This window comes from Charadrius vociferus, unplaced genomic scaffold (assembly GCF_000708025.1).
Source record: "Charadrius vociferus isolate BGI_N301 unplaced genomic scaffold, ASM70802v2 scaffold276, whole genome shotgun sequence".
In the NCBI taxonomy this organism is placed as follows: Eukaryota; Metazoa; Chordata; class Aves; order Charadriiformes; family Charadriidae; genus Charadrius; species Charadrius vociferus.
In genome coordinates this window covers 1,248,072-1,300,527 of record NW_009649075.1, presented here as the reverse complement: position 1 = coordinate 1,300,527, position 52,456 = coordinate 1,248,072, and the positions used below count along the sequence as shown (strand labels likewise).

The following is a 52,456-nucleotide window of genomic DNA, read 5'->3' as shown; positions in this document are numbered from 1 at the left end:
ACAGCGCAGATCCGACTGGACTCTTGCAAGAACCTACGGGTGCAAAATCCACGCTATGCCTTTCCAAGCGGTGAAAGTTTGAGTTTCTCTGCTCTCACATGAAATATTTCTATACGTGCAGTTTACCGACTGCAGCACTCGAGAATCTGAGCACTAACGGTGTCTCATGTTTGGGGTGTTACACGTCACCAGAAGGACTGAACTAGAATATGTTAAAATTGTTTACAGTATAGAGCAACACCGAATGAAACCACTGAACCTTAAGCCTACAGCAGTAAAGGTCCAAAGAGATGGGGCACGTGGGATGAATTTGAACATACAGGAATACCGAAAAACAAAAAAAGGATGCTTATTGTCACCAGGAATAAAATAAAGCCCCTTCAACCCTCTTCTTACAACTTCTGCAACAAACACATAAAATCTTACTACTTTACCTTTTAATCATGACTGAAAAAAAAATAGTTTCTGTATCAAAAGATAAGGTAAGGGACACACGAAGAAATAAATCAGTGCCCACTCTACCCTGAGAAGCACCAGGGCTAGAAAGAAAACTCTCTCAAAATTCAAGAAAAAGTGTTACTACGAAAGATCTTGGGATCCCTCACCGGCGAGCGGAGTGGGAGCCAGCGCGGTGGTTTCGCCGGCTGGCCGAGGTACAGGAGGAGATACTTTGGCAGGGGCTCCCCCAAGTTAATTCTTCTGGCAATACTACAAATACTTCAGCGCATTTACAATGGATAATTATTTCCTTCGGCTTTACCGGGGAGTGAAATAGAGCTTCCTGCTACAAGGCAGTGTGCATACTCATGCCTTACGAACGGTAATTAAACAGCCCCATAAACAACTCCAAATACAGATTTTTAACATCCAATTCTTAGAAATAAGGCGACGCCAAATGCTGGCTGGGACAAAATCGGACCTGCCCTGCCTTTGATTGAAACCCTCCGGCTTCAAAACGTCCTTCCTCCCTCCTCACCCTTCCCCTGACTGAGAAAGCTAAATAAAGGTGTGCGAGCTCACCCCCAAAACGGTCTCACATTCCCTCCGCTGGGTGTGAAGCAAGAGGCAGCTTCAACTTCTCCTCCCTCTTTGCAGCTGGACCTTGGTCAGCTCGATGGTGCCGTGAAAGAAATCTTGGCTTACGAAGGTGCTATGGGGGAGTAACGGCGATTTGAAACCACGCTAATCCATGAAGGTCACGGGGAAAAGCTGGCACCGGCCAGAAGATGCAGATTTTTAAAGTGTAGAAGAACCTTTCCAGAAATAGAGATTAAAATAAGGAGTACTTGACAGCATTCATTTAACCAAAAAGCAGAATCTTCAAGGAGCTTTAAAAATAAAATATTAAAGCCATTTGAAAATGTCTAACTCAGCGTGTGTTGTACACGAATGCCAGTTACAGGGTGAAATACAAAACTCATCTCTGTTATATATGAACATCACCAGAATATATTAAATGTAATTGAGATGATAAGATTCACGGCAGAAGTTCAGTTAAAGTATTTCTCACAACTGATTTCTTCAACAAGGTCTCGTATTCTTCAGTAGTATTATTCCCCTGTCTGAACACAGTTCACAGTATTGTGTTCTAAATAAAAAAAAATATTCACCTTAAGAAAAAGAAAAAGATTTTCTCGAGACACTGGGGAAAAAAAACCCCAACTAAGTCCTGTGTGATTATGTGTACTTTAGTGCTTGGCGATTTCACCAGCCTAAAAAGAACATCCTCACCCTTGATAGCATAGGACATCGGCACCGACTGAAAGCCTTCAGCTAAGAAACCCACGTATGCCACCAGGAATTCATCAAGGATGCTGGCCAAGACTGCGCGTTAACTTCAAATATACCAAAACATACATTTCTTAAATACACTGACAATTCAAGTAATTTATTAAAAACTGCTTTTCATTTTGAAATATATATTCTTCTTCTGAATGACTATATTGCAGCATGATTTACACATGCATTTTAAAGTACTGTAGTACGAGAAGTTTGAGGCAGCAGAAATCTTACAACGAGCTGGGATTTGTCTGTTTAGCACACGGATCGACTGCAGCCCGGAGGTCCATGCGAAAATGAGTAAATAGCATCACAAACACTTCTTCTGAGACGACAAACGGAAGTTCGGTTTCTAAAGTTCCCTTAAACGGCTGCTGGATCGCTGAGCTTTGGCCACCCACGGATCGAGGCACGCCGCTAGCGATCCAAACAGTATTTTAAAATCAGATTAACACAACTCTTTTAAGCTCTTCACAGAAAAAATGTCTTTGCACTGCAGCTATGTCCTGAATCAAGGAACGGGGCACGGAGGTTGCGCTGATGACATTGGGGCAGCAGCTCGGAAGAGGTACCGCCTACAATTCCTCCAACACGGGGAGTGGAACAGCAAGACATGCTAGTGGATTGAATTTTAAGGCCTGAAAACTGTTTCTGACACAGATTTTTATACACCCAGACTATGCCATAAAGTGACGGAGGTAGGCCTTCGGTTTACCTTGTACTGACACCGTGCCTTTACCTTGGCTGCCGCGTTCCCAGCCAGGAGGTTAAAGGATCATTAAAAGTGCAATTAATCAACGACTTCTTTTCCCTACGAAGGAGAATCCGCACGGCCCCTCCCACGAAGCTGACCCCAGAGACGCCCTTTCTCCACGGCAGCTTCATCCAGAGATGATCAGGTTCAAATGCCAAGAAAACCCTCCCCGAGTTCACCAGCACGCAAAACTCCCAGCTAAAAATTGTCACAGCGTATTCCAACGACATTCATAAAATTCAGCACTTGCGATAAAAAAAAAAAACAAAACTGTCAGTGCTGGTCACCTCTCCCAGTCGCTGCTCCTTCCATCTACAATCCGCATCACGCAGACAACGTCACCCTCTCCCGACACGCAGCGGACCTGGGAGTAGCTGTTGAACAGTATGACTAAAAGGATTCACGGCAGTTTCTCAGAAACCGCGGTAATTGCTTTTGTTTTTCTCGAAAGTAATTGCAAATAAAACTATTCTGTAGTAATTGCACTAATAAAAACATGAAGTCTAAAATTAAGGTTAAAGAACTGCAGCTGTCAGACCAGTAATGTCATGCTTATGAAAAAAATCGATCGAGATGTCTAAGCAATTGATTCAGCGATTACACCAGTGAAATCTGAAATGTTCAGACAAAAAAATAGCAGGAGACTGTAAGTCAAGATAGCTTCCATTTTCAGTTAGTTTAAAAACAGCCGAAAACTTAATTTTTCTAACTGCTAATTGTATACACTGTGAGTCTCATGCAGATTAATAAAACTTATTTGAAATCTAAATGTATTCTTAATAAAAAAGTGTTCAGAAATGACGTTTCTAAGTTGTAGAGAAAGCAATTAGCATCATAGCTACCTGTTCAAGCCTATAATTAAGGACTACAGAATTTCATTTACACTTTTGCATGAAACTGCCTTTTCTTCTGCAATTTTAGCTACAAGTAGTGAAAATCCTAATTTGTTTTCCTGGGAAGAAAAAAAAAAAACAAACAACCAAACCATAAAAGTCCTTAATCCTGCACCTGCCCTCCCTGGAATGTGGGTGAACACGCAGCGACGGCCTCACACGGCTGACTCGCTCTCCAGCTCCGCCGCGGCAGCTCCTTTACGCGTGAGCTTCAGCACAGTGGGCTTCTCTGCGCTCGTGCCGTTGCCCTCGGTTGTCTGTGGAGGACCCAGTCCTTTCTGTTCTTCCTTTGGCTCTTCGTTGACTTCAGGGTAAATCACCAAGAAGGCAGCTGTCAAAAAGCCCAGGAAGGATCCCACTGAAGCCACCATGGGAATGACTCTGACTGTGCCAACCACATCCACCACACCACCAAGCGCAGAGGCCACGAGGATCTGGGAGATGTAAACCTGACAGGACAGAATGGCGCAGTCTATGCCAAATCCTCGCTTTGAGTTCCCGGGGCTGTGGTGAATGTACTGGAAAAAAGACAAGGAACATGTGTTAGGAGATGAAATGACAGACGAAATCAAATATTTAAGCACTAGTATATTCCTCTAATTTCTCAGCCATGTGGTCAACTTCACGTCATCCTCGTGCATCATGAAGGCTATACAAGTCCAGAGCAACAGCCTCCTCATCTTACACCAAGAGGCAGATATTTGCTGGAGCACTCCTAGCCTGAATTGGCTCCAAGATTAGGTTTTGTAAAACAAATTTACATGCAACAGTTGGTGGAAATTATTTTTATGATTATAAAAAGGAATCCCCCTTCCAATCCCAATGCAGAAACACGTTAAAATAAATGTTCCTCCTGTAATTTGTAATCCAAATGGAACAGTGCTAAACAGTGGAAAGTAAATCTGTCCTTGTTTCCAGCAGAAGCAGCTTCCCTTCTGTCTCCCCATCTTATAGCTGCATTTCCAGTCTCACCTCCTTATGTAAGACTGCGAAGAACCTGAGTAATACTAACGTAACACATCAGAAACAACAGCAACAACTCGGTATATAATAAATACTCCAATAAATCTTTCATCTCTCTTCATCTACCATATGCACCCGAATCCTTTTATACCTCAGCACAGGGTAAAGCAATCATGACCCCACTGAGCCAACCTGACGCTAATACCATCTGATTTAAGTGGCAGCTCTTGCTATTTACTATCGAGGACGAATCTGTGCTTTGGCACGCATCCCAGCGAAGGACGTCTCTCAAATAACGGGATTTAAGAAATCCATTTTGCCACTGTGATCTTCAGAGAAATGTGAACGCTCTGCCTTGATTAAAATATTCAAAATATTCCACGTACCTGTTTAATATCATGGTATTGTCCCAAAAGCGCGTAGGGGCAGTAGGAGATACTCATAGAGACGATTCCCATAGTGCTGATCATTATCATGGTGACGTACACGTTGGGGAACATTGCCATCACTGCAGTACCCAGAGAAAAACCCAGTGTGCCCAGGATGTAGATCACTTTTATACTAAGGTCATAGTTGTCCAAGTATTTCTGCAACAAGGCTGCAGAGATGAAGAATAAAACATAAATATCAGTTTGCTTGGTGAAGTTTTGGACGTGGCCATGACAGCTCGATACGCTGTTTAGGACTCAGGCGCTCGCTGCATATTTGGTTTGTCTTAGCAGCACAGTTCCTTGGTAAAAAAGATGTATTGCTACTTCAGAAACCGGGGAACAAATGAGCTCAGAGACTTTCTCAAACCGTGCTAAAAGCCTGAGGCAGAACTCAGCTCGTTACTCAAACATAGCGTGGTCCACTCATTCCAGTCATTAATTTTACCTATTTATTAACTTTATCAATGCAGGTACGCTGTGAGCGCAGAGGAGATTCTGTTTCTGATGCAAGCACATTTGCTAAACAAAGTAATCAGGTAATTGATGTTTATAGCCGCATTTCAGTTTGTGTTCAGAAACAAGCTGCTCACCTCAACGTCAATTTGACATGTCTCAGCAAAGGGGCAGTCCCCACGACAGCGATCTGTGCAGACGTGCCTGCACACCTGCTGCAAAGGGCAGAATTCAAGTTTGGCAAAAGCTCTCCATTTCAGAGTCCATATGGATTCCAAACCTAAACTGTCTGTCGTCGGTTTATTTTTTATTAGAGAGCAGGCAAGAGACTTTCGGAAATATATACTTATAATTTTGATTTTAACAACAGTCTTTGCAAAAACTCTCTCACATATGCTTGAATCTTCTAACAAGCATAATTTAGTTTCCCGATGACTCGCCAAATGCCATTCGATATCCTTTGACAGCACTTTGTGCCTTATGCCACTTAACCGATCTGTTCGTATTTCCGCCTCTACATTTGGAGGATTTCTTTAATATCGACTCTTAAAAAAAGTCTCTCTCTTTATGACCATGTGAAATGCTTTTCCAAAATATCCTTCACTCCAAACAAGGAGGCGGATGCTAACTGAAGCAAAACTATTTTTACCTTGCAAATACATCTCTGAGGTGTCTGGTTGTGCAGAGTCTCTTACCTGAACAAACGGCAGCGGTAGCAGCGTAAATTACCAGTCCCCAGCACCCCATTTGAACTCCAGCATTATAGGCGTGTAACTCAGTTGAGTTAGAAGGGGCCTGCAAGAAACACAAACACAAAGCCGTTTTCTTGTAACGAGCACATCTCAGAAAGGAGTAACTATAAGCAGGTTTGCCAATGGTAACTGTTCTCTTACCTTCGGATCACCCTGAAAGATGACCTGGCCCATGAAATCTGTGTAGAACACAGCTTCGGCAATGATGGAAAACCACGTTAAGAGGTGACAGACGCAGAGTCTCAGCAGCTCCTTTGGCATCTTTAGCATCGACAACCACAAAAGTCTAACAGTGGTTTCAGTTTCCCCCTCTTCGCTCTCCGTGTCGCCACTTGAGTTTGTCGTCCCACTCTGATTCCTGTGTCTGCACCTCTGTCGCTGCCGCTTCTGCATGTCGTAGATATCATTCATGCTGCGTGAGGACTTTATCAAGACGATGGCATTGGCCCGACGAAAGCGATAGCGGTGAGAGCCTATTTTTCCGTAGTACGAGAAGGTGTAAGACGGCTGACGGTAGAACATATGCCTCCGCCTTCGCATGGAGTTTGAAGTACTAGATTGCTTCATGCCTATTCTAGCGTGTCCGTTGAGGAACTCTTTTGGTAGGGAGCCATTCACGTTTGGAACTTTATCTTCATTTAAGCGATTATCAAGCAGCATTTCCTCCTCTTTCTCATTGTCCCTGAGGAAAGCAGACAGGTGGTTGAGTTTGGACTTCATGATCTCTTGGCTTGTGTTGTGGGGAGTGTTTGGATATGAAGAATCCTGAAAAATGGAGGGTTCGATGTCGTGCAGAAAAAGCAGCTCCGATTCAATTTCCAACGTAGCATCGGGCATGTGCAGAACCGAGTCACTCTTGCTTCTTACAATGTTCACCTCAAGGAACTCCATATTGAGATCATGCTCTGACTGAACCTCGTCGTGGAACAGAGAGGCTCCATACGGCTCTTCCTCACTAATTACATTCAGTCGATTCAGAGGGGGGAGACTACCACTGAATTTGACACTGGAAAGTGTGTCTCCTTCGTCGTCAATCCTGTCCTGCTGAGGGTTATATTGCTCTTCTTCAATGCTAAAAAGGTGGAGAGCAACGGAGACAGAGAAAATAATGGCTGCAAAGAAGAAAAGGACTTGCTCTTGAGATTTAAAAATACTACCCAAGAAGGTCTGTGTCCAGTCCAGCCCTCCTAACATATAACCGATTGCTCCTCCAAGACCTGTGGAAAAGAAAAAACGAGACTTGAGTTCAGGGAAAATCAATTCAGTCACAACTCGGTCATCAGGAAGACTTGACAGATGCCAAGAATGTATCAGCTAACTCCATACCAGCTGAAAATGCATGGATGTTCAGGGCCATGTCTTGTTCTTCACTGTCCACCACATCCAACAAGTAGGCCCGAATCGGCCCTTCCGTTGCATCAGCACAAAAGTCCAACACCACAACACCAAGCACCGTGAGAACTATACCAATGGGCTGCTTGTCTGGGACATCGCCAATAGCCAGACCTGAGGAAAGCCAGAAGAAGAATATGAGCATGTTATTCAAAAAGGGAAAACTACTAAGAGCAAGCTTAACTCCTTAAAAGAAAGGTAGGCAACACACTCACTGGAAACATTCCTTTACTGAGTGAAATGGCAATTTCAACTCTTTGGCGTAACTTCATGGAAGGTCTGGGACAAAGATTATGTTTTTACATTTGTAAGACTGACATTTATTTTTCAAAATGTTATTTTTGAAGTATCTCTTAAACCTTTGAGAGCACTGGATATTATTTCATGTTCCTTACGTCTGTTTTCCTTCAAATGCTGAAGGTTGTTTTTATAAGACAGCCATAGTGAGAGAGAAGAGCATCTAAAACCAAACTCTGTGAGCCATAGCTCACCTATCAGTCACAAACACAGGTAACTGCACTGCTGACAGCATTCCTGACACAGTGCCCAACGTGTTATGGTCACAGCACAACAGGATAAAGTGAAATTTAACCCCCTCGCCTCTCTCTTTGCTTTTCTTAAATGTTCGTATTTGCTAGATCACTTTTATAAGCAGAACTTTTAAGGATGAAGCAACATGAAGGTATTTTGCATTGCAAAAAACATCAGTCAGCTTCTGTTGATAGTATGATGTGAAATGCTTTTTGTCTACAGAGTAGAAAGGCAGCATTAATGTACAGCTGGAGAATTTCTCATGAAATGAACCATTGACAAAAGCATGAATTACTTGAATCAGAGAGATTTAAACTTTACACATGCAAGACTCCGATAAAACCATTAGCGTAACTGATGAAAATGACTGTGGAAAGAGATGAACTGGCTAAGCCACCAAAATCACCTCAATCTCAAGTGCTATGGTTCTTGCATAGTCAATCCTCATTTATACCAAGTTCTCTAATGCTAAAGAACTTCATATGCGTTCTACGCTCGGCTGAATCTTACAGTATAAAACACCAACAGTGTCAGTGCTTTAGATTTGTTGGAAACCTGAACAGTGCATGCAGTGGAGAGAACGAGAGTTGAGAAAGATTTAGATAAACACAGCCGTTCTCCCGGGACATGGCTGGATTACTATTGGGATTAGCAAACTTTTTTTTTTACTATGCTTTTGTGCTCCTTGTTCCCCTCCTGATGACTCCTATTGTCAGAGGCCAAGATATGAAAAAGGGTGTGATACAATGTCCACCTCAGTTTTTTGCAGCATCTCCTGTAGCCCCAGATTGAAATTAGGATTGCAGATAAATGGAGAGTAAGGATAGGAAAGTGTGAACATAAAATGGGAAGACGACAGATGATGAAAGCACACAGGATCCATCTAGAAGAAAATCTGGTTACAAATGAGGCCTTTTCCTGCAAACCGCTATACACCGCCTTTTGCGAGAGACTGGTAAGCAATGCCCTTTCTCTCTGAAAAGTGAGACAAGCCACCATTTCAAAAAGTTCAATTAAAAAGAGACTAATATTGCTTTGTCATATTGGGCATTTGCTCTAAAAAGTAGATCAAATGCTGTCTTATGGTGACGTAAATTAAAAGCTAGTGGCAAATCTCGGTCTTCTAATGTGGAATGGGTCTAGAGGAGACCATGGAATGGGTCTAGAGGAGACCATGGAATGGCTCTCACTTCAGCTGAGTTTATTCAGTTTCATTGCACTGGAGTATCTGGAAATTAGCACTGGAGTATCTGGAAAGCGCAGGTTTTCTAGAAAGCTATGCAATAGAGTGTATTACCGTGTAACAAAGAATTAGAGAAAAATCAAAGACAATATTTTCTGCTGATCTATTAGAAGGTGAGACACTTCAAAATAAACCTATAAACTGTGTTTGAGCTTTGCCTGCCAGTATCAATGGCTACCGACCTAAACTACTGTGTGGATGAAGAGCTTCCTATCAATTAAAATCCTGTAAGAAGGCTGCAGTCTAACGTCTTGCATGCATCTGGACGAGGAGGAGTAAGTCTTGGAGACAAAACTACAAAGTATAATTGATACCATATGATAGCAATTCAAATAATTAATATTTATTGCTTGGGTAAATTAAACAAACATAAGGTAAACATCATTCATCTGAACAGTTTGTCCACTGCGGTTTCAAGAAAATTGAAAACCATCATATGGCACCCCAATCTGGCTTTAGAAAGCTAACGTGCTGAGCCAAGGTAATGTTCCACTCATTTCCCTCAATTAGTAAAACTTTTTCACAAGAAAGCTGCATATAACCCCCCCCCCCCCCAAAAAAAAAAAAAAAAAAGAGAGCCAAGAGGATATTATTAGGTGCTAAGTTCCTTTCATTTGCATCAATCCAACCATGATGTAAACATTTCCCCAAATGTACTTGCTGTCACCTCTCCTACACTAAATTTACAAAGAGACTGTAGATTGTAGATTAAGTTTGGTAGTAAACTATGTTCAAGGGAAACTATTTTTACCAGCTTTGATGGGGGCTCAGGAAAAATTATTTTCCCACATAGTTTTTGATAAACAAATATTAACTGTGTTCTGGACTTTTTCAATACCAGGTCTAAGAAAAGCACAAGAAAAAGTGAAAAGATAATTTTTGAAATAATGCTGGAAACAGGATGTGTTGCCAGATATGCATTAAAGGGAAAATGGATCACAACAGGAAACATTTCCCTGTGAACAGGTTGCTACAATTTTCCCATGTCAAGGATCGACCAAATTGGTCTCAGCGACTGCAAACATTATGCTGGCAACCATTGTATTAATAACTCTGTATTACCAGTTACAGCTATGATTGCACAACACTTAGCACAGCACCGTAACTTTTGAATAAAAAGATGCAAGAGGGATAGCTCGAATGCAGTGTTGCAGAGATTTCTAATGATTTTGACACTAAACATAAGTTAAATCAACCGCATATCATTATCTTTACTTCCTACATAGGAGACTCAAAGCAGATACGTTAGCAGGAGATAAACGCAGGTGATTTCCTCATTATTTACCTATAACAGAGCCGTTAAGGAAAAGTGCAACTCCAAAGAGGGCACCAATGCAGAGAGCAAGAATAAAAGGCCGCCGGCGGCCCCAGCTCAGTGTGCAGCGGTCACTAGCCGAACCTATAAGCGGAGTGAAGATCAAGCCCAGGATAGGGCTAAGGAACCAAGTGAGGCTGTAGTATTGTTCAGGAAGACCTAAAACAAAGACAAAAATGATTTAAAGGTTATGTGGTACACACCAAACGTTTCACTTTATACACGAAATTTTGTTATACCTTTGGAAACTGTGAATTGATCAGTAATTTACCTACAACAAATTCCCTCCCAAATGAAGAATCCGGTTAAGATTTCTTATCAATGGTTAAAAAAACAGCTGCGGAAAGCACAGATCATTTATCTTTCAAATACCTGGGGAATAACAAGGTAACAGTAGGTATATTTAAGCTATTGAAATAAAAGTTAAAAAAAAAAAACAACAAAAAAACCCAGCAAAACACCAGGATTTATCTAACAGTGGAACCACTAGTTGAGATTAGTTACTACTGTCCAAAAAAAATCACATTTTTGCTGAATTTTGCTGAGTGTGCCGAATTTTTTTTTTTGACAGGGGTGTTGGTGGGGACGGCCTCTGTGAAGAAGCAGCGGCCAAGGTCTGCCGTGTAGAAGCCCAATAGCTTTGTTGCATCCTCTATCCATTTGTGGACTATAAAACCAAAGGTCTTTGGGATGCTTGGAAAGCTACCTGCTTCTCGTATGCACATATCCCCTTCTCAGCAAAACTTTTACCGTTCAAAAGGAGTTGAACATTATAGTGGTACTGTTCATCTAAGACCACCACCGTAAAGAGACATGAAAGATTTGATGGACTGAGTATGATGGACGGAATTTGATCGTCATATGAAACGTCCCATTTCTAAGCACAAAAATGTTTACTTATAAAATCAAACAACAATCAATAAAAGAGAAAGCAATTGTTCATTAACCTTTAGAGAGCAGCTAAAGAGGCTTCCTTATCCCTACCATCCTTGCTTTTTTTTCAGAACTGAGGTTGACTATTCACAGGATCAAATGGAAACAAATTGGATTTATTGTGTAATATTTACCTAGGAAAAAAACCCTTGTTACAAATAATAATTTCTGGAGAAGGAAAGCCAAGTCCCAAAGTCCTGCTTTACACCTCTCCAGCACGGAGAGCAACGGCCTGCAGATGGCAGACTGGTCCAGAAGAGCAGCTACGCTCAGGTCGGTAAAGATCTGTTTCCCTCTCAGTTTATCAGCACAGGTCAGGTAACCACTTTGACGTGTTTTTTTAGCAAAGCATTAAAAACAAAACAATCATTTTCTTGCAGTCCAACTGATGCCAAAACTGAAGAACTCGGTGTCTTTACCCTAGGAAGGAAAACCATTTATTATTCAAAACCACATACTGTGAGCGTGAGTAGTATTCGACCTTTGCCGGCGAGATCAACCTCTACCTTGTGCTCCCTGTGCAGCGCACTGAGGCATCCATTGCCAAGCAGGATTACACCAATCCCTGCACAAAATAGCCTATGCTGCAAATTTGGAAGTCTAATCTCCTGATGTTTAAAGTGCCATCGAATCTTGACTAACGATGCTGACTTCTGCCACGAGATAAACCACATTTTCCCGGGACTGGTGAGCTCTGCAGTGATGTAGAGATATTATAGGAAAAGACGACATTTTTTTGCCCACAACTTACCAAATAAGGGTTCAAAATCCAGGTCTGAGGCCAAGGTCTATGGGATTTGACTCAAACTCAGCTAACAGACAAGTTAACGGCAACAGCTGCCTTGAAGAGTACAGAGTTATTGGAAGAGACTTGCCTCTTCTGAACCAGCACGACCTGTGTTTTTACCCACAGGGAACTGGGAAAACGTCATGGTTTGGCCATCTTTCCTTGCTACAGACTTGAGGCCAATACTCCACATGGATACTTACCATACAACAATTGACTCCTTTTGCAGCAGGTTTTAGATCTCTAGAAAAGGGCTATGTTTGTTCATATCATGGTTCAAACTGCTACCTCTGCTTAGCTTTTCCAACTGTTTGGAGAGAGTGCAACTGTAGAGTACTGCATCTGGGGAGGAATAACCCCATGCATCAGTACAGGTTGGGGGCTGACCTCCTGGAGAGCAGCTCTGTGGAAAGGGACCTGGGAGTCCTGGTGGACAACAGGATGACCACGAGCCAACAACGTGCCCTGGTGGCCAAGAAGGCAAATGGCATCCTGGGGTGCATCAAGAAGAGCATGGTCAGCATGTGGAGGGAGGTCATCCTCCCCCTCTACTCTGCCCTGGTGAGGCCGCATCTGGAGTACTGTGTCTGGTTATGGGCTCCCCAGTTCAAGAAGGACAGGGAACTGCTGAAGAGGGTCCAGCAAAGGGCTACAAAGATGATGAGGGCATTGGAACATCTCTCATATGAGGAAAGGCTGAGGGACTTGGGGCTTTTTAGTCTAGAGAAAAGAAGACTGAGGGGATATCTTATCAATGCTTCTAAATACTTAAAGGGAGGGTGTAAGGTGAATGGGAACAGTCTTTTTTCAGTGGTGCCCAGTGACAGGACAGGAGTTAATGGGCACAAACTTGAACATAGGAAGTTCCATCTAAACACAAGGAGGGACTTCTTCCCTCTGAGGGTGGCAGAGCAGTGGCACAGGCTACCCAAAGAGGTGAGGGAGTCTCCCACTCTGGAGACATTCAAAACCCGCATGGACGCCGTCCTGTGCAACCGCTGTAGGTGACCCTGCTCTGGCAGGGGGTTTGGGCTAGATGATCTCCAGAGGTCCCTTCCAACCCTGACCATTCTGTGATTCTGGCTGACACAAAAATTTTAGCTGAGACATACTTAGTAGGGAACACTAGGATTTTTGGGAGGCACCATTAGGTTTAAAGCTCTCGTTCAGGAAACCATCGTTCCTCCAGATCCCAACCTGCAGTTGCACCCCCCAGCTTCTCTTAACGAGTGCTACCTTAATCATGTCAGCAATCCAAATAAAAGTGCAGAGAAAACCTCCATCTCCTTGTAGTTTAAGCATCCCTTTTTAACTCTGCCAAGTTCAACAGCCTTCCCAAGCAAGCAGGCATTGTGCGTTTAATGGGCACCTCACCCGCTCCAGGATGCTAACACGTACCAACGCCTGAGCTGGCATATAGATGGGGGGTAGTGGTTTGCTTCAAAAAAACCTAACAATAGGAAAGAGGAAACATTTAGTTCAAGGCATGCAAAACTAAACGGTAGGTGGGTTATGATTCATTAAGGGCGAATGATTTTTCTGCAGGACACAGAAGAAACGGCAACGTGTAACTACGCATCTCATTTTGCCTCCACAGAGCCATCCTGTTGAGCAGCAGTTATGCATCAGAGGTTGTGATTGTGTGATGCCAACTCACCGCAGTCAGTCTGTTTTAAACAAAGCTAGAAGCTGTAGCTTAACCAACGTCACTGATCTTTATCGTAGCGATCACCAACATCTAAAATAATTTGATGTCATATCACTGCAAGAGGGCTGTATATTGAGAACAGAAGTTCCTTTTCTGAATTATGTTGTGACTTGTGAATGATGAGCTGGGACATCTCAATTGAGCTCATCCATCAGTAAACACTTGAGAGACATAGGGAAGGTTTTGCAGTAAATCATACGGTTGCTTTATATAAACACAGGGGATGAAGGCTAGCAAGAGCTCCACTACTAGTGTTATAAGCATCATCCTATCTCATATGAATAAACAAGCTTAAATAGATAGATAAAAAGTTCTGGAAACACTTAATCCATTCAAAATGATGACTTCTGCAGAGAATTAAGAACTGTTTACAAATATTTTTCCTTCAACTGTAGAAACTGCATATTTCTAAATTGGAAAGATAGGTATTTTTTAATGCTTTATAGCCACAGTCAACCAGCTGTCATAAAAATGTCCTAAGATTATTAAAAAGCACAGTGATTTTTACTGCCAGCATTACTTTGACTTCAGTTCTTTCAAGGTCAACTTTGGCCATAATAACTCACAATCAGATTAAGGCCTGCATTCTGGTTTGATTTTACAGGCCAGTAAAAGAAAGGAAAGAAGGGTTTTTTACCCAACCTCTGTTACATGCCTACAACTGGGGAGTCTTATCTTTCCACGGATAAGTCAGAGGACAGAGACTGAAATGCTTTCTTGAGAAGGCTTTATTTTCACTGATTGAAAAGGGTGATCTTCCTAACATTGAAGTATTATAAATAAAAGCCTAAATCCAAATATTTACATTGAAAATGGCTTACTTTGCAAAAGACACAAATCTCAATGATTTCAGAATGGAGCTAGGGATGCGGCTTTTAAGGAAGGGTAAAAAGGACACTTAAGAAACCAAGAACATTATGTTTGGAGATCCTTCTTTAGACAAACCACTTCGAAGTGTATTTTTTTTTTTTAATTGAACTGCTCTTTAGCGGCCAAAATATCTATCTTTAGAAAAAGAGGCCACGATAAAAATCTATACAAGAATTAATAGCCCCATGCCAAGAAAAATGGAAGAATTTCTAAAAAGCTTTCAGTGCTCCTCCAAGTAAACAGGAAAAGGCTAACTTTCAAGTGAAACATGAGCAATTCCCACAGATCTTATAATGGTAGGAACCATCAACACGAGCACAACCTGCTTTTTCTCTTGCTGGAAAAGTCATGCTATAGGACTACTTCTGTAACGCAAGTGGCAGGGCTCTTACAAATTGCATTCCAAGTGTAAGCTAGCAGTTTATAAAATCATCATATGTGTTTTATATACAGTTATGCAGAATTCAAAATAGTTATAATTTATTAAGTGAAGTGTATGACTTTTCTTTATCATAAGTATGTAAACAGTGATACCGTCACATTAGAATTTAGTTGGTTCCTCAAGTGGAAAACTACTGAGCGGGGTCAGAGAAGATTCCCGGTGGGAAGCTGGTGCATGTGCAAGCTAAAATAAAACAGCATAGGAAAAATTAATTTGCTGGTGGGAGAATTCCCTCCTGAACCTGTCTTGACGGACAGCAGACTCCTCACCTGAAGAGTGTACGGGCAGGCAAAAAGAGCAATCATTTCAGCAATGGGGAGTAAAGTTAGTTACCCAAAGCTTCCGTTTGCATTTGCTTTCTATATCTTAAAGTTGAAATGTGTTACTGATAAGCCATAGTCTACCCAGTGAATCGAAACTCTGCGAGATAACAGTTCTGGTGCCTAGAAGAGCCTTTCTTCTCTCTGTAGATTCATTTGTCACCTCCGATGTCTGCATTCAGCACTGCTGCTGCAAAGTCAGACTTTTGTAAAGCTCACAGCCATGTTCTACCACGGGTCTCCCAGGAAAGAGCTTTCCGACACCCTGAGCTACCTCCACTGTCCCACGAAGCAGGACTTCAAAACATACCTTGTAGATGTTCTTCATAAAATTCATCCTTCATACTGTCAGAGTCTACAGCTTCATCATTTGAATGGTAGGGTTGCTTTAGTGCTAGACATTTTGATATAAATGAAAAAGTTCCAAACAGACAAGGACAACTCCAACCCCAAAATACTTTTATCCCTTAAAAGAGGCTGTTCTGGTTTTCGTTTCTTGCATGCCTGCATACATGATATGCATATTTAGGTTGGCGTGCACGATTTGGCAGTAGAAGCAAAATAAATAGAAGTTTGCCTACAGGAGAGCTGAGGAAAGACTTTTCACTAGGGCATGTAGCGATAGGACAAGGGGGAATGGCTATAAACTGGAAGAGGGCAGGTTTAGATTAAACATTAGGAAGAAGTTTTTCACTTTGTGGGTGGTGAGGCACTGGAACAGGTTGCCCAGAGAGGTTGTTGAGGCCCCATCCCGGGAGGTGTTCAAGGCCAGGCTGGATGTGGCCTTGGGCAACCCGGTCTAGTGGGAGGGGTCCCTGCATACGGCAGGGGGGTGGAACTCGATGATCTTCAAGGTCCTCTCACACCTAAACCATTCTATGATTCTAAGATTGAAAGTTGAAATACTTAAGAGGTGGTGTGTATATGTGTGTGTATGTGTATATGTAAGAAAATAAGTCTTCCAGAAGTTTGCTGCCTCACAAGAAGAATGAGATCCAATAAAAAAACTTGACAGAAATTATGTCTGTGAAGCGCACCAAGCAGTCAAGGAAGATAATTACATAGCCTAATGGTTCCTTTTTCTGTATATATATGTTGCTACACCTACACCACTTGACCGTATTTTAAAATGGGAAGACAGTTAAGAAGGCACCTTGTCACGACAAGGTGACAACGAGCAGAAAGGAAGAGATAAAGGGAATATTTTGACACCAAGAAGTTCCTTCTGATACCTCCATCTAGTGGCAAGGACTCAGATGCAGCACATATTTTAAATAAACTTGGCTCCAGTGCTGTGCCCAACCAGCAGCCCTGCAGCATCCAGTCTCTGATGTGCAGAACAGATGTACGGATGCAGGCTTTGACTAGATTTCAAGGCAGTACCGCACAGCAAGTTTGTCGTCCACATGACTGCCTCGCCACAACCTTTTATGGCCAAATGTAAAATGTCCCAACCACTGAGAGCTGCTATACCCACCTGGAACAGGCTATAACCAGGCCGGGACCAATTTCACATGGCCAAGAGAAGTATCACGCAGCAAATGCTTTACCAGAGGCTTCTAAGACTCACACACGGACTCGAAGGCCAAAGCAGCTGCATCCCATTACCAGTTTAATGCTGTTCCTTTATTTTGTCTGTAATTTTCCACCACCATGCTTGCCTTGCCAGGTAGCAGCTCTAACAGCAAACTGCCATCCGCCAACTTGGAAAAGTAACCTGGTGGCCTCTTGGGGGAGGAATAATAACAGGATTATTATTTAGCCTTTTACTGACAGCTAATCTGAGGAAACACTGAGGAAGAAAAAAACATATTGGATAAACAAGGTTAGTATTTGTGCCGTGAACTGAATTTGGAGCAGGTCACAAGGCAGACTCAGAAGTCTCATACAAATCAGTGAGAAAAAGAGCAAAACACAACAACAGCTTCTGTTAGCAGCGACAACTGCCACTGAGACCCTTGTAATATGGCATTTCCCAGCCAGCTACAAACAAACAGGACACTGGCTTCTAGTAAATAAGGGTTTGTTTTTTCCCAGACAAAAAAAGTGCCCAACAATAGTGGGACCAGCACTGCTCACGGTTCACAGGAAATGCTCACTGTGTCACCATCAGTCTAAGGGCTGCGTGAGGTCACGAGTTACATGGAAGAAAGATTAAGCCACATGCAGCAGTTTCTATTCAAAACCTCTTTTTGATAAGTTCTATTGGGGGAAAAATAGTTCTTTATAAGCTTAACAATAAGATCTGATATGGGAATAGGATGCTAAGCTCCTATTTTCATTTGTCAGAAATCATCACCTAGAGACTTGTTTATACTCTTAAAGTAAACACCATACAAATTTCTGAACTAACGTAAGAAGCTGTCATGCCTCGCAAATACTTTGTGTTCTGCAATTTCATCCCTGTATAAAACACTGCGTGCTGCTAAAAATATTTTACATTGATCTGTTTAAAATGCATGGCTTACACAAGCTGCTTTGTTTAGACTATATTTTTAAAGAGTGTAGCAAGCAAAACCAATGCTTGTCAAAAAGCTGTGAAAAAGTTGGAACCCCGGTATCTGCTCTTCATCTTGTTACAACAGAATCATAGAAAGCACCGCAAACTTAAGCATTTTAGCTTTGGAGTGTCTATATGGGGAACAGGGATTTCAGAATGCAGCTTCAATCATTTCATAAAGGCACTCCAATATCCACTCCCTTATATTTAAAATAAAAATACAGAGTTGCCAAACACTTGGGTCCCCCAGAGAAACTGCAACCAACCTTCAGCCCTATTTTGACAATGGTATCACCATGAAACTTCAACCATAAACCCTTTTGCTTCTTGCTATCTCCCCTCATATTTTAGGGCTTCCAATGACTTAGAGCTCGTGTGGGACTCCAAGCTGCCAAAAGAACCAAACCTGAGCCAGTATATATTGAACCGATGCACTGGGATAGGCTTGACTGGTGATCTGAGTACTACTGCAGTACAGTCAGCACTTGTATGTTGAGTTTATTGCACCCATGAGAAACCACCTTCGAACTTCTGGATTGAAATAGGAACTCTGACTAACAGGGAAGGGATATGAAAAAGCATAGTAATTTCTCCTGGTGCCCATTACCATGATTTGAGTAGCTTCCAAATGTGGGACTACAAGCTTTTAAGAAGGAAATAATTTTAAGTAGTACTTGACATCAGGATGCGATATTGTATGAGACAAGAGAGCCTCTAATTTGCGCCCCTAACGCTACAGTATCTTACGGCTGCTGGTGTGAGAGGAAATGAAGCCCTATACTAGACTTCATTTTTATGTGAATATTTTGCTTTTCATTAAATGACGCCTGCCCAGCCCGTATGATAAGACAACACTTGCTCAAGCCAAGGGCTTCTTCAGAAGCCACTCTTAACAAGCTGCAAATTGCACAATACTGGAGGAAAATTGAACTGACCGGTATGTGTGATCATTTTGGTTGGAAGCACGCAGGTGGAAGAACTCAGAACAAAATCGGTACCATGAGGTTTTTAATTGCTGCTAGCTTTCTCCATAAAAATGACAGCCTATCAAGTTGTCAGGCATCTTTATTCACTCAGTGTCTCCTAAATGACCTATTGCAATAAACACCAAATAAAATAGAGGCAATATCAAAACTGTGGCTTAAATCTTCAAACTGGTGAAATTCACATCCTGAAATTCTTCTTGTGCCTGTCAAATAAGAGCTCTTCTGCTTAGCCTGCAACATTCACAAGCTGTCAGCACATTATATACATCTTATAGGCAGGAGTACGTGCACTCCGCAATCTGAACATACTTTTCTGGAACACAAACTATCACCCAGATGCAAGAAGTCTATCCTCTCCTTCCCCCTCCTGTTTAGCTGTTGTCAGCAGGGATGTCTGCACAACGGCTGGGAGAGCTGGGCTCTCGGCCTCACTCAGCTACTGCTCCGGATGATGCGATGCGAGGATAGGGCTGCCTCTAGCGCAAATGAGGAATCAGTTGTGGGACAAGTGAAGGGAGGGATAAAGCACGATTTCCCCCATTTGGATGGGGTTCTTAGCAATGAGGGGAGTGAGAATCAAGGGAACAAATAATTAATAGGACTATTACAAGGACATAAAAAGCACGGTACTTGGAAGGACTGATACCCAAGGGCAAAATGTAGAAAATTCTTTCCAAAGCTGCCAGCAAAAGTGAGCTGCAGCCCACCCCGAATGCATCGGGAAAAACCCACGGGACCAAAGAGACATCTTGCAGGGCAGAGGGCTGGAGCACTGTCTGTTTTCCTCTTCCAGGATGGGGATCCGCTACCTGCATCACTGTGACATCCAAAACTTTCACAGCAGATTGCTGCCTTCAAAACGCACCCACATTTCTGCTTTAGTCATTCCCTGTCTTAAGGACAAGATTACAGATGAAAGCTGGACCTAGATTTGAGCTATATGAACAAATAATTAATAGGAATATTAAAAGGATGAAATTAGGTTAGAGATGCTGGAAAAACTGCCCAACATTTCCTTAAGACTTGTATTTCAAATTTTGAATTTCCTTAGTAGCTGGATGCAAACATGTCACCCTTTTATGGCAGAAACAAATTCCAAAAATTTGGAAACTATTACAACTATTACATGCCATGCCTACAACTAGATGAGAGCCACACGTTTTGAAAGAACAACAACTAAACTGGTAATAAAACAATGTTCTTGCTCTCCAACAGCTTCAGTCCAGAAATATTAGCGCAGTGTTTCATGTACAGAGTCCTGGAGGTGTTTTTTAAGCTGTAGAAGAGTAATATTCCCTTCTGGCAAAGCTTTTCTGCCTTTCGGTACAGCAATAGCTTTTGAAATTATCCATGCAATAGCACGCCAGCAGCAACCATGTTGGGTTAAATAACACTTTTGAAAAACAGAATTAAGGAAATAAGTGACAGGCCTCTTAAAGGATTTCATCATCCAGTTTTCCCATTTACTGTCTCGGCTCAATTATTGCTTCTCAACCTCCTACAACTGTCCTCCCCTTCTCATATTTGGCAACCGTGGGAGGCATCAGTGTTTCATTAAGCTCTGCTGCTATACTGCCATTCTGCCAAAGTTGTAGAAAGGTTTATGTGGCTTCCCTGACAATTTCTAGTTTATAACCCAGTTTTATGGTGCTGTGTCAGGAAAGAGAAGCATATGTTAAGAGGAGTGAGCCAAAGGTACGTGTGGAAGGCGGAGAGGGGAAGCAAAAGCCTGAGAACAGCTGAAGTCTGAGGCATCGCGGAAAGAACACATGCACCGATCTGCAGGCAGGCAAATATGGTTTTCCTTTTAGCGTGATCACAAATGCTGCCAAGCAAAGCTTTTAAAGCTTTAAATAATTAAAGTTTCTAACCCTCCTACTAACCTACTTCCACAGGAGTAACCTGTAGTAATTCAGGTAGAAGATTATTTCTAGCTTACTGCCCTTCTAGCAACCCAGCTTACTTCCTTACCCAATGTATCAAAGCCATTGCTAGTAGACATATATGCCAATATTAGCTACTCCTGCTGCTGCTGAAGAGGAGGAATCAAAAGCAATGCATATGACATGCTCTGCTCAAGGAAAGTCCAAAGAATCAATTCCTGTTGTATATTTTTTTACTATAGTAAAAATGCTTTATACAATGCCTATAGGTCGCACAGAATGATATCCTTACCAAAACTACAGTATTTATTTTTGCTTGGGTACATTCAGACCAGTGAAAAGTGTCAGGTTTACTTAAGCCAGAAGCCGAACCTTTTATACTCAAACACTGAGAGTGCCAAACAAGCTTTCTCCATGCTGCAGCAGGTAATTAAGATCCAGAGAGGGCAAGAGCATTGCCAAGAGCTCCTATCGACTGCTGAAACCAATTCACTCGAGTTTTCTAGATTATTTGTGCCTCCTTTTTGGCTCTTGGGAAACTTGTTTTAAACTTTTCTTCCTCTCTCACTTACTAACCAATATTTAGAAGTATATCACTTTGACACCAATAATAAATTTGGATCACAGTGCTTAATGAGCTGGAATTGAATATAGATTAAATCTGATGCAACTTCCAGTGTGCTGAACCAGCAGTAATGGAAAAAGAAAAATCCTTTTAACCTCCACTGAAGAGCAGTTTTAGGGACGTAACAGAGGCGTTTACATCAAATAAAAAGCTGAGAACTTTCTTCATGGTCCCCGAAAATGTAGGTTTTATTTAGCTATACTTATATATCACTATATCCACCCGAGGCTAACTTCACAATGTCACTGTATTTACTCCCAGGCTGCAAACGCTGTCTCCTGTTGCTGGCCAGTTAAGCAAGCTGCAGATACAGAAAGGCTCAAAGGTCACACGTAACTATGCTAGCATCCATTTCCCATCACTCACGAGTGTCTAAATGTTCACAGACACGTATATGAATGCAGCAATCAATAAATTGTTTTGCCACACTAATCCTTCCCTCGCCTTTATGGGATGTAATTAAAATGCATCAGTTGTACACGATGCCCCACTTTGACTCCGTGCATTACGCAACACTGCAGCACTTCACCGCTCTGTCTCGCTGCGAGATTAGACATCAATTACACTGACATGTGTTGCCTGAAGATACGCAGCATCCCAGTTTATCCAAAGCTCAATAGGGTTTTTCGTCACCACTTCTAGAATATTGGCAAATTTATAAACAAAGGGACTTCAGCTCAAACGCACTTTAAAATTCCCAAACTCAAGAGACTCTTACATATACAATAGAAAATCTTTCAGCACCAACTCGCAAGCCTGTTCTGTTAATCAACAGTGGAGCTTTTGTTGCAGCGATTAACACATTAATATCCTGGAATATGACCATCTACTTACACAGCTGAAGCAAATCCTAACCAAAACCTGGTGTTAACACCTATTTTTTTCCTCCAAGTAGAGCTAAACCTGAACTGTTAACTATGAAATCCGTGTTCAACCCAGACTGAACTGACCCTCTCCCACCCCCTAAAAAAATCTGGTAGACAAACAACTTCTCTGTTGTGTTTAACAATAAGTTATCAATTAAAATCATACTTGCTTAATAGGGACCTATTCAATATGGGGCTGCCAGCAGCATCACAAGGCAGCAGTAGGTGCAGCCTGAGCCCTTGCTTGGCTGTACTGGTCCTGTGCTGCTCTGCGGTGCAAGGATTTTGTGTCTAAGGGAAGCCTTATCTACTCTTCTTAGCTGCTCTACTCAGACCTCAAGGGGAGGTAGAAGCATGATTAACATAACTAAGCAAGGGCAGGATGAAGAGCACGGTTAGGACATCCCAAATTTCATGAGACTCGCTCAAGGTTAAGACTTTTAAAATACCATTCTAGCAAATGCTGGGCTATAAGGCATCACCTAGATATTAAACTTCCCTTCATCGCAGCAGAAGTTTACTCCTGATGGGTCTGTTCTACCCCACCAAGCCCTAGGAAACCATAAAGGATCTGGTTCACACTGCCAAACAAATGACTGGCAGATAATTTAGCCCAGCATGGCATCTGGTCACTGTACCCAGGAATAGAACTTGAAAAAGGAAGGCAAACAGACTTGAAGGTAGCCAAAAAAAGTATTTTTTTGGTGAGCAGGCAGCCAGGCAGAGTACGGTCAGCACAACATTCACGCCCTTGAATTGCAAGCAGCTAAAAACCCGGTTCATTTCCAGCCTCAAGTTGCATGGATTAGCAAATGCAGTAAGTGTACAGCAGAGTAAAAAGCAAGGAGCTCATCTTCGCACATTGATAAAAATCATTCTCTTCTCCAATTTTTAGCCTTGACTACATGCTTGGGAACCATGTGAAAACAGTGACTCAAGAAGGTGCTTTTTGGCCTGCGTACCCCTGCAGATACCATCTGAGAACCTTCACCTTCTGCGGGATTACTGACCAGACAGTTGATCTTGACAGCCGGGATCACATTTGCACAGTCCTTTAAAGGGTTAGTAACTGGTGCGGGCAGCTCCTACCCTCCTTACCCTAGCTGACCTACAGCAAAACAGATGTAATGGCTAATAAATATTATAGATACCCCATATAAAACCTTCGTATTCCAAAAGCCATTTTCCCAGCTAGAAATGCCCAAACTATTCAGAGAAGGGAAAAAAGCTGAATTGATCCTCCTTAGGCCATTCATGTCATGCTGCCTCAAAGTGCTTTACTCCCCTTCTTTTCAACACGCAAAGCCTCCCCAAAAAAGCCACCGTTCCCACAACAGGCTTACAAAAAGTGTTTTGTTAATTGTTACCACGCTGCAAAATCAATCTCCTGGCCTTTCTAAACTCTTTAGGACTACAGGCTTGTTTATGATAGGAATAAACACTCTGTGATCATTTTGGTCACAACTGTGCTACTGGGAAGCCCTACCAGCTAAAAGTCAAAGAACAGTAACGCTGCATTCACTTTTAAAATATGTGCTATTTTAAAAGTGTTGCTGAATTATGCATAAATAAACGCGCTGATTCTTCTAGCTCATTATTCATTGCATACTTAAAAAAAACACAGAGGAATTTTGAAAATAACTCATACTAAGCTCCTAAAGAGAAACTGCACTCCTCTACGCAGTTGCCTTTATTGAGGTTAATTCCTCATGTGGCTATATCAAGCGAAACATAAATCCTATTAGTGCTTTTCCTATTTGCTTCGACAAATGAACTGCAGGTTGTAGTTTGCAGACGTGGTTTTCCACATAGACCGTTGCTCCAGGAAAAATACCGCAGTTCACCAATGGTTTTAACAATCTCTAGACATACGAGTGCTGGTAATAGGACTATCACACAGAGAATTTTAATCTCTGCCCCCCCCCCCCAACAAAAGTGGTCTTCCTCTATAGCTGTTCATGCCACCACCTGCCTGCCTTGTGGGTAAAGCGTTATGGAAAACCATAATAAAACTCTGGGATGAAACTACGGGGGCTGATTTAAGAGGCAGTGTTGGTGTTTATGTAACCTGCCTCAAACTTTCCAACTTTCCTACACGCCGCCTTCTATAAACTTGTATGTTTTGGCTTGAACATTAACTTACATGAAACACGTTCTACACGTTACTGGAGAGACTTAAAAGCAAAGCTGCTCTCACATTGAAGTCTTCTAAACTCTAGCTATATAAAAATCTTGACGTTGGTATTTTGAGCTTGCAGGATCATAATACAAAGTTGCACACACAGGAAATTTTGGTAACTAGAGCAGAACTTAACCCACAAATCTCAGCCTGCACTCCAAATAACACACTTACTGCCTCCCAGAGGAGTGGCTCCCCCACCCTTACCGAGCTGTAAAAATTACACTAGTTGCAATTCTACATGAAGGATAATGAGGTCCACGGAATCACGTTGCACCAAATAACTGGAATTGATAGCGTGGAATAAAATGAAATCACACAAGATGAGAAAAAACTTCTTACCGCAGACTCTTTTATACGCAATTGGTACTTGCACATGGTATGTTTCACCATCAGTGAGGCTATGCATGGGAGGATAAATTTACCGATAAAATCTGAAGTTAAACAAGTGGAGCACACCAGCAAATAAAACAGCAAACATTTCCTTTCCAAATGCGCAAATTGCGAGAATTAGGCCTTAATCGGGACAAAGCTGAACAGAACTCTTTTCCAAACAACCAGACAAGTATTTTTATCATATTGTGAAAAGCAGTTTTACTTTACATCACTCTGCTTGTAACCTTTTTCTTGTCATTTGAACTTATAAAAGAATGGCACGAGTTATATGTATACAGTTACAGGTGTAGTCAGCAACACAGCATTATTCAGTCATCCAACAAAGGAAACCTAAATAATTTTCATTAAGATTGAAACCTAAATAATCTTCAAGACTGAATTTGGCAATCCTTTGCTATCTGACGGACAGAAAGTTGTACCAAACCCTTCTCCAGAAGGTTACAACTTAAAACCATTTGAAAACTTATTTTAAACACGTTTGCCGCGTCAACAGGGTAGGAATCCACAGCGCAGCAAAATAACCTTCACTGTCATTTATCTCCGTAACCTCTCGCATACACTGACTGCCTTCCAAACCGACGGAGTCCCTGGCACAAGATTTATGACCCATGACTTTGACTACCTCAGAGAAGGAGGGAGCACTTGTTCATACTACTCTTTAATTAAATTACAGAGAAAAAGCCACCCGCAGCTTTTTAACTGATTACATTATCTTATTTTCTCAGTCCATCCCCAAATATCCTGAAAGCTCCCCTATGCGCTTCTTCAGCTTCTCCACCGTTATACCGCGTGTCTGTATCTGGGGGGACCCAGCAGGTCACCAGGGAAGGCATCTCAACGCTGCTGCTCACCACAGGTCGCTAGCGATGACCTCCAAGACACTAGCCAGTTCAGGTTTGTAAACTCTGTTTCTTGCATACTTCTATTTGGTGAACCAAAAAGGAGAGGGGGAAAAAAAAAATATTAAACTCAATTTTCATTTCAGACTGATGACAAAGTTTCCTTCTGCTCTCATTTAAAGACAGTATAAATGAAGCATCATTTGGTTTGTGTTGCAAAGGGCCATCTAAAAAGTCTCCCTCCCCTTCGCTACCTCCTCATCCTGTTCTTCTTTGCAGATTTTAAGGGTTTCAGGTCATTCTGATTGTGGGCAAGTTATGCCTGTCTAATGAAACCTTTTTAAATCCAATTTATTTCTGTAGAAAAACAGGCCATATCCAGGAATATATATCCCTTAGCGAAAAAACCCGAACCCTCCAAATAAGCAGTTTTTCTAAAAAGGCAGATATAGTGCAGAACCATTACCGAGGTGATAAACTGACACCACAGTCTAGAAACCAGAAACCTATTTTTGTAAAGTTTTACAGAATAATGACTTAAGGGGAAAAAGAAGGAGCAGAGCACAGCGCATCTGTTCTTTGTTTCTGTTGTAGTTTGGAACAAAACACCAGATCAGATGTTTCCGGGGCTGCAGCAGCATCCCATCGCTACATAAATTGTCTAATTTGCATCACAGTACGATAAACAGTCATTTTTAAGTCACCTGATGCAGCCCATGTCAGACAGCAGGTATGCCTGCAATGACTCTTCCCTGCCAGAAAATGTCTGGCTTGGTAAGACACTATGCCTGACTTTCCAAATCAGGCAAGGAAAACACAGTGAATGCTGCAACAGTATCCACTACAATTAATCTACCCCGGTAAACAATCCTTTATCTGAACACCCGAGGCATTTTGTTGGGTTTAGATTCGTGAAGATTTCTCCTAGAGTGTCAAAGTTTAATACTAATTTTAGAATATGTAATTCAATATGAATTTTCCTGCCACTTCCATGAACTCTGAAGTCTGTGAACTTGATCTCCAGCTTCCAAAGAAATGCTTTAATTTCCAGAAGTGTCCACATATAACATTTGTAAGAAGCATTAAGCATCTCCAGATCAAGAGCTCATTTACAGCCAGAAGGATATTTTTGGAATTTGCAAATTATCCTGGGGGGCGGGGGGACCACCTCAATTCTGATAGACTGAATTATTGAAAGACCATTGTTTACAGAGCAGCACAACAGATAAAAGGAGGAAATTCATGTTTTTAAACAGTCTATACATGAGAACACATAGAAAATGATCCAGCTCAGTTATCACTTGAGCCAGAGAACATAAATCGGGACCCAGGAGGATAGAAATTCAAGGTTAAGATGATCTGAACAGAAGCTATACAAAATTTATCGGCGTATTAAAAGAGACTGCACTACCTCATGGTGGGACGCTTGCCAAAGACAAAACTGATACTGAGGACAGAACCAGGCCACTGTAGGGACAGATCCTTTCTCTTCAGCGATCTCTGTATCAGCACTTCTGTGGGTAAAAGCAGTCCTGCTCTGGAAGCGTGTTATGGCTTCTTGAGCCGAGTGCGGGAGCCGTTTCTGAAGACTGCCTGTTTCAGCAACATCTGTGTTCTGACGTTACACAGCCCCAGTTCTGGCTTCCATGTAATTGAGTCTCTATTTGCAGAAAGTCTGCTTCACTAAATTTTTACTTAGTAAAGTAATCTGGAGGTAGATGATGAGGTTGTGATTTTGGCATTCAACCGCCGGTCTCCAGCTCTACTGCCGAAGTTTAAGCTCATCTGACTTTCTCCGAATTCTCCCTCCAGCTGCTACGCAAAACGTTGGTGGTGTCACACGCAGGAGTGGTTCCAGCTGCCTAGGGCCCGTCTCTACCCAAAACATCAGCTCTGTCCTCATATGGAGCACTCCTTACAACCTGGGTAAGATGCCATCTAACTTTGCTGTAGAGCAATGTAATGCAGCAGTCACCATTCCCTACATATAACAGAAACTTAAGAGTCAAATCCTTCTGTTTACCCAATCCCAAGAAGGTATTTGCATCCAAATCTTTACTTTTCAGAATGCCGCATGGACACGGGGCATTTCAAGGTTGAAATAACTTCATAATGCACCCACGGGATTCAATGTACATAGGGACAGCTGAGACAGATGCTACAGTGACAGCCCTAAAGCATTTCAAGGTTGAAATAACTTCATAACGCACCTTCTTTATGAAGGGATTAAATGTAAATAGGGACAGCCCTTACTCTATTTAGAAGACCTGCTTTCATGATTTTTTTTTGCTATTTTGCACAACATGGAACAGTTTCCAAAGACTGCGACTGGAAGAGGGGAATCTTATTTGCTAGACATCCTCCCCAACAGTGGGAAGGTGGACTACATGCTTTTCTCCAAATCAGGAATGACAATAAATAAAGGATTCGAATCTCTTCTGAGTTTCAAAGCACAAGCAGAACCAGCTACCAGGTCTAGCAGGGCTTGCTAAATACTTTAATGCTCTTGCCAGCCACTACCTGCCCATGACTGCCCCCAGCTAAAAGTCTCCCTCCCCTTCGCTACCTCCTCATCCCGTTCTTCTTTGTGGAGTTTAAGGATTTCAGGTCATTCCGATTGTGGGTGTCTGATAAAACCCTTTTAAATCCAATTTACTTCTGCAGAAAAACAGGTCATATCCAGTTTACATGCTTTGCATCTACTGCAGTGCAAAAAATCCACCATGAGGCTCCAACTGAAGATCACCAAATATTAATACAGTATATTACTGGGTTTGCCTATTTATGGAAAAATCTGCATCTGTGTTAATCTACTGTTACTCAGTAACAGTAAGATGTAAAAATCTACTGTTACTCAGAACCTCAGAGAGAGGAATATGTTTATGGAGTGACATGAGCTATTGGGGATTTATCCAAACCAATGTAAAGAAAATCTATGACCTGGTTTTTCCCTCTTTAGTTAAGTGGACTTGTATTAAATTTTATCGTCGAATTGAACCAGCAGCTCAAAACTTTTCCAATAATTTCTTGCAAAACAGCCTGCAGGAAGCATATCTGAAACCTTCTCAACTGTTGTTTGGTTAAAAGAGGATGATTAAAATGGAGTCCCAGAGGGCGCATCACAACAGAAATACTGTTGCAACAAGCACACAGGAGACTCAGAGGAGAATAGAGCTTAAGGGGCTGTAGCTTTGACAATCCTCTTGAAGCAAGCTTTATTAAAGCCTTACGTGATTTGGCAACAGCCTGTTGACATTCTTTTCATTTCAAAAGTGGCCTTAATTTTATTTCCTTGAAAAGTAAGACTCCTGTTCACTAAGGAGTTCTCAGCCATTCCCTTTTCATAACCTGTTTCACAATCCACGTTCAATAGAAAAGCATTGATTTGAGCCTCGGCGTTGCAAGTTTCAAAAGCTCAGTGCCCAAATCTCGGTTCTGCATCTGCAAGTCTCTGCCACCAGAACCCCATCCAAAGAGCTGAAAGGTTTCTTTTTACCGTAAAGAACAGGCAATTGCCTTCTGGAAAATTGCCCTGGTGGCAATGGCTTCGTAATGAAGAGCATGGAAGCACTATCATGTTTCATCTGTTATCGCTGTGGCAAAATTACCTCTCGGTCAGAGGTGAGGGTCAAATTCAAATTCTGAACAGAAAACCGAAACTCAGATGGCTGTTGTGCGTGCACATGCAATCACAGGTTCACCTGACGTCTTGTTCTTCTAAAGGGTGTTTAGACAGAAGTATAAAAAGATGTGGGCTTTGTAAATTTGGCTGAGAGCGTACGTGGGTGGAAAGCAGATTAAGAGGAAGGGTTTAGGCTAGGAAGGAGGTTGCGTAAAGGTGCGTGTTTAAAACCACTCAATTTTAGCACATTTTCAGGAGGCCTAAGTCTGCCCCTACTTCTCCCATCCTTTCCCCACTACCCACAGGAAATCTTAGTATAGGAGCACTAAAAATCCAGGGTTCCTGCAGATCCTTGAGTCTTATATGTGGCCTTATGACACCAGAGCTGTCCTTGAAAACAGAAGACAACCTATAGGCTTGTTTTGGCTATAGCAAGAAGACGGGTACAATATGTGCAGGAGGGAAGAATTGCAAGACAATCCAGGAACCCAACATAAAAGAGAAGTAAAAAGCACATTTACAATAGACTGAAAATTTTGAAACTATTGGCAGATTAAAAAACTATATGCAGATTAAAACCAAACAAACAAAAAATCTGCTTATAATTTAGTATAGTCCCATAACCACTTCAGCACTATTAGCCTGTAGCAGCGTTAGTAACTGGTCCTTATTTCTGGTGCCTTACTACATTTCCTTGGGGCGGGAGAGAACAAGAGATTTGGGAAAGGAGAACAGAGATGTCAAAGTACTCCCGAGTCATTCCAAATAGTTTAGTCTCTCTTAAACCTTGGCTACTCAAGATAAAAAGGAGACAGCATGCTGGACAGGAAAGATTTACTGGTAGAAAGAAGCATCTACATACGGGTAGAGATGTCTATTTCCTTCTTAGGGAGTGATTATTTTTGGAGGCTTCAAGCTCTTTCCACAAATCACAGACTAAAATATCTACTGCTACAGCAAAAAAAAAAAAAAAAAAAAAAAAAGATTTGAAGAACGGAGATGATGATGAAATTAAAAATCGCTTTTAAACCTCCATCTTTCTATAAGAGCTGACAGTCTGCATTTTTATACAGTTTGCTTCCTCTTGCAGCATGCTTTTTCTATCGGTCCACAGTTTTCAGACCTATTAGCATTTCTTGCGCGTCATATATGATCACTCGCACTAACCTCAGAACGCGCAAGCTCTCAAAAGAAAAACTTCTGAGGAATCAAAGAAGTGTTTTCACACGCAATTTTACTCTGAACACTCTTTATGCTAGGGGGGAGAAAAAAAGTATTAACATTCTCACAGTACACAATTAAAAGATCAAGGATTTTTGTTAAAGATTTGGAACAGAAGACAGCGCCAGAGCAAGTATGAGAATTATTTTAGAAGCAGCTTCGCCAGCAGACCTTATTCAGCCAGAAAAAAAAAAGGGGGAACAAAAAGTTACCTACTGCTAAGTAATGGGAAACATGTTTCATGCTATGGAACAAGCGTCCACATTCCTTCGCACTCAACCTCCCTTTCCTAGTAAGGCTATTCATCCAAAGTCACACAGTCTGTACAATCCTAAAGCCAGTACGAATCCTCATGTTACCCCAGCTGAAAATCTGCCATGTGTTATCAGTTGTGCCTCTGAAGGCCAGATTCAGTGTTACTTAAAGAAAAACAGAACATTGCTATAAAAAAAGCTCTGTAAGTAACAGTTATTGCACAATTGCCAGACCTCGTGGCATTTGCCTTGATATGAAAATAAAGCACGTGCTCCTACTGCCCCAAGGATTAAAAATCTTAATAGTTGCATAGCACCTTTCTTTTAAAGGTGCCTTGAACACATCCTTAACCAAACCTTCCACTAAGGGCAACATGTATTCAAAAACTAGTGATTTTAGGTCAAAAGATATTTTACGTAAGAGAACGGCGATACACGATACAAAAGCCTTACTGACTTGCTTGTTGGTTATAAAAAAAGGACAGTAAAATTAGTCTTACACAACCCCTTAGTGGGCATAAAATTAGTCAATAAGTAAAAAATGATGGGTGGGGAGGTTTTATAGGGCAATTAACATGTACCTCAGGCACAATATTTGCAGTTTTATACATTCCACCACTTGAGATCTGAATACAAACTTTACATGATCTTAAAGACTAACTTCAAAGCTAACAAGGCTGAAAAATGTATTTAATTAAGTGTTTATTATTCTAGGTTTTCTGGATCCACTGTAAATTCAACTCTTGTCCTTAGGTTAGCCATGTCACAGTCCCCTCTTGGGACAGGTCAGCTCTCAACCCATTAACTCTTCCAAGGAGGAATTCAGATCCTGCAATTCACTCTCAGCATCAAATGGAGCTATGCCTGGGAGCCCAGATGCAGCTGGATTGTACAAGAATGTAACTTTGAGAGTCAAAGAGCAGGTTACAGCAACTCAAACACTTTCCTCCTGGTAAGACAAGGTCAGGTAAGGCATAGCTCAACCGGTAAGATGCAGCTTTGCATAAAGACAGTTATAAATACATATAAAAAACAGTTATAAATACATATAACCTTAACATAAATGTAACCTCTGGCAGAGATGAGTAATAAACTTGACTACTTGAGCTGAAATAGTCAGTGTTGCTTTATGTTGAAGAGTTTCCTCCATCTGTGAGAGTTTTTTCAGCCACTCAGCCTTTTTTCACTTGAATTATAGGCAGCCTCTAAAAGCTCATCCAATCCCTTTGTTTCCTTCTCCCCCACCAGATCCTTAAGGTTTTTAGACTTCCTTTGATCTCGGGCTTAGCCTTAGGAGGACTATCCCTCTTCCACACTGAATTGAGTCAGTAATTGATACCTTAATTCCTTTGAAGAAACATACCTAAAAGCTAACTTATCTGTAACATTTCATGCTTGGTTTCTAAATACGTCGCCATAATCTCCTCTTTACCTACGTCCATTCTTCTCAGACAGGCATCAATGTTAAATTTCAATGGGGAGATTCACTACTTCATACTAAAACTTCACTCCGTAATATTAAATCTCTTCAGCATAATGAATTCTCAGCTACCACTTCGAGATTTCTCAGAATCAGCAGTTTGAGTTATTGCTTAACACGCTTTTTCCATACTGGCAAGTTCACATGAACTAGATTTCAAGACCCTTTAAGCATGGTCTGCTAAGCTTTAGGCTGGAAGAATTTTGAATGTTAGATTTTTTTTTTTTTTCTGAGATATTACGTCTAAATGCTTTAACGGAGCCCAAACCCTCGAACAGCTTTTCTGCATGTATGAGACATGTAGGAAACATGTCTCATAGGAGATAGAAGCAACTACAGTATTTTGCTGATTCGAAAGCATATAATGAGAGAAATAATTTCTTTTCCAAACAAAAATAACTTATAGTATTCGGCTCTGCTTAGCTCAGCCTTTCTCTTTATTAAAATCTATTAATAATCACTGAAATACGTAGTTTCCAGAAATGCCATTCCTTAGGGTCATTGCCTAAAAAGAATACCACGCTTAGGGTTAAGCTTAAAACAACCAACTTCAATATTTAATGCTAGACTAGCTAATGTTTACTACGAGAGCCCATGAACTCTCACAGCAAAACAGATAGACACTCAGATACGAAAAGCATAGAAATCAAGGCTATTCCTGTACCCTACCAGAGAAAAATCCCTAAACCTAAGTGACATTATAAAGGTAAGCAGCACATGTAAACTGCTCATGTTTTTTCCTTACGTAAATGTACATAGTTTCATTTTAAAAGCACTAGTGTAATATATTTAATTTATGCAGGGGAATGAAGAACAGTTCTGGTGCTGACAGTCACTTCTGTGCCTATTAACTATTCATAAAACACTCAATAGCATTGGAAAGATCCTTTGAAGCAACAGTAAAGGCTTGGCAAAGCTTTTATCATATTAAATATAAAACGTGAAACTTCATGTTTGCAGCTACCACTACTCATTAAGCAGACAGCAAGTTTTTCATGCTGAAAGCAGCAGCCACCCCAAGTCACAGAACACAGATTTTTTTTTGTCTTCCACAGTCCTAATGAAACAGGCACACGGATCCCACTTTTCAGAAGACCCTAAATGGATTTACTAGTTGCATTACCACCCAAATTGTGCTTGAATTACAACTGAAATAATCCAAAATTACCAAATTTTGTTATTTATTAATGGTTTAAAGTGTTGTTAACAGAAGCCACATATTGTGATTTCACTGAACAATTTTTTTCAAAAAGCTATTAGTTTCTCTAAGTTTGCACCATACCAGTCATTAGTTTCTCCTCACTTTTATTCACTTAAAATCCCTTGCAAAATAATGTTTTAAATGTATCCAAATTTTCAATGAACTGTTATGAACTGGAAGTAGTTTTAGAGATTTAATCCTTGGAAGCCAAGTTTAACGATGGAAGAAAATACACTGTCATTTATAAACAATAGCAGGGATTTTAATTCCCTCTCACAGATAAGCAGCATTTAATACCAGATGTTTCAGAAGACAAAGGAAGGCCTCATCCTGCTCCTATGGAGTTTATAATACATGGCTGAAATGTAAGAGGGGAAGCAAACAGTAGTGTTAATGCACAGAACATACTCAAGGGTAACATGATATCACTCAGTTTCTCAAAACCCTTGGACTGATGAACAAGAAAACCCAGAGCGCTGACAGTTTATTTTCTAGTAAAGTTTTAAGGCTGGCTGGGAGCAACTGCAGATTGAACGGGTCTCTAAAAAAAGGTTAATGAAGATTTCTAGAGATCAAAACTTGTGAAAGTGCCAACTAATATAATTTCATCCGGAGTCAGCCTGCCACTTTTCATATTTGGCATATTTTTATACCCTCCGAATTCTTCTAAACAAGTTAGCTGCTTCATTTTGAATTCTTAAACTGCAGATAGCAAGAAATCAAAGAGCAAGTTAGAATAAAAAAAAAAAAGCAATATATATTTGGCTTGTTCTCGTTGCTAAGCTACTAAAGCCCAGTTATGACTACACGGCTGTTACAGATTTGTAGCTACATTTCTGTAACATCAATCTAAGCATAGCAATAAAGACAAAGATTAAAGTCACAAATCAGAACTTATTTCAGTAGGGGTACAGCGACTCCAGCACTTCCAGACCTTTCCAATTCACAGTATCCATCGATCCAAGCAGCTCTCACTGCTGCCTTCGGTTCTTTTGTTAAGAATTCAAAACTTTAGGAAATTTAAACACATTGAGAATTCAACCACTGTTGAACTGGAAAGGGACTACCCGAAAGATGACCTCCTTCAATTGCTGAAATCTTGTGGCTTACGGAACAAGTAGGACAGGTCGTTGATCTGCCAAATCATAACTACGCCTCTGATCCAGGGCACGCAAACAGCTAGGAAAGTCAAATACCTACGAGCAGAAAGTATGTAACATCAATCTAATGTGCCTGAGGTTTTAATGCTGGTATCAGATAAGAATCGCAGATTATTTCAGCGACCAAAGTTTTCTCTGAGATATAGAACACAAGCACAGACTGTAAAGCTTAATTGTTAATACTCAGCATATATCTGTAAGGAAGAGACTTTTTTTGCATACCCAAAAGGCTTCTGGTTCTTCAATTTTTTATTAGCAAAGTCAGTTGGTTGAGTCACCAGACTTCCCTATGTGCCGCTTCTCAAAAATAGTTTCTCGAGCCAATTTAATCTCACAGAAAACAACTAAATGTTGCTTTTACCAAAACAAGAAGCAAAGGGAATATTACAGCAGTTCAACAGCTATATGCAAACCCCTCCAGTGAGGAATAAATATAGTTCATGTTGAGGCGGACAGATGTTGAGGTTGATAAAGGTAAACAGAACCATGTAAGAGGTAATTACCAAACAGGCTAGATAAGTCACCCGTGAATAACTTAACCCTTCAGTGAATCCAACGCTGTTTATTCCCCTGCTGAGGGAACATGAGCCAGAGCACAAAAGATTTCAATTAGTTCCCAAAGTGCTAACGTTTGTAACCAGCTACCGCCATTCCTCATCTTTATGGCATGGAACATCACCACTGCATCCCCACAGCCTTTTGCATCACTTTGTCGATTTGCCAGCTTTTCTACAAGTGAGAGCTCTTTTCTTCCCTTCCCCCAAATCCCAATGTTATTTTGATGACTGGGGTTAGGGAAGGAAGGGAAGAGATATTTCTCAATTATCTGGAGGAAACAGATCTGCTAGAAGAGCTCATAAAAGAAACGTAAACTAGTAGACTGGTTGGTAATTAACAGGATGGTTTATTTATACTGTCTGACCTTACTTATTCTATGGTAAGGTAAAGTCAGCTTAGGCGGCTATACATTTTAAACATCCCAGTGCTAGCACAAACAAGAAAGCAAACAAAAAAGTAGAGGACAGTTACAAAACTGGGGGTCTTTTCCATGCAAAGCAGGATGCAAGTTTTTGCATTCATGGTAGGCAGTAACTGAAGGAATGCTGCTAGTACAAATGAATTAAGCCGCTAAATCTCAACTTACCCAAAAGACAAAACCTCAAAAAAAAATATAGACATTATAAACATTGATAGATGAAGTTGCATGCGTTTTAATCAGCAAGTCAGGTGAAAGCTCCTACTTGGGGAACACATAATCTATTTTAACTATAATCTATTTTAACTATGAATCTATCTAACCAATAGATTCAAAAAGGACATCTGATGAGCTCTGAAAATTAAAATCTTCAGGAAAACTTGGAGGCATAACCAATCAGCATCTCTCATGACACTAATTGCACTGATTACTGACCCCTCTGTTGATTCAAAATAAACTGACTTGTAATTTAATATGAAAACACATTTTTAACTGCAGGAAGACTGCATGAAAGAATTTGTACATTGCATGCTCACAAGTTCGATCTCTTATGCCCTTTTGTCATATCAAAAATAAAAGTGTTTCATCTGAGATGCTAACCTTGAAATTTTTAAACAACGTTGTAAATAGTATTCAATGAACATTATTTTAGAGACTCAGTTGAGTGCTTCTGTTTGGCCACAACTGAGCACGCTGTAAGGCACAACTGCATGTGTACGTCAAATCAAACATTAGCAAACATATAATATGCATATATTATACAGACACTTATATGGTGCACACACATCATTGATTTATTCACTCATGGAGCACATTCAGTCCACTACTTCCATTCAGTTTCATGTAATATCTTCTGATATCTGATAGAGAATATGATTTTCTGGATTTGATAAAGGTAATACCAGACACTGTTAATACTGTAACCAGTTTATTGGAAACCTAATTACAGTACTTACCATGAACTTTAACAGTCTACTCCAATTCTAAACCCCATTAACACCCCATATTTATCTAAAGCTATTGGTATCATGGTTTATTCATATGTATTCACTTGTTACAAACCAGACAGATTAATCACATAAGACTCACTAGTGGTTTGAAATAAAAGCAATATTTCACTAGTAGTTGGAAAAGCCAATTTATCTAACTGTTTATTCTAAAGTACTGTAACCTGAAGCATTTCTCCATAAATAAAAAAAAAAAAGCTTTCTTGCAATCTTTTATATATAAAGTCTAACGTTGTTTCTAGTTTCTAGGACACTTACCTTTTAATAAAGAATTTTAGACTTAAATAAGGTTAAAAATTTTACAGAGGGAAGTAATATTAGAGAGACGAATGCATATAGAAATCCTTCCCACTTAAACATGGTCACATAATTGAATCTGTGGCACAGCCAATAAGAAAAAAACCCCACATCCATTCGACCTTGTGTATTTTTAGTTGGCAAACCCCACTCCCCTCTTCCTCTGACTTCAATCAATGCAAAAGGATATACAAAGTTTCGATTAACAGGAATGAGAATTACTTACCAATTTGTAACAATACGGGTGTTACCAAAGCTGTTTCCATGGCGTAACAAAATTCCCTGCCAAACATTACTGCACCATGCATCACCCACAGGCGTATTGGTATCCGGTCTATGGATCCTTCACTAATGGTCTCCTCCCTACTTTCATTCTCCTTGTTTTCTGGTTTCTGAAGCTGTGCCACAGGTAGATCTTGAACTTGCATAGATTCCGAGTCAGCATTCTGGGGAGCCATTTTCATTACCATAAAAAATATATATATATTTGTTATATCTATATAAATAATACTACCATAACTCCACAAACAAGTTAGGGTGTCTTCTCTTTCAACTTCTGTTCCTCTGGCAAGAAATACTTATATTCCTCTTGTACAAACAGGTATCTCACAACTTCTTGTATAGATATAAGACATTAAGAACGAAAAGCTATTTGGTAGGAATTTCAACATATGGCTTGTTGATTTACTGTGAGTTAGAGTTAAAAATCCATAATTGCCATTCAGTTAATACCAGTTTCATAATTATTATTGAAGAAGTGCTGAAGTTGTTATTCTTGCTACAGAGAGGTGGAAAGGCGACACAAAGAGGTGCTCCACTGTTAATCCCCATCGAGTGGCTGATTAATCTGCAAACAAAAAGCAAGCATTTAAAAATTTCAATGGCATTTTTCAGGATATTGTGCCCCCCCCCGCCCCCTTAACCATATACTCTATTTCCTGCTTATTGCTTTCCATTGTCCTTGCCTAGTGTAGGCTCTTTTATTCCTCGTTCCCTCCAGCTCCTGGACTTCCCATTGAAATGCAGTTACTCCTCATATTTAAAGGATGCTTAACCGTACTCCTAAGTTCCCCCAGCTTGTGGTCCTACACAAAGCCACAGAAGAATATATCAGTGTATTTGTCTGAGATCCTCAGAACATCAGCACAAATTCTGGGAAATTTAATGCAGGTTCCATTTCAGAAACAGCGTAGGATATTCCAGTACTATGCCAGGAAGATGATTCATCGATTGCCATTTACTCACTGGCCACACAGACATCTCTGTTTACACTTTTGGAAGTTGCCAGCTATTTTGCAGCAACCACCACACCATCTTACAACAAAGATACTCCTCAAGCAAACATGAGCAAAAATAAGCCATTAGGAATATAACTTTGAGGATTGATATTTAAATATTTAAACTTCTACAGAAGATATATACAGCATATGCATCCACCTTCACTCTCTCCACACAAAACCAGAGCATCTTACTCGCACATCCTATGAAGCTTCTGAAGTCCATGAAAGTAGAATGGTACAGTATCTTCCACCATACATTAAAATTATTAAAATATATTTCAACCAGGTAAGACAAGCTTCTCCTGTATATCCCCGTCCTTTATGCCACAAAGTCTAAGCAGATGTACATACTGTTATCATGTCCATCAAAATGAGTTTAAGCACTTAGGAGAAAAAAATAAAGCATTTTATAAAAACTCAGATTACATAATGTTTGTACTAGAAGGATGCATATTCACATCTATGCACACAGTGTGACTGAACTCGTATCCCAGGACAAAACCCCTCGGGGGTATAGTTCCACGAGATGCCGCTTTGGCAGCAAAGCTGGCCTAAGAAAACCCCATGCTGCAGTTCACTGCCCCTTCAGTTGTGGCAACAAAAACTCTTTGTGGGCTAGAGCATAAACCAGATTATTAAGCAGTGAACCTAAAAATAAGCCTTAAGAAAAAGATGACATGTTTGGGGTTTAAAGCACATCACAACAGCAACTCTTGTTTCAGCGTGACCTGACACACTGTTCTACTAAAAGTGCTGCACAGGAACATCACCTTCAGAGCTCCCTCCTGCTGACACCCTCCTTCGAGCTCTACCCCCAGCGGGTTTATTGCATGTGTTTTGCTCTTCCAGTCAAAAGCAACTTTTTTTTGGTCTGGGCTTTTTCTCCTCTCAGGTTCCCCAAGATTCCTGGAGTTCTCAGATTTGATCGCCTCAGTAACAATTTAAGACTATAATTTGCTTTAGAGGTAGTCAAACCTTTAAATGACATCAGAGAAGTTAAAATAACTTACTGAATACAGCTGCTATAAGCTGAGTTTTGAGTTCCAAGTTTTAATCTATAGGTATTAAATAACTCAGATCAAAAAAGACTCAAGACAGCATTTCTCCACCCACTCAATTAACAGGAGAAGTTGAGATGCAGTGCGTAAGGTTACTGCATTATGGCACAGAGAGGTACGTATTCAAGTTCTTCATAAGCACTTCGTTTCTGTAATGCTTTTTCTTTCCACCAGTTGGGGTTTGGATTTGCTAAGCTCCTGCATGCGTCAGAGTCCATTTTCCTCCTTCCCGTAGTGAATACAGTGTTGAACTCACACCCGGAGGGGAAGGGATGATTTTCTTCCCTTGCTTTAGTGTCCGAGGTTTCAACTCAATCCTTGAAGGGATATTAATTTATCATAAATATGAAGTTCTGTGTGTATTAAAAAAACACATCCATGTTTCATAACACAAGTTCTAGGTGAGTAAAACCTACAAAATATGGGTTCCAGAGTGGGAGCAATTATTTTAATTACAGACTAGTAATAAAATGTTTAATTGCTGGCAGACTTAGGCTAAATTGCATTCAGTAGAAATTAAAAGTTTACGTAGCAGCTCTTCTTATTCAAAATCATACAGAACGTGTGTGTTGTATTACAGACTAAGGGTCATGGATAACACTCCTGTACAAGATGGCTTTTAAGTCTCTAGCATTTTCTTATGCTTAGTTTCCCCTCCTGTCACTGTCTGTGAAGGATTTAACTCAATTCCCTGAACACCTCATTTAATACACAGTTACAGGGTAGCAGAACGAGGTGCGGAGAAGAAGGCAGCTCATCACACCAGAATGTTTTACGATGCACCGGGGCAGCCGGCATACGCAAGCAGGATGACACCAGGGTGGGAGCATTTGTCACTGGAAAGGATAAAGAGGCAGGACAAAAGATGATATCTGAGATTTAGCCCATTTGAGCGAGACTCTTAAGGGATGACTAAAAAAGTTATTCTTGAAGTGGAAGATGATGGGGAGTGATCAGATAATTTAAGAGATGGGAATAATGGATGATAGATGGAGGTAGGCTTTGAAGTTGTAATTGACACAGATAAGAAGAACAGTATATTTTAAACATGCCAGAAAAAGCACTTACAGTATTCAAGTGCAATAGCAAGAGGCACAATGGACAGGTTTTATCTAAAGGAACAGAGAATTACTGTTCCATTATGCCAATTTTGTGGTAAGCATAACGCTAGTCTTCCTGCAGCACTTTCATCTGACTCCAAGTGCATGTCTAATACAAGAGCCAGAGAACAAGAAGAGCCTCTCAGAAAGGTCTTCCAGTTCTTTCGTAATTCCTGCTAGGTTGTGTTCCTACTCATTTTAGACCCATCCAGATTCTGCTTCTGCTTTTTCCAAGTTCATTTTGAATTTGGCAAGTTTGAATAGTGGCATTCTTCCTTATCGAAAAGGGAGACAAATTCATTTACCTGCTGGAAGCAAATGTTACTGAAGCTTTTATGCAGCAAAGAACTCCAAAGTAAATGGCATCTAAAAAGGAGCTGGATTAAAATACCAAAGAGGGCATGCTCCCATGTCTGCATCTAGCACAAATATTTTTTATCATTTGTTGACTAGTAAAACCAAACCTTAATTGCAATAAATTTTAAAAATTGTAGTATTGAATATCCATGGCAATTTCCAATACAGTCCCTTTACTCATGCGGTTCAAAGGCTTTATTGGAGTCCACCCAAGAAACAGGACATTATTATTATTTTTTTACAAGTGATGAATTAGGCTTACATTTTACCTGTCATTCAAGCAGACTAGGTACTAAGACAGCGGGCATTCCTTCCTCAAACAGATGTCAAGAGGGATACTGGCAAAAGGTTGCAGAAAGACAACTTCCCTTTCATCTGTACCCTTCTGACCATCCAGCCACATAGCAGCTAAACAAAATGATTTAAAAATGTAAATTGGCACATGAGACAGCATTGATCTCAAGAAGCTGAGACCACATCCCCCACTCTGTCATGCACTCTCACTACACCTTCCATAAAGTTTTAAAAGGCATTTTCATGACTAACAAAGAATAAGGAACTAGAATGAAGAATTTCAGTCGTGGAAAGGTGTTCAGGTTGGGCATTGTACAAAGGTTGGGTATGGAGAAGTTTAGATGCAAAAATATTCCTGATCTTGCAAAGTGTATGTGGGAGGAGGGGACTGATTACACCAGCTCTTCTTCAACCTCATTGCACATGTTTTACTTTGACCTTTGGCCACATTGGGAAAATGACAAAACCTATAAAGTGGTAGTTAATATTTCAACAAAACAGGCAAGGAATATACTCTGAAAACTAATCTGTAAGCAAAATTTTATAAAAGCTGCTCAAACTGCTAGTAATCTTACCTGTTATACTTTTACTATCTTCTATCTAGGCATACGTCATAACATGACTATGTGAAGCACAAAACAACATGTTACAGGCTTGACAAGGCTATATCACAATAATCACGTGCCTCAAATGGGTAGCGTTCACAGAAAAAAGCACATGAATCATTGAAGAACCATAGGAAAATTACAGCCTTTCTTTAGGGTTTTCCAAAGAAGAGGAAGAGTTACATAGGTCATATCTGTGGCCCATAAAATTCACTGGTTTTCTTTTCCCTAGCGAGCACTAAGATGCTAGAGGTGCACAAAAAGCTCACGCTAGACAATTATGCAACAGAATGCCTTGGGCAAATGACTTCCATCACACTTCTCAGTGTTTTGTAAGTTTAGGACTTAGGGGTTGGCAAGAAGTGTTTTTGCATTTGTGATACCATCATCTGGAGGTCAGAAGATTGGTAGTACAGCCATCAATCCCAAAATAAATGGGGTTAACAGTGATCCTGCCCAAATCTTTTAAGACCAAACTATTTTTAATGCATGTTTCCACATATCTCTTGCTAACAAGGAATAGGAACGTACTGTTTGACAAGCAACTCCATTTTCTGAACCAGTGCCAAAGCATATGACTTTAATTAAGCTATGGAGTATGCAGCAAGTTTCAGGTAATCACACATGTATTCGGCAGTAATAAAGACTGGCAAGCAGACAGTTAAATAGGCACAACTGGATACCATGCGAAAATTTCAACTCTTTAGGAGGGCTTTCTTCCTCTGAAGCCATTAGGCAATCCTTAAGGCATTCACTGGTGTAAGAAACAATTCATTTCAACAGGGTAGGTGTGCGCTAGTTACAAAATCCTAAGTCCTGAAGGGAAAAATAAGCACAGCCTGAGAAAAACTGGAATGAACAAACTGAAAAGGATGGAAACAGTTCTGTCCAAACACTACGGAATATCTAAAGGAACAAGGGGGTGACTGAGCAGAGGCAAGCTACCCCCTTCTCTCATCCTAGTCTTTTAAGTGTATTGCATTAACTTCCAATCACTTATCTAGCAATCTCTCGTCTTCAAGATCTGCCTCTTCCATTATCATTACTTTCTTTAACATGCAAGTATACAGACTGATCAAAGTCTCCTCCAATCGTAGCGAAAAGCTGCATTCAGTTTTGCTCTACAGAAATTGTTTTCTTGCGATGTAGGAAATATTCTAGCTCAAATGAAGATTCTACAGATAAAAAGAAATCTACCTTCTCGATACTGAAAGGAAAGATGAAGAGACACCTTGAGCCATCATGGTGTGCAATTGTCTTTTTATTGTTTACCACTAACTTCATATGGGAAAATAGCTAAGAACAAATTCTTACAGAGTTTAATTAGGCTTTAATGAGTCTGGTCACAGCTGTCATTGGATCCCTAACAGATCCTAATGTGACATTCTGCATGGCACATTGAGAAAACCATAAAGAACAAAAAAACAAGGTAGGTGTACTTTGCTTCATGAAATATTCAAATGTTTGATTGGAAAAAAGAAGTGTAGAGTCCAGAAGCTGCCAGTCTAATAGGACAAGATTTTTTTTTTCCTCCCAGAATCTTACACCTTACCCTCCTTCAATTCTTCAATGAGGACATTCCACAGACGTAAACACTAGTACCCATATTATTTCACCTGTGAATCATGTTAGGCTGCAAGCCTATAATTGCCCAGTCATTCCATTTAATTGTCAAATACTTAATTTTTCTGCCAAGTTGGTTCATGCTAAGGTTTTCAAGTAATCTGGGGAATCTTTCGAAAAGTTATCTAGACTGATTTAAGTATAGCTTTAATATTAGCATTGGAAAGAAAGGCATTCTGAGTTTATCTGGCTTTTCCTCAGACTAAATAAATGTTTGGCTGAACACTTCCATCCCCATGTTGCAGACAAACATCACTTATTATTCCTTCTACAATTAAATGCAAAATGGACATTGGGTTCTGTTTCAGCATCTGACTGGCTTGCAAAACGATACATTGTTTGGACTTTTCAAGAGTAAAATGGCATTTGTCCAAGCATAATTAGTAATGTTTTGAGTTCAAATCCTCTGGTGCTCCACTACGCCAATAGAGCAACGTTGCTGTGAAAGAGCAGCTCTTACAGGCAAGGCTGTCCTTCATCCCTCTGCCAGCACGGCCACAACACCTCACCAAAACATCAGTTCTCAAAATACATTAAAAATGATTCCATAAGACACCAATCCAACTGATTTTGTACAGATGAATCCCCCACGATTAATTTTGTTCTGTCACAGGGACAGTAGTTTCCACTACAGAGGCAGCAGCAGCTGAAAACAGATAGATTCGTCTTGCAGTACAAAGCGGATCGTAGCTTCAAATTATAACAGCAAACTATACTTTTGCTCGGACAGCCTGTTTTGCATAGGAATATCACCTAAAATACATTACCACCTTATTGTATTGCTTACACTATAGGTTTCTCAATCCCTTTAAGCTGGCATAAACAAGTACTTCCTCTAAACGCAGCAGTCTGTTCTTCCTTTTCTTTGCCCCTGGTTCCTTACTCCCACCCCTTCCTGCACAGCCACATCAGCGTCTAAATAGCAAACCAGACAGTGTAACTGATCTAGGCTGAAAACTAAGCTGACAAAAACCACAAAAAAAATATCCTTTCTAAAGGCGGGTTGGTTTTATCTGATTGCATGACTGCATGGACCCGTACCAACATAAATGGGGGAAGGGAAGAACAGGGGCAGCTAGAAGTATTGCTTTGGGTAGCAATACCCAAAGCCAATGGGAAATTGCAGCTCACAAAGAGAAAAGAAGTTGTCGGTGGATCCCTGCTGCTACAAGGTCAAAAAGCAGACTCACCTGCCCAGCTCAAGACGCCTCCGTTTCAGAAGGCAGAAGAAGGATCTTCGGTCATGCTGTGAGAGCTATCATGTATTCCGCCTCCTCGGACTTGCCAGATGCAAGGCAGAATACCACTTGCTTAGCCAACGGGCAGCTATTTTCTCCCCGGTTGTTTTGCGGCTCTGTTGCTAATTATTAGCAGCTGTTTATAGTAACAGAACTGGCCACAGGGGAAGTTTCTTTGGCCCATGTCAAGACTCTAGTGTTCAGCCACTGCAGGAGGAAGCAAAGCATCTAGAAAACATACCTGCAGTTTTTGGCCCAGCTGGACAAATGCATGCTAATACTTTACTTGAAGTTCAGCAAAGGGGCTCTGTCCTTCCATGATCTAATTAAGTTGCACCTTCATAAAAGTTTAGACTCAAAAAATCCTGTGACTTTCTAGAAGCACCAGCATAGAAGTGAGTCATGAGGCCTTTGGTTCAAAAAAGGCAGCAATTATAGGCAGGTAGTTGTTTAAATTCCCATTAAGACTTCTCACCTAGTTAAATGCAAACACAGATTTCTAGCTACTGCTTTCTAAAAACAGAACCGTATTAACCCTATCAGAGGGGGAAGGCTATACTTGTTCAGGAATAATTAAAAAAAATGCGATTATACCACATATTACTTAACAACAGTCCCATAATGAGCAACAGTACTCCAGATCCTGAGAGGAAAGTTAACCTCTAATTTTAAAATAGTCTTACATTAAACTGGACTAACCTGTTTTGAATCACTAAAAGCCTGCCAAAGGAAAAATGTTAAGGCTAACTTGAGTGCAATAAAGAACCACATTTGACATGTCCTAACATTTAATTCATCATTCAGGTAATCAAAGGCATTGAAACACAACAGCATAAACCACCTTGTTCCACAAGGATACCATGCCTAAGCAACCCTACGACTGACACCGAATGAAGGCTTGGATGAGGTTTTTAACAGCTTCATCTCAAAACCTGAGATTTAAAACAAAACAAGGCACTGGAACCGACACAGTGCTTTTGCATCATGACCTACTTTTGAGGCTACCACACAATTTAGGCCACTGAAGCAAGGTCTGGGAGGGGGAAATCATTCTGCAGCATGTTGTGAATGAAGACGATATGGAGTGATCCACCTCACACAGAAAAGCAGCATTTTTCTCTACTTCTTGCAACGCAAACTTTTGCCTGCCGTTGGGACTCTTCACACACTGTAATCCAGTTGATGTCTTTTACAACCTCTGTCTTGCTGCTGTTTAAGCTGAGACATAACTATTGGAAAATATACTCATCTAAGAGAAGCACACAATTCAGGCAGCTCTCCTACTATTAAGGTGAACATCTGACACCCTCAACTCCCCCAACAAATCCATAAAAATATCCAAACAACAATCTCCCCCAAAATATAAGAGCAAGGGTATGTGCTGCTTCATTTTGAAAGGGTTAATGACAACTTGTTGCACCCTTTCCCCAGTATGTATTCAAAATTCCAGAAATTATTAAAACCTGGCATAAACAGGCTTCCAACTCCAGCCTTGCCAGTATTAAAACTTCCACAGGGTGTCCTGCCTACTTCTTTCTGCAAAGCATGGCATTGACTAGAAGCCCCCTTGCTTTCTTGGGTCCCTATTTCCACCCCCTTCCAGCTTACTTGCAAAATGACCAACAGTAAGATTTTAGCTTACGCTTGAAGACCAAGTGATGCAGTCACAGATGGCAATCTGTGCATGACAAACTCCCCTGATGGCTTTTTCCTGCCCAGGCATGCAGGGAGGAATAAAAAGCTTAAGATGTAAGGTGGAGAGATGAAGGTCCTCATGACATCAGGGAGAACATATTTGTTAGACAGCACTATTTCCTCATTCATATTTTGGGGGTCAATTTAATTTCCCCAGTCTGATTATATTACTGGGAAAAATATGTAGGAAACCATGGGTCTTTATGAAATTACAGAAACAATTCTGGGAAGCCATCTTTTTAAAAAGGATCCAGAATTTAATGTGAGACAGATTTATTCAGTGGATTGGATATTATACTGCTCCCTAAAGGCACAGGCTGTTACTAATATTAGATCAGATTACATTGTTAAATCACTGCTGCTGCTGTTTTTACTAGGAAATACTTCATTTTCTTAAACTGGGGAGGTAGCATTATCTGATTAAACTTATTTTTTTGTTTTAATGCTAGTTAAAAAACTTCATATGTGCTCTCATTACCTTCATGTTTATTAATACAGATACATTAAACAAGTAAACAGCTAAGGTGGTATGGGCATAAACAGCAATAGAGAAGCCTCTCCAGCTAGCAGAAAACGTAACAGCTGGGACCAGTGATGCTGGTAAAACAGGCACTGAGCAGCAGTTCCTCGCTACAGCAAAGACACAGGCTTGCCTTATATCTGACAGCTGGATCTCCAAATAGCACATTCTACCTTCAAAATTAGATAAAAGGACAAGATAGGAGGCACTAACAGCTAAGTACTTTCAAAACCCAAAAATAACAACCTAGTCACCACGTAAGCACAAAGAACTCAAAAACTCATGGGGATGAAGATCACTCAGGCCAGCATACAAATATGCTGTTATGGTCTGACACTGCTGCAAATAACAACTTTCACTAAAAAATGCACTAATTTGGTCAGATAAGCAGAGTAAAACTTTAGTCTGGCACAAGCTAAGTACTGCCCAACTTAGGCACGTCCCACTAAAAGATCCTCAAGTGTTTAAACCATGTTGAACACAAGAGTTATCTCCTATCAGAATTCAATTGATTCATTCCCTCTGTCTCAATGAGGTAGGACAACAGAGGAAAACAAAATTAAGGCTATCATCAGGGAACATCTTAATACATTACCAAGTGGATTAACTGGAACAATCTTACCTTCCTGCAAAAGGAAGGACAATGCCTAATGCAGTGGTGGTGCAAGAATAATTCTATCAGTACATCGTTGCCACTAGCATTTTTATTGCAAGTTCTTTTACCAAGGCTGTCCTCCTGACTGCAGTGTGGGAATTGAAGTATACCAGTGCAACCATTTGCGAATTACCCTCCAGAATGAGCAATACTTTGTACAATAGGTTGGGGAAAGAGACACGAGTTTAGAAGGAACTAAACTACTTTAATGAAATTTTAATAATAAAATAAAAAAGAAAATAATGAAATGTATACAAAACAGTGTCAGGCTCCCAGGATGACCATCACCTCACTGGCTGGCACTAGGGAAGTCCCAGACTGGAGTCAGTGATGGACAGGAACTGGATTCCTGATCTGGATTCAGGATCAGGACCAAAGGCAGATAAACAGTCAGAGTCCTCCTCAGACATCAGCCATTGAAGAAAGAGGGCTGACCCTTTGATGCCTCAGCTTTCATACTGCGCACGAGGCAGATGGGATGGAATACCCCGTTGGTCAGTTTTGGGTCACCTGTCTTGTCCACTCCTCCCCGCAGGTTGGACCCCTCTACGCTTTTCTGCTTCGGACCCACCAACGAGGCAAATAACAAAGTTGTCTGGCCTTGGGTGTTACAGCAATAAGTATAAGCAAGAGCCTCTCTGCATACCATTCCTTGGCATCAACTATAAACACAGGTCTTATCACTCTAAGAGCAAACAGTTTCTGAACAATATGCTGTTAATTTCGGTAGTTAGAAGAGGCCCAGCTAAGAAGTATAGTTACTGCACAAAATTGATCCTGTTTTACCTCAAACCAGAACAAGTGTTTTGCATGAAGATTCATCCATTAAAAAAACAGGCAAGCCAGGACCAATTACTTAGTCGGTATATGAAAAGCGAGATATTCCTTGCAGATGTTACTGTACCTACGACAAAGAGCGCAATACTTTAATTTCACAGACTGGCATTTGAACTAATTATACTCACTGCTCTGAAAATTTTCAGGCTGTAAATGCTTAAGAAACCCAAATACTGCCAGAATATGTATTAGACAATTACAGAAGCTATTGAATAGATCAAGACAAAAAAGAGCACAGCATAGATCTTCATAAGCTGACTTCCTCTAGCATATCATTAACATCTGCAAAGTCTAATTCATTGGAATTATCTCCAATTACCAGTCCCTAAACGCATTACCGTCATTCTATCTCAGCACACTCTGTTAAAGTAAGCTTTTGAAAGCATCCATAGAATTTTGTTCACCCTCCAATAAAGATGGAGAAGTTAGGTTTTGGCCGGATTTTACTAACTCTGAGGAAATAATTACTCCCTCGGAGAAAGACCAAAACAACGCAGAAGAGGGTTTCTCACATTTCAGATTCTCCGAAGGGCTTGTAAACAACTATATATAACTGGTTATATCATCTTGCACTAAATAGTCTCATTTTGCCTTCTTTGAGCGGACTCACAGATCAACTGGTCAATCATCACTATGATAGCTTGGTAACAAGCAACTGTTTACAGCCTAACCTGCAGTTTGATTGCACTGATTCAGCGCGATTGCTGGAAACTGTCTCTTGTCAGCGTAAAGGAGAGAGATCCCTTCCCTTCAGCCTCTTCCCCACCCCAGCTTCGCATAGCTTCCCTCCATCTGAGCCAAGTAAAATATTCTAACATCCCCTGATGAGGTGTTAAATGGAGCTGACTGCTATTGTATTGAAAGAAACGAATAAAAGTGTTTAGAGATAATTTTTTATTTCTCACTTACTTCCTCCCTGGCATCCAAGGAGGACCGCCTCCTTCTAATGCAACCGTGCTGCAAAGGGTGCGGTAAAATAGCTGCTTCTCAGTCCCATGACCTCAAGCCTTCGATGCATTAGGCGGTGCTGATAGAGGAAACAGCTATAGGTTAGAGCAGCAGCTTTATGGTGCAGCACCTTTGGTAAATAAATACCTTCAGTCCCTCCCTTTTGAAGCACAAGTGATTACAAACCAGTGTTGAGAAAGCACATGCCATAAAAAGTATAGCTAGAGCGCTCCGGCAGATCCCTGCTCCAGTTTTTCACACTGTCCCAAATACAGACATGTTTATGTTCATTGCCATGAAGTGTAGCTATTTGATTTAGTTTCTGAATTATTTAAATAAACATTTGAACTGACCTAGCAGTGATGCATAGCCCATACATTTAAGGAAGGTGTAAGATAAAGAACCATAATTAAGAATCCCCTTCGAACACAAATAATTAATAAATCTTAAGAATACCAGAGGAATACTATTCAGCCAACAATATGGATGAATCAGTGCTTCGAAGTGTTGCATTACCACACTGATTTCAGACCATACCTACAACATTTAGCAACACAATACAGCAAGAACTTCCACAAACAGTACTTTAAGCAAAGTAGGTGAAACATAACATTTAAAAGTTACACCTTCTGGGAGAAAGAAATACAAGTAATGAACAGACAGCACTTTGGTGAATATGGTGTGTTTACAAACCATCCGTTTTAGAAAATTTTAGTACAAGCAATATGATTTAGACAGCTGGTTTATAAGCAGCCCTGTAGAAAGCCGGTGGCCACGTTTAAGAGCAGCTTGATCAGGACATATTTTGATTTTGGACTACGAACAAATGCTATTTTAGTAATGTGTTTTGCCAAGCTGTAACCCTGTTAGAACTGGCAGGATAAGATATTTACTGACACACACACTAAAATAATAAGAGGCAGTTGGACTTGATACATAGAGACCTGCTAGCAGGGAAATATTTAGAGGACACAGACCTCTTCCATTTGTGACTTTGTAGAACTATGAAACACTTGGCAAAGTCTTGTCAGAATATGGCATTTTTACCAAATTTGGGAATGACTGTCAGCCACTCTCCTCTTATAGGATGCACAAGCTCCAGCATCCATGCCACTTTAACAGCATACCTCTGGACCACTACGGGATGAGTCTTGCAGCAGTTCTCTACCAAAGCTGAAGCGCTTTTTACAGTCTGCTGTCATATCAGTGCAATCGCTACAGCAGTTCTTACAACCGACAGTCACCTTCAGCAGGTGAAAATCAAAGTAAAGACATCTCTCAGTCTAGGTTTAGTCTTGCCACATTCAGTCAATTTGATCATGCCCTATCAGTCCCTCAACTCTTCCTGTATGCCTGCTGCAAAATATACCGCTGCCAGCCTTCAAGAGAAGTTTTACATATGACCTAAGGAATCCTTTCGGGACAAAGCTGCACTGTAATATGGCGGAGGCAGATCTCATCCACGCAACTGTAAGCATTATCGTATGATTTAGAGCATAGATCTTATACCCCTTTAAATCCCCACAGAGACATTTTCCAGAGGCAGAGTGGTTAAGAGGAATCAGTATAATGGTTTCATCAGCTGCACTGTAACTTTTGTTACAAGCCAGGCAGGGCTACCATGAGCAGGCCATGCAGGCAGTAGAGATGCTAACCTACATTTAAGTAGCCTGAATATTGGTTGACCTTATGAACTATTATCCCACCCTCCCAAAAAACAGCAAATGCTGTTTGAAGAGCATCTAGTCTCTTGCAAGCATTTTCTGATGGAGGTTACTATCAGATATGCAGCCTTAAATTACCTAAAATATCCTCGGCAAATCAATCTTACACACGCCAAAGCATCTTTTCTTGAATGTTCATAATGAAAAAATACTGTTATGTATAGTTTCTACTGGACTAGGCAGGCTTTTTGTAGTATGGAGAGTTTCTTAGCTTAAAAAGGGTATTTAAAGCCAACATTAATTTAGTTGAAAGATTCAAAATGATTGCACTTCAGTCATTTCTAGATGCAGGGTTGCTGGCACAAAGAACACGGTAGCGAGCAGGTCAGCCTATACAAGAAAGATTGATTGTTTAGAAAACAAAGCTAATCTAGTGGTTGTTTCTTTATGCACAGCTAATTGCATACCAGCTAGAGTACCTTTCGAGATCATTCTCAGAGGCAGAATGAATTTGTGGTCAGATAATATCACAGGTATTTCTGTAGGTAGGTAGAGCTGCATTAATACTTACAGGCACTGAAAGCAGATACGAGGAGAGCAAGACAATGAGGGAAACACCAGAATTTCAGTACGCAGAATGGCATAATACTGAAGCGCAACAGCTGAGTTGGGAGGTTATCCTACTAAGGCATCAGATCCTCTGCTCAGAAGCACATTCACTAGCATCAGGAACAAGCAATAATTTTTCCCATTCTATTAATCTAGATAGACCCTGAAGTCTCACACCAAGTTTGAAATTCAGTTGGGAGACAGGGACAGAAGTACCAACCTGAACACCTGACAAAACAGGTTTGGTTTTGTGCCTTTATTATGTAAAGAGACACCAAATGACACATACACTTAGTGCAAACCATCTTCAGGGGGAGGAAAATAGAAGGGACTCTATGAGTATAGTTTCAATGTAAATAACAGCTACAACTTAAATTCAGGATCCCAGAACTGATCAAGTGAATATAGATGAAGACTTTGAACATCACCTTTTCATTTTTTAAAATGCATACCAACTACAGCTTGAAGAGTAGCAAGTGAAATTTTTTGAGTGTTGATTTGAAGGATAAAGAGGAACACCAATGTCTTGCTTGGGGATGTCTTTATAATTAGTCTAAAACGCACCTAACGTTATTAAGAGACCTCCCATCTCAGAGGCTGCGTGGCCATTCACAGAACGTATTAGAGGAAGAACTGACCAAATTGAGAGCTGATCAATGAACGTTTGAACAGTTTGACAGGAGCCTTCTCTAAACTATTAGACCATTCTTGAGTAATAACACATAGCAATAGCGTGGGCATCATGATGATAGTTTAATAGCTCTCCATTCATCTTCTGTCATCCACACACCTTTATTATGCTTTGTAAAGACTGCTGTTGCACCACTGACTTCTCCTCTTACTCCACTCCTCACATTCAGTCTTGCTTCACCTCTGCTGCTCTGCTTGCACGGTAGAAGACAGACCAGTACAAGA

General features: G+C 40.7%; 1 protein-coding gene across 1 annotated transcript; it reads right to left on the bottom strand.

Annotated features, from left to right (window-relative positions):
- Positions 1-3,581: 3,581 nt before the first annotated feature.
- SLC45A4 (solute carrier family 45, member 4) lies at positions 3,582-37,880 on the bottom strand. The gene is made up of 7 exons (XM_009888169.1): positions 37,285-37,880; positions 10,477-10,665; positions 7,352-7,531; positions 6,167-7,242; positions 5,969-6,068; positions 4,776-4,987; positions 3,582-3,944 (listed from the first exon to the last, which is right to left on the bottom strand). Exons 1-7 carry the CDS (start codon positions 37,526-37,528, stop codon positions 3,582-3,584), a joined length of 2,364 nt encoding a protein of 787 aa, XP_009886471.1. The 5' UTR covers positions 37,529-37,880.
- Positions 37,881-52,456: the final 14,576 nt, after the last annotated feature.

Excerpts from the sequence above, each read along its gene's own strand:
- SLC45A4 (XM_009888169.1), bottom strand. The coding sequence starts at position 37,528 with ATGGTAATGAAAATGGCTCCCCAGAATGCTGACTCGGAATCTATGCAA. Across the intron at positions 6,069-6,166 it reads TCTTTCAGGGTGATCCGAAG|GCCCCTTCTAACTCAACTGA; the intron begins GTAAGAGAACAG and ends TGTTTCTTGCAG. Across the intron at positions 4,988-5,968 it reads TACCGCTGCCGTTTGTTCAG|CCTTGTTGCAGAAATACTTG; the intron begins GTAAGAGACTCT and ends TCATCTCTGCAG.